Genomic DNA, 72,089 nt, shown 5'->3' with positions numbered 1-72,089 from the left:
TGTAAGATTTTTTTGGTGTAGGAAATGCTATTAGCCTGGAGAGGGAACTAGATAGATGTTATATTGGAAATATGAAGCTCCATGTTAACCTCCCAAGGTATAAGAGAGATGGGTATGCAAGTAAAGGAGGTGGTGTATATATTAGTAAAGCGAAGCCAAGAGGGGGGACGTTCACCATCACACACAGAGAAAGAACAAGGAGGTGTGGAGGGAAAAAGGAGGGAAGGAAGAAAACAACAAAAATGGCACTGGATCACAGTCGTATGCAGACGCAGTGAAAAGATCAACACAAGGTCAATGGAGTGGTCCCAGTGTAACGACGTAGGTGCAATCTTTACCATGGTTGACTAATAGTATGGTCAGACGTATGTTGGATGAGTTTAACTTTGAAATGGGTCAAGAAGAGTGCCTTAAGGGAGGGATGTCCATGTTTAAAACAAAGTATTTAGGTGACAACTTAGTTCTTTTATCTCCCAAGGCAGAAGGAAGAATGGAAGAGTTGGTGAAACTCTATATGGAGTGGTTCTATAGCGTCTTTGCAGACATCAAACCATGATTTGTGTATGATGTTGTAAGATATAAACAAGTGTGGGTCAGATGCTATGGACTGTCGTTCCAACTATGGAGCAAAGAGTGTCTATCAAAAGTTGTGGGGGAAGTAGCCACGGTGGTGGGTGTAGATGAAGCCACTTTGTCATGGGATTTCCTGGAGTATGCTCGATGCCAGGTTAGGTTGCTAAAGTCGTGTAAAGCAAATATTTCCAAGGAATATCGTACTAATTGGAGAATATATAACATAATTATAGTTGAGGAGGCAGTAAACAATGGTGGTGCAGAGTTATGTTGCAAGTGTGCTTTCAATCATGAAGGGTCTTCCGACAATGTTTCCTCATTAGACTCTTTCGTGACAGACTCGTTGGTCTCTGAAAAGCTCAGTAATGAAGAGGATGGTAATGAAGTAGGGAATGGGTGGTGGCCGGAGAAGGTAACCGGGGGAGAAGTGGGTTGGTTAACAAAGCAAGCATCAAAAGTTCTGGAGAAGGAATGTTTAGAATAACACGAAATCTGTCGGCAAAAAAGAGGGGGCATCTACTCAGGGTGTGGGTATCAAAGGTGACGCGAACCCGCTTCTTTGTCTAGAAGGCTCCCAACCCGAGGTAGTTAAGAATTGGAACGTGGCTGAAGGGGAGGGTGAAGAGGTAGAAGTGGGGAACGAGAAGATAGGCACAACTAGTGGAGAGGAAGGAGTAATCATGGAGGAAGCTCGTATAACACTAGAGAGAGTGCGACACTTAAGAGCACTTTGGGAGCAGGGGGCTCTAACAGTTCAGCGACGTTGGCGGTCAAAGGGGGGCTTGGGATCTCTTCACCAAGGAAACAACTATTCGACCATGTTAAGCTCTAAAACCTATGCTACGTCGGACTTTGAAATCGTTGAATGCCATAATCGTCTTAGAATGGAGGTCACTCTAACTGAAGCTACTAGGTTATGGGAATTAGGAAAACGGTTGGGGACAACATGTTCGGGGGACGCAGGCATGCTAATCAAAGAAATGGAAACGTTGGAGGATAGGGATAACCAAGTGTTGAGCAAATCTAAGGAGGGAATCAGATAGGGTATTCCATGATTATTATTAATCTTAATGTCAAAGGGTTGGGGGGGGGGGGGTTGGGGCGGAGTGAAAGCCAAATATCTTAGAAATATCATCGCTAAGGAGGGTGCGGAGCTTGTGTGTTTGCAAGAAACAAAACTAACAGAGTTCTCCGATAGAAGGTGCATCTCTCTTTGGGGAGATAATAAGGTGGGATGGGAGCATAATAAAGGTGTGAACGGGGCTGGAAGTACGTTATCTATGTGGCACAAGGAAGCGTTCACGTACGCGTCCCATACTATAGGGAGAGGATATATTGCTATTATGGGTCACCATATAAAGTCGAACTGCTCATGTGTTATCATTAATGTTTACGCTGCGTGCAATCTGAGTGAAAAGATCGTTATATGGGAAGCTTTGTCTGCTTTTAGAAGTCTTCATCAGGACAAGGTGTGGTGTTGTTGTGGTGATTTTAATGCAGTCAGGTGTGCTGCAGAAAGGAAAGGCATTAGAGGAAATGCTAGCAATAAAAAGGAAATCAGAAGCTTCAATGATTTCATTGGAAGTAATCTGATGGAGGATTTGCCTATTGTAGGTAAGAAGTTCACATGGTATAAGGCAGATGGATCCGCAAAAAGTAGGCTAGACAGAATTCTGGTATCCGAAGAATGGCTCAAAGTATGGCCAATGAGCAAGCAATATGTACAAGCAAGGGAGGTTTTGGATCATTGTGCAATAGTGGTGAAATCCTGGATTAAAGACTGGGGTCCAAAACCATTTAAGTCAATTGACGCATGGCTCCTGGAACCTGGGTTCAAGGATCTGGTGAGGGATAAATGGATGTCATATGAGGTGCAAGGTAACAGCATAACCAAAGTCAAAGATAAACTCAAACGTTTAAAGTTTGATCTTAAAGAGTGGAATATGAGCGTTTTTGGGAATCTTGAGGAAAACAAGCGGAAGATCATGAAGGAGATTGATAATCTTGATGTCAAGGATGACCTATGTGATTTGATGGAGAATGAAAAGTTAAGAAGAATGGAGTTAGTTAGTCAACAAAGATTGGTAGAGAAAAAGCTGGAATCTGTGTATAGGCAAAAAGCCAGGTCAAACTGGTTCAAATATGGGGACTCTAACTCTAAATTCTATCATTCTACTACCAGGTGGAGAAGAATCAAGAATGAAGTTAAAGGAGTCGAGTTAAAAGGTCAGTGGTGTGAAGAACCGGACACAGTGCGAAGGGAAGTAAAGCGAGTTTTTTAGGATAGGTTCAAGGCCACCCCTGATCTAGGAGTGAGGCTAGGTGTCGTGGACTTCAAATCTCTTCCCGAAGAGATTAGCTTGAGGATGGTTGAGGTGTTTTCTGAGAAGGAAGTCAGAGAGGCAGTGTGGCACTGTGAGGGATCTAAGAGCCTAGGGCTAGACGACTTTAATTTCAACTTTATTAAAGCCAACTGAGAGAACCTAAAGGAAGACATTATGGAAGCGGTGCGTTCCTTTCATGAGTCAAGGAGCCTTCCGAAGGAGTGTAATACGTCTTTTATTGCTCTTGTCCCGAAGGTAAAAGATCCTATCACGATTGACCAGTTCAGACCTATTTCTCTCATGGGAGCCATGTATAAGATCATCACCAAGGTCATGTCGCATCGAATTAAGGTTGTTATACCTATGGTCATTGATGAAAATCAATCAGCTTTTATGAAAGGTAGGGGTTTGCTAGAGAGTGTTCTGATAGCCAACGAGGTGATCGAAGAGGTACGAAGAAGTCGGAGGAGTGAAGTGTTTTTGAAGGTGGACTTCGAAAAGGCATATGACTCAGTTAGGTGGAGCTTTCTATTCGATATGCTAAATAGGATGGGGTTTCACGTGAAATGGATTAAGTGGGTGCAAGGTTGCTTAGAATCAACAACAGTGTCTATTTTGGTCAATGGAAGTCCAACGGAGGAGTTTAGACCGACTAGGAGTCTGAGGCAAGGTGATCCTATGGCTCCGTTTCTCTTTCTTATTGTTGCTGAAGGACTGGCTGGTCTAGTATGCTCTGCCTTAAAGGAGAACCTGCTAAGTGGAGTGAGAGTGGGGAGAGTTGAGCTTGAATGTTGTATGTTACAGTTTGCTGACGACACCCTATTTATGTGTGAAGATTCTTTTACTAATATCTTCACTATCAAGGCAATCCTCAAGGTTTTTGAGCTGGCATCAGGTATCAAAGTTAACATCCATAAGTATAAGCTGGCAGGTGTCAAGGTTGGAAGAAATTTGTTAGAAACATATGCAAAAAGTCTCAACTGTGGAGCAATGCAGATTCCTTTCAAATACCTGGGGCTACAAGTAGGTGGAAATCCTAGGAGAACGCAGTTCTGGGATCCAGTTGTGGATAAAGTTAAAGCTAGACTCAGTGCTTGGAAGGGTAAATGCCTGTCACTAGCAGGTAGAGTATGTCTGGTTAAATGGGTCTTAACCACCATACCTCTATTTTACTTGTCCATCTTTAAAGCTCCAATATCAGTGTGCAAAAAGATTTCTAGCATCCAAAGGAGGTTCATTTGGGCGTGGGGGGCTGATCATAAACGTATTTCGTGGGTTAGTTGGGAAAATGTGTGCAAGGCAAAGGAGGAAGGGGGTCTAGGGGTTAAAGATATTAGAATGTTTAACTGTGCCTTACTAGCAAAGTGGAATTGGAGGATGTTGAGTGAGGAAAAAGGGAAATGGAAAGAGATTCTAGATTCTAAGTATTACACGGGGGGAGTAAGAAATGAAGTGTCGGGAAACTACTCTTCTTGGTGGTGGAAAGACCTATCTAGGGCTTGTAGTGAGGGAGAATGTGATGGATGGTTTCAGAAATCGGTTGTATGGAACGTTGGAGCTGGTGACAAAGTCAGATTTTGGGAAGATGTCTGGGTGGAGAATAATAAGCTTAAAACTCTGTTCCCCAGCCTGTTTACTATTTCGTTGGACTAAGGAAAGACGGTTGATGAAGTGGGTACTTCAGAGGATGCAGGGTGGAACTGGAGGTTAAGTTGGAGAAGGCCTATGTTCAACTGGGAAAGTGCTATGGAGGAAGATCTAATAAATCTTCTTATAGGAAAGAGCCTATACAAGGAAAGCAAGGATACTTTAATTTGGATAGAGGAACACGATTGTGTGTTCTCTGTGAAATCTGCTTATTTGACCTTGTGTAGTCAAGCAAATAATGGCCCGCAGGACATATTCTCATCTCTCTGGCTAGCTATAGCAGTACCCAAAGCGTTGTTTACAACTTGGAGGATTTTGCTTGGTAGACTCCCAATTTTCGACAATTTAATTCGGAGAGGTATGGTTGTCAACTCTCCCCTGTGTGTGTTTTGCAAGGAATCTCAAGAAACAATACAACACCTCTTTCTAGAGTGTGCTTATGCACAACGTGTATGGTCCCTTTGCTTAAGATGGATAGGCATCTCGTATGTGTAGCATAAGGACATCTTAATGCACTTTGAGAGTTTTCTTTTGTCTAACCTCAATGTTAAACTGAATCAAGTATGGAAGGGAGTCTGGGTTAATATAGTCCCAAGTATTTGGGATCAAAGAAATTTGGTAGTCTTCAAGCAAGGGACAGCCGATGCAGAAGAGATCTTCCACCTAGCCCAACTGTCAGTGTGGCTTAAGCTGAAGTTTGGGACAACTTCCTTTAGTTATGCCTTATCGGATTGGATCCTCAATCCCGGTCAGTGCCTGCAAAGCTGTTATTGATGAGGGTCTTGAAATACACATTCTTTTTTCGATGCTTGAAAGGAATTTGTGCTGGATGGGGCAGGGCTGGTGGGAGTAACCTTGGAATCTTTGGCGATGGGAAGGTAAGTCGAGGTGACTGGTTTAGTGCAGGGAAAGGAAGGGTAGGGCGTGATCTCAGTGGTTATAGGAGAAGCAGGGGACCACTATTGAATAACCTTAGTAGTTAGGGGTTGATGTAGGCACATATTTGATGAGGTTTTCTGCTGTTTAGCAATGCCAATCCAGCGTCAGTGGAAAAGCCAGTAAAGGAGGCAACGCTGTTGGACCAATGTACACGGCAATAATAGAGTTGAACCATGCAGAATCTTTGTGGGTGTCATATAACACTACAACCTTTTCCAGTTAGTGTTTTTAACTTTGAGTATCTATAAAAGAAGTATTTGGAATTGAGGGGCTTTAGAAGAAGCTCAGGGAGCAATCTTTGTTGTGTTTAAGCACATGAGAGGGTGGTCCAACTAGTTGAAGGGAGTGGTATCACAACTGCTTGGGATACGTTTGTGAAGGGAGGTAGCTGTGAGGTGATGGGAGCTGCAACTATATTTTCCTGGTTGACTTCCTCTAGTCACGAAACAGGGGTACTAGTAGTGTTATAATTGTTGTGGAGATGTCACTCTTTTTGTTGTTTTTGTTTGCAGGTTTGCCATTTCATATGGAAAGGCACCTAAGTAAAGGTTGCTGGCCTGCAAATCTGGTATCATATATTTAGTTAGTTTGGAGTTGTGGCTGTCACCTTCTATCTACTATGCATGAGAAGCCAAGCACATTATAACTCCTAGCCCGTACCTTCTGTGGTTTGTCTGGACGAGCAACTTTGTGGCCTGATGTGTTGTAGTTGCAGGGCCCTGGTACTAAATTAGAAGTATGTGTGCCAAATCTGTTGGGAAGAATGGTTGCTACTTCAACATCTTGAGTCCATCGTCTCAATTTCTGGTCTGGAGGGTTGTTGATGGGTACATTGCCAATAAGCTTTGAAGAGTGTTATTTAGGAGTTGCTGTGATGGATTTCTGTGGACTATGTTCGGTGTACAATCTTTTTTTTGTCCTAGTTGGTTGGTAAAGGCCTTATTTTGATGTATGTCTTTCTGTTGGAAAATTTGGTTATATCTTAGGAGTTACATATGGTGGTTCTTTGCTGACCAACAGGTCCTTGTGAGCCTTGTGTGCTCTTTGGCAGTTTAGACATTAAGGTGTCATGTGTACGGGTTGGGGCACCCCTGAAGTGCCTCTTTTTAAATTTATTAATTCTTTGCTGATAAAAAAAAACAACATATAAAAATCTAGATGAATAAATTCTTTTTGATACATCTAACTGTACATAGTTTATGAGGCGATTGTAGATTTCAATTGTGTTTTACTTTTAAAATTAGTATTTTCTTTTAAGTATTTAAGAAAAGGAATACTGAGATATTGATGATATACACTATGATGTAAATAAATTTTTCTTCCATTTGGTGGTACATTGGTGATTTGTTGATTCATTGTTTTACATAATGGTTCTTGCTCTTACAATATCAAATTTTACAATCTATTTCTTAAGATATTGTTAATGATTGCAGGATTAGTTTAGTGTGATTGGTCTAGGAGTTGGACTCTTATCTCAAGTTTTTATGTGATTTATAATACTTTAATGTTAATGTTTATATGACTTCTAGTATTGTTTTTTTCTCTCATCCTAAACTAATTTTACTTTTCTTTTCTCAATAAAAAATGGATCAAACTGAATCTGTTTGCGAGAAGTAATTTATGATTTATTTCAGCCTAAGGTTTAGATTAGTTAAGATATCTATAATTTAAAGGTGTAAAATTTGACATTATTGAAATTTTTTTCATTTTTATATAAATATGGTAGGTTTGGTTGTGTGGAAATGCTTGAAATAGTTTCAAAATATGTGTTTATAAACTATTTCTCCTAATAATAGAAGTAACTCATGTATTTCTCCTAATAATATGATAGGTTTGGTTGTATGAATGTTACATTTTAATCTGATTTTACTTCTAATAATAGAAGTAACTCATGTATGCATCTTTGTTTCCATGATAAACACACATCTAATAAATACTTTCAATTTTTAGTGTTATTTTGGATAAATTTTAGAAAGTCCCACATCACTTGTCTCCACTTGTCTTGAGTTTTGAAGTGAAATTTATATATTTGTCTTGAGTTTTGAAGTGAAATTTATATATTTGTTGAACAATTTTGTTCTACAGGACTTATGGAATCTTTGTAAGATATTATAATCTTTGTAAGATATTTTACTTCCTTTCTTTTATTTTATATAATGTGTTTTACTTTTTACTTTTTTATTTTATTTTTTGAAGCATCTAAGAAAATGAATATGGAACTATTGATGATATATACACTATAATGTGAATAGGTTTTTCTCAGTAAGATAGAAAAGTGGGAGGTGTTTTTAGCTAAAAAGAAACAAATATATGCCATGTGTGAGGCTATATTGCACTTAACAAAATATTGTTTTATATTTGTACTTCTTTTCCTTTGTTTAAAAATAGGTTTATCTAATTGTGCATAGTTTATGAGAACGATGGTGGATTTCAATATCTTGTATTTTACTTTTTTATTTTTGTATTTTCTGAAGCATTTAAGAAAATGAATATGGAGTTATTGATGATATATACACCATAATGTGAATAGATTTTTCTTAAGTTGATATTTTTGTTTCATGTAGCTAAATTCTCTAACAACATATTTTAATCTTCTTCATGGATTTGAATGGTGAGTTATAATGTTTGTATGACTATTCTCTTGCATTATAATGCTTGCAAAAAAGTAATATATTTATGAGTGTAATTAATAAAAGATTTAATGTATTTTTTCATGAATATCTCTAATTACTTATTTCTATTTCTATTTCGAAGTTGAAAAGTTACAATAATTTATGTGTTGATTAGTTACAAGGTAATTCTCAAAATCCTTAACTTCATTTTTATGAACAATTATATTATTGGAATCCAACAAGATTTCTAAAAGAAATAAAAAAAACAACACACAAGTATAAAAATACAAGATGAAACAACACACATTTGAAGAAAACTAGTCTCTTTAATTTGAGAAGATAGATAAAATTGTGAAGTATATTTTCTCAAGGTGATTGTGAAAAGTTTGGATTCTTTATATTGTGTCAATGAACATAATAGTAAATGGTTACTTATTGATACACAAATATGACACTCTATTTATTGTAATTTTCTCAATTAGATATATAAATTCCATATCCCTTATTAAATATTGAAAATTTGTTGATGATGTTCTCGCCCCAGGGGTTACATCTTCTCGCCCCCAGAAACACGGAGGACTTTTTACTGGCGTCTCTACATTGCCCCAGGGGTTACATCTTCTCGCCCCCAGAAACACGGAGGACTTTTAACTGGTGCCTCTACATTGCCCCAGGGGTTACATCTTCTCGCCCCCAGAAACACTGAGGACTTTTTACTCTTCCTCGCCTGCACTCGCTCGGCAGCGAGGAGGTCTTTATCTTGCCTCAGAACGCGCGAGGGCGTTGAGGTCTTTCATCTGGTGCCTCCGATCGCCGAAAGACGATGAGGATTTAAAAACTTTAACTGATGCCTCTAATTGTCGAAAAACGATGAGGACTTAAAAACTTTTACTGGTGCCTCCAATCGCCGAAAAACGATGAGGACTTAAAAACTTTAACTGATGCCTCCAATCGCCGAAAAACGATGAGGATTTAAAAACTTTTACTGGTGCCTCCAATCGCCGAAAAACGATGAGGACTTAAAAACTTTTTCTGATGCCTCCAATCGCCGAAAAACGATGAGGATTTAAAAACTTTTACTGGTGCCTCCAATCGCCGAAAAACGATGAGGACTTAAAAACTTTTTAGAAAGCACGCGATATATCTTTACTCGCCTTAAATCACGTACAAGTGACAAGGTCTTTCTTCAAAACTTTTGGAAAATAGCACACATGCAATCTGAAAACACCTTGTACTTCGAAAACTTTTCTTTTGTTGGGTGGCCTCGTTAAAAACCCTCCTTAGGGAAAAAAGAGTGCCCCCTTCAAACTGTTTCATCAGAGACATTGTAATATGACTTTGTGTTTGTCTTTACTTACAAAGCTCTTAACTATAGTACAACTTCAGGTGTGTGGCGTTCCAGGTGCGAGGAATCGCCCCTCCTTCCAGCGTCTCTAAGCGGTAGGCGCCGTTCCCGAGCGCCTCGGTTATTCTGAACGGTCCAGTCCACTTGGGTGACAGTTTATTCTCCATCTCGTACTGGTGGGCCTTCCTCATCACCAAGTCACCTTCTCTAAACTGCCTTGGCATCACCTTCGAGTTGTTTCTTCGTTCAACCCTTCTCTTCACGGCTTCAGCCTTCAACCTCGCCTCTTCCCTGACCTCATCCAGTAGATCCAGGTTCAGCCTTCTCTCTTCATTCGAGTCTTCCTCTACGAAGTTCTGGAATCTCGGCGAGCTCTCCTGGATCTCCACCGGAATCATGGCATCACACCCATAGACCAAGCTGAACGGGGTCTCATGGGTTCCTGACTGCTCGGTGGTGTGGTACGCCCAGACTATACGGGGCACCTCCTCAGCCCAACTTCCCTTGGCTTTCTCAAGCATTCTCTTCAAACCTCTCAACAACACCCGATTAGCTGACTCCACCTGGCCATTTGTCTGAGGGTGCTCGACGGATGCAAACACTTGTTGAATTCCCACCCCTTCGCAAAGCTTCTTCAACAGGTGGCTTGCAAACTGCGTCCCATTATCCGACACCAGGCGTTTAGGCACTCCAAACCGGCACACGATGTTCTTCCACACGAAACCTTCGATCTTGTGTGCGGTGATCTGGGCCACTGGTTCTGCTTCAATCCACTTGGTGAAATACTCAATCGCCACCACCAAGTACTTCATCTGCCTGATCGCCAGCGGGAAAGGTCCCAGGATGTCGATTCCCCAAGTATGAAACGGCCAAGGGCTATAGATCGACTTCAACTCCTCGGGAGGTGCCTTGTGCCAATCGGCGTGCTGTTGGCATTGTTTGCAACACTGGGCATACTTCTTGCAATCTTCTCTCATCGATGGCCAGTAGTAGCCTGCACGGAGAGCCCTCGCGGCCAGGGCTCGACCCCCAACGTGGCTTCCGCATATACCCTCGTGGAGCTCTGCCATGATCCTCGTGCACTTCTCGCCGTGTACGCATTCCAGGAGCGGGTGAGTGAACCCAAACCTGTACAGATCGCCATCAATCAATGTGTACTTGCTGGAATTTTTCTTTACCTTCCTAGCTTTTGTCGGATCCAGTGGGAGGAGGCCATCTGCCAGGCACCGCTTGTACTGTGTTATCCAAGTGTCTGGCTCATGGGTGGCGCAGACCTGCATCACATTCACCTTCTCTCCTCGACATGCTCTAATTCTCGGCGATCTCAGAGTTTCTTGCGTCAAGGACTTATGGCTTCTCGCTGCTTTCTTCGTCGACTTGCTTATCTGAAGCACCAGGTGATCTGCTACAAATGCCCTTGGCATCTTCAGAGTTTCTTGAATCACCGTCCTCTGCCTACCCCCCTTGCCTGAGCTGGCGAGCTTAGCAAGCAAGTCAGCTCGGGCATTCTGCTCTCTGGGCACATGTACTACTTCAAAGGAGGCAAAGGAACTCCTCAATTCCTGCACATATGCCAACTAAGCCGCCATTTGTGGATCTTTAGCCTGGAACTCGCCTGTTACTTGCCCCGTGACCAGCAGCGAGTCACTCTTAGCCATCAGCACCCTAGCTCCCATCTCCTTGGCCAGCAAAATTCTGGCGATCAGCGCCTCATACTCTGCTTGATTGTTACTGACCTTGAAGGCAAATCTCAAAGATTGTTCGATCAGCACGCCGTTGGGTCCCTCCAATATGACTCCAGCACCGCTGCCCTGCTGGTTCGACGATCCATCCACTGAAAGTACCCAACGGAAATCGTCTCCTTCAACCCGCGTCGCCTCTGATGAGAGCTCAACCACGAAATCTGCAAAGATTTGCCCCTTGATCGGGCCTCGGGGCTCATATTTGATATCAAACTCTGACAACTCTACGACCCACTTCACCATCCTTCCCGCAACGTCAGGTTTCTTCAAGACCTTCTGGATGGGCAGGTCAGTCATCACCAGTATTGTGAAACTATGGAAGTAGTGGCGCAACCTCCTCGCCGAAAATACCACGGCCAGTGCAGCCTTCTCCAGGGCCTGATATCTCGTTTCTGGGCCCTGCAACACCTTGCTCACAAAATAAATAGGCTTCTGAGCCTGATCTTGATCCTGGGCGAGCACCGCACTCACCGCCCTCTCAGTCACAGCAAAATACAACCTGAGAGGGATTCCCACCAGCGGTTTGCACAGAACCGGCGGGCTCGCCAGATACTCCTTCAGTTTGACGAAAGCTTCCTCGCACTCTTTCGTCCAAACGAACTTATTATTGCGCCGCAGACACTGAAAATAGGAATGCCCCTTTTCTCCGCTAGCTGACACGAAGCGAGATAGGGCTGCCATCCGACCTGTTAGCTGCTGGACTTCTTTCACCGTAGCTGGGCTCCTCATCGCCAAGATGGCGGCACACTTGTCTGGGTTGGCTTCTATTCCTCTTCCAGTCAAGAGGAAACCTAAAAACTTTCCAGCCTGCACGCCGAAAATGCATTTCTCCGGATTGAGCTTTAACTTGAACTTGGCGATCGTCGTGAACAATTCTTCCAAGTCTGCAACGTGCTTGCTTTTTTCCGGCGAGGTCACGACCATGTCATCGACGTAAGCTTGCACGTTCCTTCCCAGCATTGGTGCAAGTACTCGATCCATCAGCCTCTGGTACGTGGCCCCCGCGTTCTTCAACCCAAACGGCATCACCTTATAGCAGTAGCACGATCTCTCCGTCATGAAGGCTGTCTTCTCTTCATCCATGGGATGCATCTTGATCTGATTGTATCCCGAGAAGGCATCCAGGAAACTCAGCAACTTGCACCCTGCAGCACTATCGACCAGGGCATCAATGCTTGGTAAAGGATACGAATCCTTTGGGCAAGCTTTGTTCAGGTCGGTGAAATCGACGCACATGCGCCATTTCCCGTTACTCTTCTTTACCAGCACGACATTTGCCAGCCATTCAGGGTACTGGACTTCCCTGATGTGGCCTGCAGCGAGGAGTTTCTGTGTTTCGTCCCTGATCGCCTGCCTCCTCTCCTCGTTGAACTTTCTTCTCCTTTGTCGCACTGGTTTCATCAAGTTGTCCATCGCCAGATGATGGCACAAGAAGTCGGGATCAATCCCGGGCATGTCCGAAGCGGACCATGCAAACGCGTCCAGATGCCGCTCAATCACCTTGGCGATCTGGTCCTGGAGCTCGACCTCCAGAGATCTTCCCAGCTTGAAGATCTTTCCTCCGATCTCCTTTTCGAGCCATTGCTCGACAGGTTTTGGCCTGGATTCTCTGGCGATCACCGCCCTGGCGATTCCCTGCTCCCTCGCTTCCTCAGGGCGATTCCGCTCCTCTTCCTCCTCCAGACCAGCATTCTTCTCCCCCAGCTCAGCGTCCACCATCTCCACATCTCTTCCGGCGGCCTCCTCTGTTACCGTCGATCTGGGCTTCACACCGGGAGGTGGGGTGGTTGTTACATAACTCACCGATCTCTTGTTTTTCAGGCTATTCTCATAGCACTTTTTCGCTTCTTTTTTATCAGACTTGATCGTGATCACCACCCCTTCCATGGACGGCAACTTTACCTTCATGTGCCGAGTCGACAGGATGGCGCCTATCCTGTTAAGCGTGGGCCTTCCCAACAGGATGTTGTATGCTGAAGGAGCGTTCACAATGAGGTACTTGATTTTCTCCGTCCTCGACCCAGCCTCATCTGTAAACGTGGTTCTCAGCTCAATGTACACCCTGACCTCCACCTGGTCACCAGCGAACCCATATAGGCACCCTCCATAGGGCCTTAGCTGGTCAAGGGGCAACTCCAGCTGCGTGAAAGTCGGCCAGAACATCACGTCTGCCGAGCTCCCTTGGTCCACCAGAACTCTGTGGACCTTCCTTCCCGCCGTAACCAACGAAATGACTATGGGATCGTTGTCATGGGGCACAACGTCCCGAAGATCCTGTTTGGTGAACGTAATGTCCACTTCCGGTGAGTGATCTTCAAACATATCCACTGTCATCACCGATCGCGCGTACTTCTTCCTCTGCGATGCGGTGCATCCACCACCTGAGAATCCCCCTGCAATGGTGTGGATCTCCCCGTGGATAGGCATCTCGTGTTGCTGGGCTTCTCCACCTGCGGGCTGGGAACTCGACGCTCCCCCCGTCCTCCTGTCCAGCAGATAGTCATTTAGGAACCCGCTCTTAACCAGATCGTCGAGCTGATATCCCAAAGACAAACACGAGTCCAAAGCGTGGCCAAAGCCTTGGTGAAACTCACACCAGGCATCTGGCTTTGACCCCAGCACCTTGTCGCCCACCTTCTCAGGCGCTTTCAACCTAGCAGATATGTTAGGAATGGCGATCAGATCCGCTAGTCCCATGACAAACTTGTGCTTAGGCGGGCGATTGTATTCCCGGCGTGCTGGTTGCTGGCGTGCTTGGCTCCTTCCCTTGTTTCTCCTATCGTAAGGATGGCGAGTCCTCTGGTCCTTCCTGGCCGCCGCCGCTGTTTCCAGCACCCTTTGCGGCTGGATTCTGGTCTGGGCGCGTGGCCTAGCGAGAGCCAGGCTCCCTCTCTTCTCAGCGACCTCACTTTCATCGGCGATGTGAGCCACCGCAAGTCGCCTGACTTCAGAAAACGTCGCGGGGTGAGCCCTGATCAAGGCCTCGCAGAATGGTCCTGGCAGCACGCCCTTCTTGAAGGCATAGACCAGCATTTCTTCATCCTTGGCCGGCGATCTGACCATCTGCGCCCCAAAGCGATTCAGGTAGTCTCTGAGGGACTCTCCCTGGTACTGCCTTATATCGAACAGATCATAAGACACCCTAGGCGGTGCCTTATTCACGATGTACTGCTCGACAAAAATCTTCGAGAACTGTTGAAAATTGGTTATGTGGCCGTTAGGCAGGCTCACAAACCACTCCATCGCCGTTCCCTGGAGCGTACTCACGAACATCTTGCAGTAGACGGCCCGGGCCAATATCGATCTAAGCCGACCCGGGCCATTGTCAAACAGAGTCGACCCATGCCCATGTTGATCGAGTCGACTTAGGACCATGTCAATCCGAGTAGGCCCAGGCCATAGGCACATCACCCTTCACTGTACTTTACGGTCATCCACCACCATCCACTTTGGATTTGCTACATACCCCACACTCCGGAACCATCGTGACCGAGCTCCTACACCAACACACCGTCATCTTACACGAATTGAAGAAGCATCTCTAGTGCACGCTCCAATGCATGCGGGACAACGCTGACCGCCATCGCTTTGATGTGTCCTTCAACATCGATGATGGGTGTGGGTCCGCCTCCAACCGTAAATTAATGTTAACTCACTCCCTCTCACCTAATTTACTAGTCGCATCTACCTTGCCCACAAAAATTAAAGTTAACGCACACCCCCTCTCACTTAATTTCCTAGCCACACCACCCCCCTCGGCCAATGGCCCTTCGACACGTCAAAAGTTGCATGTGGAAAGGACATCGAGCCCCTCTCACACTCACCAATCCAACACGCTCCATTCATTCTCTCACCTAACCATAATATCAACCCCACCAACCCACCACAATTCCCAAGCCACGTGGACACCCACCTTGAGCCCCTCTCCCACCCAACAATCAGAACACTCCATTTACCCTCCCCACTAACCCTAATATCAACCCCACCAACCCACAATTTCCAAGCCCAACCTAATATAATATTCTTACCCACTTTGAGGATGAAGCGTCTCCACAAGCGAACAAAAATGTTAGAGCATTGGGCCCCCAAGACAGCAAGCCCACTAGATAGAAGAAGCAACCTTAATGGATGAAAGATTATGTTCTGTAATAGATTAGGAGCAGTGTCATGTCTAACATTGGTTGTAGAGCCTTAGGGCCCAATGACTTGTATCAGTCAATACATCAACACAATAAAACAAGTTTTAGAAGTAATACTTGGAGTTAAAGAAAGCCATAAGTGGCTTCATGTTAGAGAATACCTAGTCTTCTTAGTTTTAGGGAAAGATTGCAGGATTTTGTCAAAAGAGACATTGTGTATTCATTTAAGCCAAAAGTAAAGAGTACTTATTTTGTAATTCAATTTGATTATAGTTGAACTCTTGGAAAAGGAATGGATGTAGCGAAGTTGGAGGAAACTAATATAAAACAAGCCTTATCCACTCTTCTAATATACTCCTAGACTATCTAATCCGATAAATCTCCACACTTTGATTTTTTGAAAATCATTTTATCAAAAGTCTTTTAAAATCATAAACATGCAAACATAAGACCGTCTTGTGTCTATTCTTTTGTTTTCCAAGTATTTGGAAGTTTTGAACTCTATTTAACTCTCCTTTTTAGACTTGTTCAATTATTTCAGCAACAACATGAACATTGGAAAGTGCATTGAGTGGGTGGGTAGGATTGTGGTTTATCAAGATCCAAATATGTTGTTCTCCCTTTTCAGGATGAACGAGGAAAGTGAAGACGTTAACCGGATCTAGTATTGGAAACAAAGGAATAAGAAGGTCTTCCAGAATAGAAATCTTCATAATGATGTAGCTACAGGTCTAGTCATGGGTTACCTCAAAGGTATGTTTAGCGTGCTTTTCCTACTCAGATTGGTGTCTTGAACCTTTGGTATGCATGAGGTCAATCAAAAATAGGAATGGTTAGAGGGGGAGGTCAAGTTTTGACAGTTTGATTCAAGTTAGGGGGTGTTGTTTTTGTATCTAGGTATGGGTAGCTAACGAGCTTTTTACCGTGTTGCTCGCTCTATAGCTATTAATGCATGTAGTTGGCTAAAGGATGTCGCTGTTTTTGTATAAGGGTTGAGGTATTCTTGAAATACCTCCATTTATTCTATTCTTTTTTTTGTCGTTTAAAAAAATTGGAAAAGTAAGGAAACATGACTTTTGCACAATTTTCCTATGGTAATTGTCTAGTAAATTTATTTAATTTGTACCTTTTGTGGCATTCCAATAACTGCAAGAAGGAAGTTGTATAAAAATATAATTCACCATCCAAATCCATGGAGAAGATTAAAAAACATGTTGTCAAAAAATTGTCAGGACAAGAAAGAAACATCAATGTAATAAACATTAGAAATTCATGTATTACATGAAATCAATAAACAAAAATTTGATGTCAGAGTTCAACTCCTAAACCAATCACACCAAACGAATTGTGAAACCATGAACTTACAACAATATACAATAGTTTCCTCAAAGAGTAGGGACAAATTACAAACAAATCACCAATGCACCACCAAATTTATATTATGTCAATACAGATGGAAAGAAAAATTTGTCCAACATAGTATATACCATCAATAGTTCAATATTCTATTTCTTAAATACTTCAAAAGATATTACCATCAATAGGTTAGGCTTGTCCACAACATTCAAACTATAATCTAAACCCTAAGTTGAAATAAGCATGCAAACTCATTCATATCAAATGTAATTAATTGGTTGAGGGAAGAGGAAAAAAAACAAAGATGGGATGAAAAGAAAATACCAAGTTAAAAGTCATTTATTCAAGGTGAATGAACCAATTGATTAAAAGCAAAGCGGAAAGGAACAATCGACAATAAGAGAAGACGATTACTCCAACATGAAGTTTCTTCTTTTTTATTATTGCTTGTTCTCTCTATCCTTTTCTTCATATTTAATGAAGTTGTTATCATAGAAGTTTCTAGAAATATAAGAAGAATAACCAACATATTAAATATATTTAAATTTTTATTGTTTTAAATCAATTTTATAAAATTGAAAAAATAATAGTAACAAAATATATGTAAAATAAATTATTTTCTCTTATAACAAGTTTTTTATTTTATTTGAAAACTGTGTTTTATAATATTTCATTTTTTTATAAAAATAATAATAATAAAAGTGATACCTAAATCCCAAATTTAGTGTTTTTAAAAAAGTTAGAATTTATAATTTTAAACACCTTGTTATGATATGAAAAATATGATACTTAAGTTTCTTATTTTCTCTTACAAGGATGCATGTAACTCTATAGCCAAACATATTCTAATATTATAGAAAATTAAAAATAAATAATGTTAGACTATATTTTTTTATATATTTTTAGTTAATTTATAATCAATCCAATTTATTTTAAAAAAAAATATTCCAAAACATTCAAAATAAATTTTGTAATGTAAATTTAACTTATTTTCATAAATGGTGAAAAGTAAAATAATTAGGATACATTTTTTTTAAACTAATTCCAAGGATTTGGATGCAAACACTTCTTCTTAAATATGTGACAATTACATAAATAGGAGTAAATGAAAGAAATTAGTCTATCTGTTAATCTTCTCTGTTTTATTGTTTTTGATCAATTTTATTAATTAAAAATAAATAAATATTTTTTCTTTAAAAATATTTTTTAATTCAAATTTTTTTTATAATATTTTAATTAAAATTATTAAAAGTCTGGAGTTGAAAGTTCATGTAAAAACTATTTCATTTACTGAATAGTGTAAAAACCCGAATATCCCTTAAGAAAGATTTTTAATTTTATAGTAACCTAAAGTAACGAAAAGGGATGAACTTGGTGCAGGTATATATTACATATATGCAGTAAAATGAATATTGAAGCACTAACAACAAGGGAAAAACCATAAAATAAAACTAAAGTACTCAAATAAATGCAGATAAAGAAAGGTAAAAAGAAGAAAACCTAAGTTGTTTGAAAGGACACAACAGCTGCGGAAACCCTAACAGCTCATTTCTGTGCCCAGCTTTTGATTTCTTCAAAAGTTTATAATAAAACCGTATTTATTTATAAGTTTTACACTAGTAAAAAAAAACTATAAAATAAAACTACTAAAATCTTCAAATATATGCAGATAAAGAAAGGTATAAGGAATAAAAGTAATAGATGCAAATAAAGAAAGGTAGAAGGAAGAAAACCTGAGTTGTTTGAAGGCACACAACAGCTGTGGAAACCCTAAACGGCTAATTCATTTTTTTATTTCTTCTGAAGCTCTAACAGGAAGGAAAAAACCATAAAATAGATGCAGATAAAGTAAGATAGAAGGAAGAGAAGTAATAGATGCAGATAAAGAAAGGTAGAAGGAAGAAAAGTAATAGATGCAGATAAAGAAATGTAGAAGGAAGAAAACCTGAGTTGTTTGAAGGTACACAACAGCTGCAAAACCCTAAACGGCTCATTCGCTTTTTATTTGTTCTGACGCCAAATGAATGCAAGAGTGTGAAGATTCCAATGACTATTGTGTACATAAGAGTGAATGTTAAGTCACACTGCCAACCTCAACATCACTGCATAGCCTTGTGAGAATCAATGCATCAATTCAATGCAAACAGTTCCACGCCAAAAGTTTCGCCAATGACTGCAAGAGTGCCAAGATTCTAATGGTGATGACTTTTTTTTTTAACTTTGTTCCAAACATTTCCATGCAAATAATTGTTGAGCACGCGTGACATGTTCATAAATAAGAGTAAATAAAAGAAATATATTTTCAAACTTGTCTAGAGATTCACCCCTTTATTGATTGTCTCTTTTTTTTTTTTTCTTTAATCATAAAATTTTTCATTATACTAGGAAGTTTTTAAAAATATAAGGAAAGTAACTAAATCAATTAATATGAATATATTTAAAATTTTATTGTTTTAGATAAATTTATAACCATTCAAACAGTTTTTTTTTCTTCCACGCCAATAGTTTCGTCAATGAGTACATGACTGCAAGATTCAAGACAATTTTTTCTTGTGCGATATCAAACCTGCACCCTATCATCTCTCATAAATCAAAACTGTTTTATAATATTTTAATTAAAGAAAAGTAATACTTAAAATCCAACTTGAGTGTTTTTGAAAGAAACAGAAATCATAATTCTAAGAACATAATTCTTAGTTACTTTAGTTATATTTATTTCAACCTCCTTTTTATTACTGTTTTTTAAATAAGAGAATAGGATAAAATACTTCCATTAAGTGATAAACTTTCTTCATTCCTCTTCCTAGAATGTGCATATAAGTTCAAAATCAAACAGTTTCTAATATTATAAAAAATTAAAAACAAATAATGGTTTAAATTATATAGACTTTATTTTTATATATTTCTAATTAATTTAGAATCAATCTATTTCATTTTTTTTAAATATCCCAAAACATTATAAACTATAAATCCAATCTAACATCCAAATAAATAAATTTTAATTTAAAATAATTTATTATATAAGAAATTAAAATAGTTAGGTTTTAAACGATTTAATATTAAATATAATAATTATTTTAATTTATTTTATTAAAGATATTAATTAAACAATTAAATTTTTGAAAAATATTTATATAATAAGATATACTTATATATATATATATATTGAAAATTTAAAAATTAAAACTAATTTTAAAAATAAAGTTGGCGATCTTATCTATTGTCTTATTTAAATCCTAAACCCTAAACCATCAATAACTTTGTTGTTGTCTAGTTCTATCTAACTTGAGTTAGATTATTTATTATGCTGGATACATGTGCCTTGTACAGAAAAAAGATAACACATTTTGGTGATTGTTGTGTCCTTTAACTATAGTAACAACGCAATGGAATTTAGTAGGCACTTGCAATGCAAGAAGCAACCTCATATTTTCTAAAATTATGAGTAATATTGTTTTTGTAAATATGAATAAAATGTTCCAAATGCAGGGTCCAAATGTGCTATACTTTTAGAGGGGGTTACGCTCTAATTGTCAGTTAGGATATCCTAAAAGAATTTGAGAGTATAATGATACAATACTTGTACACATGTAATTTCATTCTTTGGTGAGGATTTTGCTGCGGTGAATAAGGAATAGGGAGAATGCTGAAGAAGTGGGACATTTGACTGATTGGACATGTTCGAAGCGACGAAGTTTTTGCAACTGCAGCTTCTGCCAGTGAGTTTCTTTTTCGTCTTTTCTATTTGTGTTTCGAGTTGGTATTGTATCCATGATTCAATATGACAAAAGAGTTATGTTTGTAGAAAAAAACGAGGTGAGCAACCTACTAGTCCCCTGTATCGTAAAGCCAAAGAACCAAGTTTTAAATTTGTTGTGGAAATGCTTGTTGTTAAATAAGGTTAATGACACGATTGTCTTACCATCAAATGAAGCTAGTTAGATAAAGGTATGTTATTTTTATGTTCATGCCCTTTCCGAAATCTCCTGTTGTTGACAAATTTGGTTAAAAATGATCTCTTGTTTAATTGTGCAAATTCATAATTAGATAATGATGATATGAGCGAAAATGTATTTATAGTTCAACTTATGATATGTTTTTTATGAAATGACCTTATGGTTGGTGGTTCATGTTTTTTTTTTTTATTTCCTGCAGGAGCTTAAAGTACATCTCTCGGGAGAATTTGGGAAAGAAAATTGTACAGATATAAATGATGTCACTAAAGTTTGCAACAAAGATGATGGAGGTGATAATGTTGGTGCCATGTTCCAAGGAGAGAGCAAAACAATTGAGGAGGAAATTCTTTGTCCCCTGACACAAAGTTAAAAGAAATATTTGGCATTGGGTTACCACCCAAAGATGTTGTGAATGCATTACAACTTTTAAGGTTTTCCAAAGTGTTTTGAAAGGCATGGTTTCATGTTAACCATTTGTTCTGATGTTTTGTTTGATTAATTGCAATTCATTGTTGCATTTAATAGTTGACTGACTGAATAAACATAATTTTCAATTCTTTTAGAATTTTTTTTTATCATCAAAGAATAAATTAAATTAAAAGGTGACTCTTTAGGGTGTCCCAACCCTTATATACATACCCCTTTTAGGTATTCAATACACTTGTAACACAATTGCTTATTAGGCATTCTCCATATGAGCACTAGACATTGCCTATGCTTATAAAGGATCTACCCTTGACAATTAACTCAGAGCAATACCAAAATAAAATAACACAATATTCCCTTTCAATTCCAGCTAGTTATTTTGATAGAAAATCAACCTTCTATTTTTCCTCTTCGTGAATTTGAGTGGGTTTCGATCACTGTAACCTTCTCCTTTTGATCTCCCTGTAAGTGGTCCAGGAATTCTTCTCTTTTAAGTCATAGCTTTCCTTTTTTTCCTTCAGCAACAGTAACAACTCTGCATAGCCTTTCTGCTGTTTGAAACTACTGTTGTTGCAAAAGATTGTTGGGTTTAATAGTGCCAAAGTTCAAGAGGGGGGGTGAATTGACCTTTTAAAACTTCTTCGCAGAAACAATGTTTAACCCAGTTTTACAGAAAATAAATCGATTTATGTGAAAATGAACAGATTTATTTCAGCACTGTTTTTCTGTTTGAAACGCTTTTAATGCAGCAAGGTTAATCACAAGACTATGCAGTGAGAATTTCCAGCAGCACACACACAAATATCAGATTTGAAAAACAGTGAAACACAAAAACAGCAAGCTTCAATTTCAAGCAAGTGATTAAGGTTCAATTGATAGCATGCTAATTAATTGAGTGACCTTTGCAAACAAGCTGTTCCAGTGGCTTTTAACAGACTATGAGTGTTCTTCTTGATGTCAAGAAATTTTCCAGAAATTAAGAACAATGAATCACAGAACAACAAGCTTCAACTATAAGCAATTTGTTTAAGGTTCAATTAATAGCATTTACAGTTTCTTGAGCAGCCTATCACAGTCAATCTGTTCCAATGGTTTTTAGCAGATTATATATGTTCTTATCAGATTCAACCACCTTTTCCAGAAATCAAGAACAGTATGCACAGTGCCCAGAAAGAACAGATTTATTTTCAATTGAACAGATTTATTTCTTTGCTGTTTTATCAATTATGCAGAAACGAAATTGCAGAGAGTGAGAGAGAATGAACACAAGCAATTATACTGGTTCACTCAACCTGAGCTACATCCAGTCTTCACCAACAACAGGTGGAAATCACTAACACACAGTATAACCAAGTACAATTCCCACTGTTCTTGAAACCTACAAGAACTTATGTACTCTTGCTGAAAAAACCTATTTCAGCATACACACACACCCACTCTTCAAGAACACCTATCAAGAAGAGTGTTCAACCAAACTATTACAAGAAAGAGATGTGAAACGACTACACCTGATTGAGGATACACAGATCTGCCTTAAACCAGTAGGCAAGATTGCTAGAACAGTAGCTGCACCTCACACCAAGCTTTTGAAACCAAACCAAGAACAAGCACTTTTTGATTTTTGAAATCTTTGAAGAACAAATGCTAATCCTTGAAAACACTTAACTCTCTTCTGTCAAAACTTGTTTTTTGCAAATGTATAAACTGTTTGAATCGTTTTTAAGCTCAGAAACAAGTTTGCATTTTATAGGAAGCCAGCTTATAACAGAATTTTGAAAAACAGTTAAAGCTGTTATAAAATGAACAGATTGAAAATAAAATAAACTGATTTATTTTCAAAAGCAGTTAGAGAATCTGTTAAGTGAGGAGACTTAGTCAACCATTCTGGTGCTGAGATAAAACTGAAAAACGTTTAAGCTTGACATGGCACCAGAGGCAAAAAGAATCTATTCATTTACAGATGAACAGATTTATTTTTCAAAACGAAAACAGAGAAAGTTTAACAATTTAAAACTCAGTCGTTTTGAAAAGAAGAAGACTTAGTCAAAATACCTGATGCACAAAATCAAATTTTTACAAGACTTTAGCCAAGGCATCAGTGAAAAAATGAATCTGTTTATTTAGAAAAGAACAGATTTATTTTTATGCAGTAAACGTGTTTTTGTGTAAAACATGTGAAAAACAGTTCAAGAAAACTTATGCTTGTTCTTAACACATGGCCAGTGGTTATGAGGTGAGTTACTCAGCAAAAAGCTACTCTTAGACAACCTCTAAGCACTAACTAAGACACACTTAAAGCAAAGCAAAAATATATGAAATGTACATAAAGGTCTTCATCAAACACTGCATATAGGTCTTCATCAAACACAATCTTGAAGGGGCAGCAACCATCTTCAACAATCTCCCCCTGTTTGATGGAGACAAATCCCCATAGCTAACCTCATAGCATTGTTGCTTTAAGTACTTGCACCAGATTTTAAACCAGAATTGCACCTGCACTGCACCAGATTTTAAACCAGAAAAAAACAGCAGTATTGCATAGCATAAGACATGGTTTTAAGGTGCAGAATTAACTCCCTGTTTCAGCTAGCTTCACCTAGCATGGTGAGCTATTTTTCTCCCCCTTTGGATTCATCAAACAGCATATAAGCATAGGGAATAAAGGGATATAAAGCAGAAACCACAATCATAATAGTTCAGAAACGTAAAACCAAATTGTTCAGCATTACAGAAACTTGAAAACTGATAATGAAAGCATTAAAAACAGAAAACTACTGATCCTTGTAGTAAAGCTCTGCAAGCTGTGCCTGAACTCCTTCAATCTGATTATCAAGGTGTTGGAACCTTGCATGAGTAGTCTCAAAGTGTGCCCTTTGTTCTGCAGACATGACATCAAGACGGTACAGCACTTGCCTCTCAAACATAGACATTGGTTCTCCACGGTATTCTGGACTTTGATAGGCAACTATGGCATTTGCAGCAACTTCCTCATGTTCAGATTGGGCAGCAGGTGAGTCATCATCCATAGGAATAGCTTCATCCTCATCCTCATGTTCTGCTTGAGTGTCCTTCTCTTTGAGAACCACCCACTTGTTTTCAATTTTGTGAAAACCCATTTTGGTGAGAGTTGAAGTATCAATCTCACTTACAGCTTTGATAGGGTCATTTCTCTCATTTGTAACATCAACACCAAAGTAATCAATTAATTTGGAAACAAGAATAGCATAGGGAAATCTGTAATCAGCCAACCTTTTTGACTTGAGCATGTGTTCATTGACAATGAACACCCAGTTTACCTTAATCTGGTTCATGATGCAATATAGGAGAATGAGATCCTCTTCATGTAAGACAGCATGGTTTGTTCCTCTTGGAATCAGTTGCCATGCTATGATGTATGCAACTAGACGTGGAGTGAGGTTCAAATGCCCTGCATGGAACCTGTTTATACTCTCTGTAGGATTCCTCATGCAACTCTTATAATATTGCAGCTTGTTGAATTCTGAAATTCCACTGGTATTTCCTTTCCCTACTTTCAGTCCAGCATATTTTATTCCAGCCACAGAATTCCACACCTCACTTGTGATCTTCATCTTGGTCCCTTTCACATAAGAGACAACATTCTTCCCATCCAATGTGAGGTTAGTATAAAACACCTTAACCAAGTCAGGATAAACATTACCCGTTAATTCCAGCATCTTTTTCAGTTTCTGGTGCTTCAACACAGTCCTTGTTTCTACCAGTTTTTCAGATTTCAGCCAGTTGAAATCCAGCACCTTGGGTATGTTGATCTGCTTCCTGCTTGTTTCATGAATGTAGGCATTGATGCCTTCTTCATTTCCAGCGAACCATCCTTCTAACACACCTTGAGAAGTGGTTTGCTTTCCCTTGCCTTTCTGTTTTTGTCTTGAAGACGAAGCCATGTTAACCTGAATTCTTTTCTTGATTTCAAATGGTGAGAATAGAAAGAGAATGGCCAATGTGGGTAGCAAGTATTCACACAGATTTATAGCAGAATAAATGGATTGATATGGCAGTTATGAGTGGATATGCATGAAGATATTATGCTCTGAATTTGTGCAGAGAATCTTTGAAAATATGCACCAAATATTTAGGGTCACGATGCATACACTCAAATTCTTATTGAGCACCCAAACCATCAAATCGGTTACATAACCATGACCAAAACCGTCAAAGGTACAGAGGTTAATGCCCACTAAGTCAGTCAAGCAGTCAAAGATCAGAATTTCTCTTTCCTAGTCATCAATTCATATCAGTGCAGAAAATAAACACATTCAATTGCGAATAAATAGATTTAATTTTTCACTGCTAGGTACAATTGACATTTATAATACCCAATTCATTCAGCAAAAAATTAAACCTATCTTTAGCTAATGGTTTTGTGAACAAATCAGCAAGTTGTAGATCAGTACCAATGAACTTAATATCACATGTTCCATTAGAAATGTGTTCCCTTAGAAAATGATGCCTTATTTCAATGTGTTTGGTTCTTGAATGCATGACAGCATTTTTGGTTAAGTTGATTGCACTTGTATTATCACACAGCAGAGGTATATGGTTAAGTAAGATACCAAAATCATTCAATTGTTGTCTTAGCCATATAGTTTGAGCACAGCAACTCCCTGCTGCAATGTATTCTGCTTCAGCAGTGGAAAGAGCTACACAAGCCTGCTTTTTGCATTGCCATGAGATCAAGCTTGATCCAAGCAAATGACAGGTTCCACTTGTGCTCTTCCTATCAATTTTGCAACCTGCAAAATCTGAATCAGAATACCCAGTTAAGCTTAATGAAATGTTACCTGGATACCACAAGCCAACTTCTTTAGTTCCTTGCAAATACTTCAAAATCCTTTTGACAGCATTGTAGTGTGATTCTTTAGGAGCAGACTGAAACCTTGCACACATGCACACTGCAAACATTATATCTGGCCTGCTGGCAGTAAGATACAGCAGTGATCCTATGAGTCCTCTGTATTTGGTTTCATCAACAGAAATTCCAGCTTCATCATGATCCAAATGACAGCTTGTTGAGAAGGGTGTGCTGATTGGTTTACACTTGTCCATTTCAAATTTCTTCAGCAGATCCTTGCAATACTTGGCTTGACTTAGGAAAATGCCATCCTTGAGTTGTTTGACCTGCAAGCCTAGAAAATAGTTCAACTCACCCATCATTGACATTTCAAACTCACTCTTCATGACCTTCACGAAAGCTTCACACAATTCTCCATTGTTTGATCCAAAAATGATGTCATCCACATATACTTGGACTAGAATTGAGTCATATCCTTTCTTCTTAATGAACAAGGTCTTATCTGATGTGCCTCTGTCATAGCCTTGTGAGGTGAGAAAATCACTTAGCCTCTCATACCATTGCCTAGGAGCTTGCTTGAGTCCATAGAGAGCCTTTTGGAGTTTGAACACATATTCTGGATGTTGATGGTCTTCAAAACCTGGTGGTTGTGAGACAAATACCTCTTCATTTATATAGCCATTTAGGAAGGCACTTTTCACATCCATTTGAAATAGTTTGAACCCTTTGATGCAGGAGAAGGCAAGCAGCAGTCTAACAGCTTCTAATCGAGCCACTGGTGCATATGTCTCATCATAGTCTATTCCTTCTTCTTGATTGTACCCTTTAGCTACAAGCCTAGCCTTGTTTCTGGTGATCACTCCATGCTCATCCATTTTGTTTCTAAATACCCATTTTGTTCCAATAACATTCATCCCAGGTATTCTAGGAACTAAGAGTCCAGACCTCATTAAGAGCAAACTGATTCAGTTCCTCTTGCATGGCTAAAATCCAGTTACTGTCCTTGAGAGCTTCCTTCAAATTCTTGGGTTCAACTTGAGATACAAAAGCCATTGCTTCACAGAAATTATTCAAGGATTTCCTAGTTGACACTCCTTTCTCAATGTTCCCAATGACATTATCAAGGGTTAAGTCTCTTGGGGTTTTCCACTCTTTTGGCAAACCTGCAGCTTTCACACAAGCATCACAAAGCCTGTTATCCTCCAGTAAACAGTGCCTTACTAGATGAATTACTTGAGATTGTGCAGCCACTTGACTCAAAATTCACTTTGTATCCTTTGTCACAAAGCTGACTTATGCTGAGAAGACTATGCTTGAGTCCTTCTACATACAGCACATTCTCAATGGTTGTTGAATTCCCTGTTCCAACAGTTCCTCTGCCCAAAATCCTCCCTCGGTTATTATCACCATAGGTTACATGTCCTTCTGCTTTGAGCTTTAAGCTGGTGAACTTTGTAAGATCTCCAGTCATATGCTTGGAACAGCCACTGTCCAAGTACCACTGGTTTTTCTTGCTTCCAATCTGCAAAACAGAATAAAAGATTTACAAATGGTACCCTTTTCAGTATAGGGTCCAGCACAGATTAACACCTTCTCTTTGGTAGCCATTTAGCTAAGTTCTTAGGCACAAGATGTTTTCTAGCAATGCAAGACCTAGATGTATGACCATATTTCATGCAGTAAAAACAGGTTACATGAGATGCCTTTTTGCCACTGTTAAAAGCTGAAAAAACTGATTTTGCTGGAACAAAAAAACTTGAAAGCTTTTTGACATTGGTTGTATTTCCAGGGGTATAACCAAGTCCATTCTTATTGAAAACAGCATTCTGTGATCCAAGGAGAGACTCAAGGTTTTCTCTGCCCTTGGTGAAATTGGAAAGGGTTTTCAGCAAATATTCCACTTGTTTTTCCAATCTTTTGCAATTTTCACAGTTTTTAATAGAGGCATGCAAGCAAGTCAGTTCAAGGCTTACCAAATCTGTTTTGGCCTTATGCAATTCTTCCTCAAGTGTTTTTACTTTAGGTGCAAGCACATTATTTACCTTTTGCAGCTTATTGCATATTACAGCTAGCCTATTGGCTTCCTCATGTGTTTCCTTGAAGGCAGCAAGCAAATCATCATAGTTATCAGAATCAGCAGAAAAATTACTTACTGATTCAGAGCTTGACTCCTCATCCTTCATCATGAAGCACAAATTATTCTCCTCATCTTCTGTTGAAGAGTTGCTAGTTGAGGATACTTCATTTTCCTCCCATGAGATGTAGGCTCTTCTTCCTTTGTTCCTTTCAAATTTCTTGCTGGCAGATTTGTCCCTTGTTTGATTGTCTGGACAATCTGTTTTGATATGCCCTGTTTTGCCACATCCAAAGCAAGTATATTTAGAGGAATTTGAATCATTGGGTTTAGGATACCTTCTTTTCTGCTGGTTCCTGTTTTTGCTTTTCTTCCTCAGGAATTTGCTGAATCTTTTTGTAAGAAGGCTGATTGTCATCATCTTCAGCATCTTCTTTTTCTTCCTTGATCTCATCCAATTCAGTTGCTTTCAGTGCAAGCCCTTTGGGTTTTCTCTCTGTTGTTTCCTGCTCTTTAAGTCTTTTGAGCTCTAGCTCATGCTCCATCAGCTTTCCAAACAGTGCAGCAGTTTCCAATTTTGACAGATCACGGCTTTCAGAGATAGCTGTCACCTTTGGTTGCCAGCTTCTGTCGAGGCACTTCAATATCTTTGTGTTGAGCTCCTCTCTGTCAAATTCTTTTCCCAAGCCAGTGAGGTGATTCACAATGTGGGTGAATCTCTTTTGCACATCAGCAATGCTCTCCTCGGGTTGCATTCTGAACAGCTCATATTCTTGGATGAGTGCATGTTTCCTTGACCTTTTCACATCTTCAGTACCTTCATGAGTCACTTCTAAGACTTCCCACATCTCCTTAGCTGACTTACATTGAGATATCCTGAAGAACTCATCCATTGTCAATGCAGAGGTTATGATGTTCTTGGCCACAAGATCATGTTGAGCCTTCCTCCTTTCGGTCTCATTCCATTCTGATCTTGGCTTTTCCACTTCTTCATCCTTGACAACCTGCATTGGCACATAAGGTCCATTGACCACAGCTTCCCAAATTAATGCATCGATGGATTCCATAAAAATTCTCATTCTAACTTTCCAAAATGCATAATTCATTCCATTAAACATAGGTGGTCTATTAACAGCAGAACCTTCAGCAAAAAGCACATTGAACTCAGACATTATTACAAACAAACTTGATTAAAATACAAGTCCTAGCTCCTGATACCAATTGTTGGGTTTAATAGTGCCAAAGTTCAAGAGGGGGGGTGAATTGACCTTTTAAAACTTCTTCGCAGAAACAATGTTTAACCCAGTTTTACAGAAAATAAATCGATTTATGTGAAAATGAACAGATTTATTTCAGCACTGTTTTTCTGTTTGAAACGCTTTTAATGCAGCAAGGTTAATCACAAGACTATGCAGTGAGAATTTCCAGCAGCACACACACAAATATCAGATTTGAAAAACAGTGAAACACAAAAACAGCAAGCTTCAATTTCAAGCAAGTGATTAAGGTTCAATTGATAGCATGCTAATTAATTGAGTGACCTTTGCAAACAAGCTGTTCCAGTGGCTTTTAACAGACTATGAGTGTTCTTCTTGATGTCAAGAAATTTTCCAGAAATTAAGAACAATGAATCACAGAACAACAAGCTTCAACTATAAGCAATTTGTTTAAGGTTCAATTAATAGCATTTACAGTTTCTTGAGCAGCCTATCACAGTCAATCTGTTCCAATGGTTTTTAGCAGATTATATATGTTCTTATCAGATTCAACCACCTTTTCCAGAAATCAAGAACAGTATGCACAGTGCCCAGAAAGAACAGATTTATTTTCAATTGAACAGATTTATTTCTTTGCTGTTTTATCAATTATGCAGAAACGAAATTGCAGAGAGTGAGAGAGAATGAACACAAGCAATTATACTGGTTCACTCAACCTGAGCTACATCCAGTCTTCACCAACAACAGGTGGAAATCACTAACACACAGTATAACCAAGTACAATTCCCACTGTTCTTGAAACCTACAAGAACTTATGTACTCTTGCTGAAAAAACCTATTTCAGCATACACACACACCCACTCTTCAAGAACACCTATCAAGAAGAGTGTTCAACCAAACTATTACAAGAAAGAGATGTGAAACGACTACACCTGATTGAGGATACACAGATCTGCCTTAAACCAGTAGGCAAGATTGCTAGAACAGTAGCTGCACCTCACACCAAGCTTTTGAAACCAAACCAAGAACAAGCACTTTTTGATTTTTGAAATCTTTGAAGAACAAATGCTAATCCTTGAAAACACTTAACTCTCTTCTGTCAAAACTTGTTTTTTGCAAATGTATAAACTGTTTGAATCGTTTTTAAGCTCAGAAACAAGTTTGCATTTTATAGGAAGCCAGCTTATAACAGAATTTTGAAAAACAGTTAAAGCTGTTATAAAATGAACAGATTGAAAATAAAATAAACTGATTTATTTTCAAAAGCAGTTAGAGAATCTGTTAAGTGAGGAGACTTAGTCAACCATTCTGGTGCTGAGATAAAACTGAAAAACGTTTAAGCTTGACATGGCACCAGAGGCAAAAAGAATCTATTCATTTACAGATGAACAGATTTATTTTTCAAAACGAAAACAGAGAAAGTTTAACAATTTAAAACTCAGTCGTTTTGAAAAGAAGAAGACTTAGTCAAAATACCTGATGCACAAAATCAAATTTTTACAAGACTTTAGCCAAGGCATCAGTGAAAAAATGAATCTGTTTATTTAGAAAAGAACAGATTTATTTTTATGCAGTAAACGTGTTTTTGTGTAAAACATGTGAAAAACAGTTCAAGAAAACTTATGCTTGTTCTTAACACATGGCCAGTGGTTATGAGGTGAGTTACTCAGCAAAAAGCTACTCTTAGACAACCTCTAAGCACTAACTAAGACACACTTAAAGCAAAGCAAAAATATATGAAATGTACATAAAGGTCTTCATCAAACACTGCATATAGGTCTTCATCAAACACAATCTTGAAGGGGCAGCAACCATCTTCAACAATCTCCCCCTGTTTGATGGAGACAAATCCCCATAGCTAACCTCATAGCATTGTTGCTTTAAGTACTTGCACCAGATTTTAAACCAGAATTGCACCTGCACTGCACCAGATTTTAAACCAGAAAAAAACAGCAGTATTGCATAGCATAAGACATGGTTTTAAGGTGCAGAATTAACTCCCTGTTTCAGCTAGCTTCACCTAGCATGGTGAGCTATTTTTCTCCCCCTTTGGATTCATCAAACAGCATATAAGCATAGGGAATAAAGGGATATAAAGCAGAAACCACAATCATAATAGTTCAGAAACGTAAAACCAAATTGTTCAGCATTACAGAAACTTGAAAACTGATAATGAAAGCATTAAAAACAGAAAACTACTGATCCTTGTAGTAAAGCTCTGCAAGCTGTGCCTGAACTCCTTCAATCTGATTATCAAGGTGTTGGAACCTTGCATGAGTAGTCTCAAAGTGTGCCCTTTGTTCTGCAGACATGACATCAAGACGGTACAGCACTTGCCTCTCAAACATAGACATTGGTTCTCCACGGTATTCTGGACTTTGATAGGCAACTATGGCATTTGCAGCAACTTCCTCATGTTCAGATTGGGCAGCAGGTGAGTCATCATCCATAGGAATAGCTTCATCCTCATCCTCATGTTCTGCTTGAGTGTCCTTCTCTTTGAGAACCACCCACTTGTTTTCAATTTTGTGAAAACCCATTTTGGTGAGAGTTGAAGTATCAATCTCACTTACAGCTTTGATAGGGTCATTTCTCTCATTTGTAACATCAACACCAAAGTAATCAATTAATTTGGAAACAAGAATAGCATAGGGAAATCTGTAATCAGCCAACCTTTTTGACTTGAGCATGTGTTCATTGACAATGAACACCCAGTTTACCTTAATCTGGTTCATGATGCAATATAGGAGAATGAGATCCTCTTCATGTAAGACAGCATGGTTTGTTCCTCTTGGAATCAGTTGCCATGCTATGATGTATGCAACTAGACGTGGAGTGAGGTTCAAATGCCCTGCATGGAACCTGTTTATACTCTCTGTAGGATTCCTCATGCAACTCTTATAATATTGCAGCTTGTTGAATTCTGAAATTCCACTGGTATTTCCTTTCCCTACTTTCAGTCCAGCATATTTTATTCCAGCCACAGAATTCCACACCTCACTTGTGATCTTCATCTTGGTCCCTTTCACATAAGAGACAACATTCTTCCCATCCAATGTGAGGTTAGTATAAAACACCTTAACCAAGTCAGGATAAACATTACCCGTTAATTCCAGCATCTTTTTCAGTTTCTGGTGCTTCAACACAGTCCTTGTTTCTACCAGTTTTTCAGATTTCAGCCAGTTGAAATCCAGCACCTTGGGTATGTTGATCTGCTTCCTGCTTGTTTCATGAATGTAGGCATTGATGCCTTCTTCATTTCCAGCGAACCATCCTTCTAACACACCTTGAGAAGTGGTTTGCTTTCCCTTGCCTTTCTGTTTTTGTCTTGAAGACGAAGCCATGTTAACCTGAATTCTTTTCTTGATTTCAAATGGTGAGAATAGAAAGAGAATGGCCAATGTGGGTAGCAAGTATTCACACAGATTTATAGCAGAATAAATGGATTGATATGGCAGTTATGAGTGGATATGCATGAAGATATTATGCTCTGAATTTGTGCAGAGAATCTTTGAAAATATGCACCAAATATTTAGGGTCACGATGCATACACTCAAATTCTTATTGAGCACCCAAACCATCAAATCGGTTACATAACCATGACCAAAACCGTCAAAGGTACAGAGGTTAATGCCCACTAAGTCAGTCAAGCAGTCAAAGATCAGAATTTCTCTTTCCTAGTCATCAATTCATATCAGTGCAGAAAATAAACACATTCAATTGCGAATAAATAGATTTAATTTTTCACTGCTAGGTACAATTGACATTTATAATACCCAATTCATTCAGCAAAAAATTAAACCTATCTTTAGCTAATGGTTTTGTGAACAAATCAGCAAGTTGTAGATCAGTACCAATGAACTTAATATCACATGTTCCATTAGAAATGTGTTCCCTTAGAAAATGATGCCTTATTTCAATGTGTTTGGTTCTTGAATGCATGACAGCATTTTTGGTTAAGTTGATTGCACTTGTATTATCACACAGCAGAGGTATATGGTTAAGTAAGATACCAAAATCATTCAATTGTTGTCTTAGCCATATAGTTTGAGCACAGCAACTCCCTGCTGCAATGTATTCTGCTTCAGCAGTGGAAAGAGCTACACAAGCCTGCTTTTTGCATTGCCATGAGATCAAGCTTGATCCAAGCAAATGACAGGTTCCACTTGTGCTCTTCCTATCAATTTTGCAACCTGCAAAATCTGAATCAGAATACCCAGTTAAGCTTAATGAAATGTTACCTGGATACCACAAGCCAACTTCTTTAGTTCCTTGCAAATACTTCAAAATCCTTTTGACAGCATTGTAGTGTGATTCTTTAGGAGCAGACTGAAACCTTGCACACATGCACACTGCAAACATTATATCTGGCCTGCTGGCAGTAAGATACAGCAGTGATCCTATGAGTCCTCTGTATTTGGTTTCATCAACAGAAATTCCAGCTTCATCATGATCCAAATGACAGCTTGTTGAGAAGGGTGTGCTGATTGGTTTACACTTGTCCATTTCAAATTTCTTCAGCAGATCCTTGCAATACTTGGCTTGACTTAGGAAAATGCCATCCTTGAGTTGTTTGACCTGCAAGCCTAGAAAATAGTTCAACTCACCCATCATTGACATTTCAAACTCACTCTTCATGACCTTCACGAAAGCTTCACACAATTCTCCATTGTTTGATCCAAAAATGATGTCATCCACATATACTTGGACTAGAATTGAGTCATATCCTTTCTTCTTAATGAACAAGGTCTTATCTGATGTGCCTCTGTCATAGCCTTGTGAGGTGAGAAAATCACTTAGCCTCTCATACCATTGCCTAGGAGCTTGCTTGAGTCCATAGAGAGCCTTTTGGAGTTTGAACACATATTCTGGATGTTGATGGTCTTCAAAACCTGGTGGTTGTGAGACAAATACCTCTTCATTTATATAGCCATTTAGGAAGGCACTTTTCACATCCATTTGAAATAGTTTGAACCCTTTGATGCAGGAGAAGGCAAGCAGCAGTCTAACAGCTTCTAATCGAGCCACTGGTGCATATGTCTCATCATAGTCTATTCCTTCTTCTTGATTGTACCCTTTAGCTACAAGCCTAGCCTTGTTTCTGGTGATCACTCCATGCTCATCCATTTTGTTTCTAAATACCCATTTTGTTCCAATAACATTCATCCCAGGTATTCTAGGAACTAAGAGTCCAGACCTCATTAAGAGCAAACTGATTCAGTTCCTCTTGCATGGCTAAAATCCAGTTACTGTCCTTGAGAGCTTCCTTCAAATTCTTGGGTTCAACTTGAGATACAAAAGCCATTGCTTCACAGAAATTATTCAAGGATTTCCTAGTTGACACTCCTTTCTCAATGTTCCCAATGACATTATCAAGGGTTAAGTCTCTTGGGGTTTTCCACTCTTTTGGCAAACCTGCAGCTTTCACACAAGCATCACAAAGCCTGTTATCCTCCAGTAAACAGTGCCTTACTAGATGAATTACTTGAGATTGTGCAGCCACTTGACTCAAAATTCACTTTGTATCCTTTGTCACAAAGCTGACTTATGCTGAGAAGACTATGCTTGAGTCCTTCTACATACAGCACATTCTCAATGGTTGTTGAATTCCCTGTTCCAACAGTTCCTCTGCCCAAAATCCTCCCTCGGTTATTATCACCATAGGTTACATGTCCTTCTGCTTTGAGCTTTAAGCTGGTGAACTTTGTAAGATCTCCAGTCATATGCTTGGAACAGCCACTGTCCAAGTACCACTGGTTTTTCTTGCTTCCAATCTGCAAAACAGAATAAAAGATTTACAAATGGTACCCTTTTCAGTATAGGGTCCAGCACAGATTAACACCTTCTCTTTGGTAGCCATTTAGCTAAGTTCTTAGGCACAAGATGTTTTCTAGCAATGCAAGACCTAGATGTATGACCATATTTCATGCAGTAAAAACAGGTTACATGAGATGCCTTTTTGCCACTGTTAAAAGCTGAAAAAACTGATTTTGCTGGAACAAAAAAACTTGAAAGCTTTTTGACATTGGTTGTATTTCCAGGGGTATAACCAAGTCCATTCTTATTGAAAACAGCATTCTGTGATCCAAGGAGAGACTCAAGGTTTTCTCTGCCCTTGGTGAAATTGGAAAGGGTTTTCAGCAAATATTCCACTTGTTTTTCCAATCTTTTGCAATTTTCACAGTTTTTAATAGAGGCATGCAAGCAAGTCAGTTCAAGGCTTACCAAATCTGTTTTGGCCTTATGCAATTCTTCCTCAAGTGTTTTTACTTTAGGTGCAAGCACATTATTTACCTTTTGCAGCTTATTGCATATTACAGCTAGCCTATTGGCTTCCTCATGTGTTTCCTTGAAGGCAGCAAGCAAATCATCATAGTTATCAGAATCAGCAGAAAAATTACTTACTGATTCAGAGCTTGACTCCTCATCCTTCATCATGAAGCACAAATTATTCTCCTCATCTTCTGTTGAAGAGTTGCTAGTTGAGGATACTTCATTTTCCTCCCATGAGATGTAGGCTCTTCTTCCTTTGTTCCTTTCAAATTTCTTGCTGGCAGATTTGTCCCTTGTTTGATTGTCTGGACAATCTGTTTTGATATGCCCTGTTTTGCCACATCCAAAGCAAGTATATTTAGAGGAATTTGAATCATTGGGTTTAGGATACCTTCTTTTCTGCTGGTTCCTGTTTTTGCTTTTCTTCCTCAGGAATTTGCTGAATCTTTTTGTAAGAAGGCTGATTGTCATCATCTTCAGCATCTTCTTTTTCTTCCTTGATCTCATCCAATTCAGTTGCTTTCAGTGCAAGCCCTTTGGGTTTTCTCTCTGTTGTTTCCTGCTCTTTAAGTCTTTTGAGCTCTAGCTCATGCTCCATCAGCTTTCCAAACAGTGCAGCAGTTTCCAATTTTGACAGATCACGGCTTTCAGAGATAGCTGTCACCTTTGGTTGCCAGCTTCTGTCGAGGCACTTCAATATCTTTGTGTTGAGCTCCTCTCTGTCAAATTCTTTTCCCAAGCCAGTGAGATGATTCACAATGTGGGTGAATCTCTTTTGCACATCAGCAATGCTCTCCTCGGGTTGCATTCTGAACAGCTCATATTCTTGGATGAGTGCATGTTTCCTTGACCTTTTCACATCTTCAGTACCTTCATGAGTCACTTCTAAGACTTCCCACATCTCCTTAGCTGACTTACATTGAGATATCCTGAAGAACTCATCCATTGTCAATGCAGAGGTTATGATGTTCTTGGCCACAAGATCATGTTGAGCCTTCCTCCTTTCGGTCTCATTCCATTCTGATCTTGGCTTTTCCACTTCTCCATCCTTGACAACCTGCATTGGCACATAAGGTCCATTGACCACAGCTTCCCAAATTAATGCATCGATGGATTCCATAAAAATTCTCATTCTAACTTTCCAAAATGCATAATTCATTCCATTAAACATAGGTGGTCTATTAACAGCAGAACCTTCAGCAAAAAGCACATTGAACTCAGACATTATTACAAACAAACTTGATTAAAATACAAGTCCTAGCTCCTGATACCAATTGTTGGGTTTAATAGTGCCAAAGTTCAAGAGGGGGGGTGAATTGACCTTTTAAAACTTCTTCGCAGAAACAATGTTTAACCCAGTTTTACAGAAAATAAATCGATTTATGTGAAAATGAACAGATTTATTTCAGCACTGTTTTTCTGTTTGAAACGCTTTTAATGCAGCAAGGTTAATCACAAGACTATGCAGTGAGAATTTCCAGCAGCACACACACAAATATCAGATTTGAAAAACAGTGAAACACAAAAACAGCAAGCTTCAATTTCAAGCAAGTGATTAAGGTTCAATTGATAGCATGCTAATTAATTGAGTGACCTTTGCAAACAAGCTGTTCCAGTGGCTTTTAACAGACTATGAGTGTTCTTCTTGATGTCAAGAAATTTTCCAGAAATTAAGAACAATGAATCACAGAACAACAAGCTTCAACTATAAGCAATTTGTTTAAGGTTCAATTAATAGCATTTACAGTTTCTTGAGCAGCCTATCACAGTCAATCTGTTCCAATGGTTTTTAGCAGATTATATATGTTCTTATCAGATTCAACCACCTTTTCCAGAAATCAAGAACAGTATGCACAGTGCCCAGAAAGAACAGATTTATTTTCAATTGAACAGATTTATTTCTTTGCTGTTTTATCAATTATGCAGAAACGAAATTGCAGAGAGTGAGAGAGAATGAACACAAGCAATTATACTGGTTCACTCAACCTGAGCTACATCCAGTCTTCACCAACAACAGGTGGAAATCACTAACACACAGTATAACCAAGTACAATTCCCACTGTTCTTGAAACCTACAAGAACTTATGTACTCTTGCTGAAAAAACCTATTTCAGCATACACACACACCCACTCTTCAAGAACACCTATCAAGAAGAGTGTTCAACCAAACTATTACAAGAAAGAGATGTGAAACGACTACACCTGATTGAGGATACACAGATCTGCCTTAAACCGGTAGGCAAGATTGCTAGAACAGTAGTTGCACCTCACACCAAGCTTTTGAAACCAAACCAAGAACAAGCACTTTTTGATTTTTGAAATCTTTGAAGAACAAATGCTAATCCTTGAAAACACTTAACTCTCTTCTGTCAAAACTTGTTTTTTGCAAATGTATAAACTGTTTGAATCGTTTTTAAGCTCAGAAACAAGTTTGCATTTTATAGGAAGCCAGCTTATAACAGAATTTTGAAAAACAGTTAAAGTTGTTATAAAATGAACAGATTGAAAATAAAATAAACTGATTTATTTTCAAAAGCAGTTAGAGAATCTGTTAAGTGAGGAGACTTAGTCAACCATTCTGGTGCTGAGATAAAACTGAAAAACGTTTAAGCTTGACATGGCACCAGAGGCAAAAAGAATCTATTCATTTACAGATGAACAGATTTATTTTTCAAAACGAAAACAGAGAAAGTTTAACAATTTAAAACTCAGTCGTTTTGAAAAGAAGAAGACTTAGTCAAAATACCTGATGCACAAAATCAAATTTTTACAAGACTTTAGCCAAGGCATCAGTGAAAAAATAAATCTGTTTATTTAGAAAAGAACAGATTTATTTTTATGCAGTAAACGTGTTTTTGTGTAAAACATGTGAAAAACAGTTCAAGAAAACTTATGCTTGTTCTTAACACATGGCCAGTGGTTATGAGGTGAGTTACTCAGCAAAAAGCTACTCTTAGACAACCTCTAAGCACTAACTAAGACACACTTAAAGCAAAGCAAAAATATATGAAATGTACATAAAGGTCTTCATCAAACACTGCATATAGGTCTTCATCAAACACAATCTTGAAGGGGCAGCAACCATCTTCAACAAAGATATGTCTCCTTCTCATCTCCTCATCCTTCCCCATCTACCACCTGTTTACAAGAGACCAGTCCTTGCCACAAAAATCAGTTTAACAGTGGTAAGAGGGAGTTGGGAATGATTTAATTGGCTTCACTTATGACCCTGTACATATCACCAAGAAGTACAAGTTATGTTAGCCATGCAGTCCAACCTAAAAAATACACACAAAAAAAACTAATATTATCAAAATTAAGTTGGGAAGTTATGAAAGATGAAGTTGTGGCAGCCATGATTCTGTTTCACGAAACTGGATGTATTCCGAAGGGCTGTAACGCTTCCTTTGTTGCTCTAGTACCCAAAGTTAGGGATCCTGCTAAGCTTGAGCAGTACAGACAAATTTCCCTGGTGGGTGCTTTGAATAAGATCATCGCAAAGGTGTTGGCGGAAAGGATTAAGAGTGCTCTCCCCCATGTCATTGACGAAAGCCAATCGGCATTTCTCAAGGGAAGAGGAATCTTAGATAGCATAGTTATGGCTAATGAGGTGGTAGAGGACTTGAGGAGAGGTGGGAGGAGTGGTCTTTGCTTAAAAGTGGACTTTGAGAAAGCATATGACTCAGTTAGATGGGACTTCCTCTATGATATGCTACAAAGGATGGGTTTTCACAATAGGTGGATTTTGTGGATTAGGGGGTGTATGGAGAGCGCATCGGTATCAGTTCTGGTTAATGGAAGCCCAACGGAAGAGTTTATACCATCTAGAGGGTTGCGTCAGGGTGACCCATTAGCACCTTTTCTCTTTCTGGTGGTAGCAGAAGGCCTTACGGGGCTAGTAAGGGAAGCTGTAAAGGCCAACCTTTTAACTGGCCTAAAGATAGGAAGAAAGGGGACCCTTATGAGCCTCCTACAGTTTGCAGATGACACCTTATTCTTCTGTGAGGACTCCTTCACTAATGTGGTGACTCTGAAGGCTATTATGAGGGGATTTGAGCTAGCATCAGGGCTAAAAATCAACTTCCACAAATCAAAGCTCACAAGTCTTAATGTCCTTGATAAAGACGTTGAATGCTACACCAAGACTCTAAATTGCTCTACGATGAAAACACCGTTTAACTACTTGGGCATTGAGGTGGGGGGTAATCCAAGGAAGAAAAAGTTTTGGGAGCCTGTCCTGAATAAACTGAAGTCTAGACTTAGCGTATGGAAAGGGAGATTCCTATCTATGGCAAGCAGAGTATGTTTGGTGAAATCTGTCATCACTACGGTACCGCTCTACTACCTCTCTCTGTTTAAAGCACTGGAGTCGGTATGCAAAAGCATCATCACCATTCAAAGGAGGTTCTTGTGGGGATAGGGAAAGGATAATAAGCCGATATCATGGATAAGCTGGAAAAACATTTGTAAAAGGAGGTTTAGGCATTCGTGACATTCGAAAGTTCAATATAGCACTTTTAGCTAAGTGGAAGTGGAGATGTATATCGAACGAGAAAGGGAAATGGAAAGAGTGTTTGGAGTCAAAGTATGGTACGGAGCAAGATGGAAACCACACCCCACTGAACCATCAATCTTGGTGGTGGAGAGATCTAGTGAAGGTTTGCTGGCAGGGAGGGGGAGAGGGGTGGTTTAAAAAAGAAGTTGCCTGGAAAGTAGGGAAGGGAGACAAAGCAAGATTCTAGGAATGCCAGCCTTAAGGCTTTGTTTCCTAGACTATTCTCTCTGTCACTACACCAGGGCCAGACGGTGGGAGAGGTTGGGATGTGGGAGGAGTCAGTGTGGCAGTGGAAGTTAAGGTGGAGACGTAACAGATTTGAGTGGGAGGTCCCCCTCGAAACTGAGTTTGGTGTGCTTATTTCCATGGTCACTATTAAAAAGGATGAACAGGATAAGCAAGTATGGAGGAGTGACGAATCAGGGAGCTTTACAGTGAAGTCTGCATATAAATGCCTAGAAGAGCCCAAAGGAGGTACACAAATCTCGCCTTTTGGCTGTCTCTGGAAGACAAAAGCTTTTCCTAATGTGTTGATCACTGTGCGGAGAGTGCTTTGGGGTAGATTACCAACAAGGGAGTGTTTGAGTAAGAGAGGGGTGATGGTGAACACCACAGAATGTGCCCTTTGCCAAATTAAGGAGGAATCGTGTCAGCACCTCTTTGTAGAATGTAAGTATGCAGTACGGGTGTGGGACTCATGCTTCAGATGGGTTGGTATATGGTCTGTCCAACACAATAATCTTATGACCAATTTTGAAGGTTTTTCCCTGCCCCAACACTCCTATAAACAAAACCTGGTCTGCAAAGGTGTGTGGGCAGTTGTAGTCCGATGTCTATGGGAACATAGAAACTCAATTATCTTTAACCAAAGAGTTGTAGATGCAGAAGAATTTTTTCACAATGCCCAACTTAAATCGTGGTTATGGTTGAAACACAAGGAAAATAAATTCTTTTACTCCTATGCAGAATGGGTTATGAACCCGCTGACCTGCATTTGCAGTATCAAATAACAAGGGGAGGAATATAGCAGGCTAGACTGGCTAATGGTGGTGCTGCTGGAAAGAAGGAGGTTAAGGACTGGGTAATAGCCATTCTGGTTGGAATAAGGAAGTGACATGTTTACAGTAGGTCCATGGTGGAAGTGGTAAATCTGGAGTGGATGGTGCTACAGTTTGACTGCAGATGGTACTAGGTGGGAATACCAATGGGCATGGTCTGCAATGGAGCCTACCAATGGGAATACCAGCACCGGTTCTATGTGTTAGTGCTGTATAGGCGGGTTCTGATGAGGGGGAATATATAAAAGGATAGAAGTGGTAGATGTCATAGGATTGCCATAGTGGATCGGGATGGGTGGAGTCAAGCGGATGAAATAGGGGGGGACAGCTGGTGCGTTGTGCTAGCCGCTGAACACAATGCACATAACAACTGACTACTGGAAGGAACTAAAGCCAAAGGTCTTGTGCTGGCTTTGGAAGGAGTGCTATAGTGAAGGGGATCACAAATCAGTAGCTGCTGGGATTTCTGTTAGAGTACAGTGTTAAAGAAGAATAATCCTTCTAGCAGATTGCTCTGAGGCGGCAGGAACAATTAAAATGTTGATGCGAGCAAACAAGATGTAAGCAATATCTGTTTTGCAAAAGCAGTTGATAAATGCAAGTAGCAAAATTCATGAAAGGGGAAGAGATGAATTAGTTGATGGGAAGTTGGAGAAGTTGAGGCTGGATGTGAACAAGATAGAGGATGTTCTTGTGAGAGTGAAGAAGAATGAAGAAGAATAGCTTGACACACTAGCAGAGATCATCTCTGTAAGCTAGACCGAAGGAAGCTGGATGAAGACACGGATGGCATTTGTAAGAGAATCAGAGATTCTGCTCACAAGTTGCCCCCAATGGATGGGTTTGTTGACTCATCTAAGAAGGAGAATCACAACAGGAAAATTTCACTCCTCACAAAAGAGACTCTCCTAATCTCCATTGAGTATGCTGCCATAAGGAAGAGAATTCTCATTTATGTGTGCATTGGAGAGGGTGTCGTCTAAGGTACAGAGAACAAAAGAGCAGAGAAATTGGGTGAGGACTTGATTGATGAGCTTTGTGCTTGAAAGAGATGCTAGTGTTAGAATGGGTCCCTCTATCAACAAAATTCGAATTCTGCATGAACTTCGTCGTCAGATGGAATTGTTTGCAATAAGAAAAGACGTGTTGGACCTTAATCCTGGATTGGTTGCCGTTATGTTTGAGCTCCAGTGCTTAGAAGGGAAGGACCAAATGAGTGAGGTGTATACATGCTTGATCCCGTAAGGTGCTGAAATTGTGGGCTGAATTACTCTGCTATGCTGAGGATGGGGACTTTGACCCCTGCTTTTATATGTTCTGTTTGGAAACCAAATGTAGGATAAAAGCTTAACTTTGGCTAGATACTATGTAGGGTATTGTTTATTAGACTAGCTGCTGGTGTTTGTATAAGGGTTGGGATACCCCTAAAGTATCCCTTTAATTTTAATTAATTCTTTTGCTGATAAAAAAAATCAAAATTAAGTCTTTGATTATACATAGTGATATTACAAAATTAAAACTAATTATTTCTATCAAATATCGTGCAATTTAAAAATTTAATTTTGTAGTTATCGTTTAATTGGATGGTTTCACATGATGTTCACTTTGTTATATTAAATTATATATTCTAAAAATAATGGTATTATTATCACAGGCATAATTATTGTTTTAATTATTATTGTGATGTTGCAGCCATTCATAATATATTTATCAAGTATTTCTTCGCATCTATTTAATTGTGTAATTTTAATTAAGCTCTTTATTTCAAAAAGGAAAAGCTGAAGCATGTTAGAAGATCTAATATGTACGTTTAAAATATTAGAGTTTCATCCCACCTAGGAAGGAATGTTATAATTGAGTAGTGATTTAACCATGCATTATTATCTTATTCTTAAAAAAAAATTACAAAACCGAATAACTAAGAATTTTATATTTACAAAGATGATAAAAAATTTCATTAAAGATTATTTGCGTTAACTTTTTCTCTAATAAACACACAGGACAATTATTAAAATTATATACTTCTATAATTATTAATGAAGTGTGAAACAAAATCAATGGAATTAAAGATTTTTATTAAGAATTAATGTAGTTTTTTTTATTGAACTAAAAGTAAAATATAAATATGTCAATACTTTTTTTTTATCAGCAATGAATAAATAAAATTAAAGGGATACTTCAGGGGTATCCCAACCCATATACAGTGACCAGAAGTGGACTTCCTATTTCATTCACAAAAGAAACTCTCCTTTATGGTTGGATCATAACAACCTTAAAGTGAGAGAACCATACCCAAAAAATAACCAACAGGTTACCTCATAGCATCATTCAGCTTTACCAAAACACCCAGAACCGAGGCCACCTACATTCACCACGCCACACGCACACATGGAGATCATCGTTTCATCAACCGGCGATCATGTTGATCTTTGCATAACTTCGACGACCACCGACTATGCATGCATGGAGATCGCTGTTTCATCGACCGGCGATCATGTAGACCTTGTCTAACTTCGACGACCACCGACTACACATATATGGAGAACGTCGCTTCATCGATCGGCGATCATGTTGACAACATCGCTTCATCAACCGGCGATCATGTTGACCAATTTCGACGACCACCGACTACACACGCATGGAAATCGTCGTTTCATCGACCGACGATCATGTTGACCTTTGCATAACTTCGACGACCACCGACTACGCAAGCATGGAGATCGCCGTTTCATCGACCGGCGATCAAGTTGACCATGTCTAACTCCACACATATGGAGAACGCCACTTCATCGATCGGCGATCATGTTGACATGGAGAACGCCGCTTCATCAACCGGCGATCATGTTGACCTTTGGATACCTTCGGCGACCACCGACTACGCACACATTGAGTGTATCTGATATAAGAAGGCCATATACTGCTCTATATGGTTATCAATTGTTCCTTTTCCAACCCACAAAAGACGAGCAGCCACTAAACATTCCACACTTAAAAGTCGAACCATGTAGTGCCAAAAGCCAAACCATGCACACCTCTCATACTTCACAACCCTTTTAGGGTCTTTGGATCTGCAGTGGCGTCCAAGCACGCGTGACAAACAGCTAGGCATTAGACCCTCTAACACCATTCCACCTCACGCCTAGAATGATTCACTAACCCTGCAGGTTGCAGTAAAACCACAACTGCAGCATATTGCTTGAGATCCTATGCCAAGGTATTCTCTCCCTGCATCCAGCATTTCACCTCCTCTGTCAATGTGATCCCAGACCCTCCTTCCTTCGAATGAAAGCCTGCTCCAACACTGCATTCAGCCAGCTCTTCCCCTTCCCCTGATACCTTCGCTGATGTCCTCTGCCTTACTCATTTGCAGGTGGTGATGCACACCAGAGGATTCATCATCCATTCAGCAAAAGAGTAATTGAAATGTTGTGCCTTATTTTTCAGCCATAACCACGATTTGAGTTGGGCATTGTGAAACACTTCTTCCGCATCAGCTACTCCTTGATTGAACACCACTAGGTTTCTATGCTCCCATAAGCACCATACTATGGCTGCCCACACACCTTTCCAAACCTCATTTTGTATCTTGCTACTCTGCATTAAATGGAAACTCACAAAGTGGGCCATAATGTCATTATGTTGGACAAACACTAGTCCACTCCATCTGAAGCATAAAGCCCATACATGTATTGCAATCTTACATTCCAAGAACAGATGCTGGCATGATTCCTCCTTTGTCTGGCACATCGGACACACTAGTGTGCTTAACACAACTCCTCTCCTGCCCAAAGACACCCTAGTTGGCATTCTGCCCATCAAAACCCTCCATGATGTGGTTAACACGTTAGGGAACGCCTTAGCCATCCATAAATACTTAAAGGCATCATAGTGTGGTCCCCTATCAATTTTATCAAGGCAAACATAAGCAAAACTGACATTATAACATCCAGATTTATCACCTGACCATACCTGTATATCCTTTACATCCTTAATGATGATGGCTCTAGTTAAGAGTATACCGAGCTCCTCTTCCATCGGGATTTCCCACTCAAATCTTGTACGCCTCCATCTTAAACACCACCTCCACCTCGCGTCGTCCCACATACCTACCTCCTCCACCTTCTGACCTTGGTTCAACGACACAGAATACAATCTAGGGAACAATGTCTTTAAGTTGACATTTCCTAACCATACATCCTCCCAAAACCTTGCTTTATCACCCCTTCCTACTTTCCACCCCACAGCTTTTTGAAACCACCCATCTCCGTCGCCCTCCCCACAAACCTTCCCAAGGTCTTTCCACCACCAGGATTGTAGTCTCATAGATGTATGATTACCACCATGTTTCAAATCATACTTAGAGTCCAGGCATTCTTTCCATTTTCCTTTCTCACTCGAAATACACCGCCATCTCCACTTAGCTAGAAGTGCTACATTAAACTTCCGAATATCTCTTATACCTAGACCACCTGCCTCCCTCGGTTTACATATGATTTTCCAGCTTACCCATGATATCGGTATCTTCTCCTTGCCCCATCCCCAAAGAAACCTTCTTTGGATGCTGATGATACTTTTGCATACCGAGTCCGGTGCTTTGAAAAGAGACAGATAGTAGAGCGGAATAGCCGTGATAACAGATTTTATTAAACAAATTCTACCAGCCATAGACAAAAAACGTCCTTTCCATACACTAAGCCTCGATTTCAGCTTGTTCAGAACCGGCTCCCAAAACTTCTTCTTCCTTGGATTACCCTCCACTTCTAATCCCAAATAAGTAAATGGGATTCCCATTTGATCACAATTCAGAGTCTTTGCGTAACACTCCAAATCACGTTGGGGGGACATTGATACCAACTATCTTTGACTTATGGAAATTGATCTTCAGGCCAGATGCCAGCTCAAATCCCCTAAGGATAGCCTTGAGAGTGACTATATTGGCATAAGAATTCTCACATAGGAACAAGGTGTCATCTGCAAACTGGAGAAGACTCAATTCAACCTCCTTTCTTCCGATCTTAAGGCCCTTTAATAAATCAGCCTTCACAGCTTGCCTTACTAGCCCTGCCATGCCTTCAGCAACCACTAAAAAGAGAAATGGAGCTAAAGGGTCACCCTGCCTTAGCCCCCTTGATGGTTTAAATTCTTCCGTAGGACTCCCATTTACGAGTACTGACACCGTTGCACTTTCCATACACCCCTGAACCCACATAATCCACCTCTTGTGGAACCCCAACCTCTGTAACATATCATACAGGAACTCCCATCTTACTGAATCATACGCTTTTTCAAAGTCCACTTTTAAACACAAACCGCTCCTCCCTCCCCTCTTTAGATCCTCCACCGTTTCATTGGCCAAAAGGACACTGTCAAGAATTCCTCTGTTCTTTAAGAAAGCCGACTAACTTTCATCGATAACAGCCGATAGCACTTTCTTAATCCTTTCCGCCATCACCTTTGCTATGATCTTACATACAACTCCCACCAGAGATATTGGCCTATATTGCTCGAAAGTGAACGGATCCCTTACTTTAGGAATCAAAGCCATGAAAGAGGCGTTACAGCCCTTCGGTATACACCCTTTTTCATGAAAAAGACACACCGCTGCCACAATGTCTTCTTTAATGAAGTCCCAACTTTTCTTAAGGAAATTAAAATTGAACCCATCAGGGCCTGGACTCTTTGTGCCTTCGCACTGCCACACTGCATTCCTTATTTCTTCCTCAGTAAAACTAGCTATCAGACTCGCATTGTCTTCCTCTGAGAGGGATTTAAACTCAACCCCATCAAGACGTACTCCAAAATCTTTAGTTGCTTTAAACCTCTTCTCAAAGATCTTCTTGGCTTCCAGGCGAACTGTACTAGGTTCTTCACACCATTGATCCCCTACCTCCACACATTTTACTTCATTCCTCAAACGTCTCCACCTCAGAGTTGAGTAATAGAACTTAGTACATGAGTCCCCATACTTAAGCCAGTTTACTCTAGCCTTTTGACACATGACAGACTCCAGCTTCTTGTCAATATCCCTCAGACAACCAATCAACTCACACCTCTTAGCCCTATCACTTTCCATAAGGTTACTGAGACAATCTTGGTTATCAAAATTCGCAATTGCCTGCAATATCTCCCTCTTCTTGGAATGAATATTACCAAAGACATCCCTATTCCATGCTTTTAGATCACCCTTCATCCGCTTCAACTTCTCTTTACACTTAACGAATTCACACCCCTGGACATCGTAAGAGGACCATTTTTCCTTTAACATCTCACTAAAACCTTTTTCCAACATCCAGGCATCGATTGTTCGGAAAGGCTTAGGCCCCCAATCTTTAGCCATAGATTTGACCACAATAGCACAATGGTCAGATACTTCCCTTTGTTGAACATATTGTTTGCTCATAGGCCAATGATCCAACCACTCTTCCGTAACAAGCACCCTATCCAGTCTGCTTTTCGCCGAGCCATTAGATTTGAACCATGTGAATTTTTTACCCACAATAGGTATATCAAGCAGCAGGTTTGTATCAATGAACCTGTTAAACCCATCCATCTCACTTGATTGGTCAACCCTATCCTTACTTCCTTTCCTTTCACCTCGTCTTCTAATGGCATTAAAATCACCACACATACACCATACCATATCCTGTGAAGACGCTTTAATATTAGACAACTCCTCCCAAAGTAACCTCTTATCACTCAGATTACATGCAGCATACACATTTACCACTACACATCTTATGTTGGTTTTTGAATAATAACCAAACACCACAATGAACCCCTTTCCCATGACATGACTATCGTAACTGAAGGCCTCTTTATGCCACATTGACAGAATGCTACCACTTCCGTTATCACCTTCATAATGTAACCACCCAATATTGTTATTCCCCCACAAAGAAAAGCACTTAGCATCAGAAAACATTTTCGATTTAGTTTCTTGAATACAGACAAATTCTGCTCCTTCACACCCTATGATACGTCTCAAATAACTTGTTTTGATGCTCCCCCCCATACCTCTAATATTGAAATTCACAATTAACATTAATCACCTTTTACATCCCCCTTCTTGTTGCAGTTCACCACCTCTTCATCCCTTGCTTCCATTCTCTCATATTCATTAATGGCTTCATCTTCATCTCCTCGGCATGCTATCCCACACCGCTTTCCAGATTCCCACAGGTTGATAGGATCATCCGCAGCACGATAGGAGCACCAACAGGAGTTGCACAGATTGATGTCCTTATCAGAGATTGATTCCATCGAAACACCGTCCCCACGAACCAGTTTTGCACCAGCCTTCTGAAGTCTCGCATTAATCCTTGTTGACCGTCTCGGATTGGGTACCGAATCCCCTAGTTCAGACAAAATTTTCTTCTTTCTCCTTCGTAAAGGAGAATTATACATACTTCTTGCCTTTAGTCCCCCCTCTCCTGTAAATTTTATAGCGGATGCACAGAACCATGTATCTCCTTCTGTTCCGTCATCTTCTTGAGTCCCTTCCTCTTGCTCCACACCTTTCCCTTTCTTCATGATTTTCGGCGATCCATTCTCAAGCATGGTTGTCCCATTGGGCTACCTCCATAGAGATGCTGACTCGAACCATGATTTTCCTTACTCATCGGGCCTCTTACAAGGCTTTTATGATTACAATCTCTTCTACATTCATAAACGGGCACAACTTAGTCGTACAATCCAATAAAATAAAAAATCTCAAGTTTTTTTTATCAGGAAGAAACAACTAAATTAAACCGACTCATTTAAGGATGATACAACCCTTCTGCAGAACGATAGAGACAAAAAATTCATTTCCCCATACACATATAAAAACCCAAAAGAAACCACCTACTCTACCCCCAACTCCTATCATTACTTTATTTTAATTATAATTGTGACTATTATCATTTTATTTATTATAATTATCATTACTTTATTTTATTATAATTATAATTATTTATTATAATAATTATTATTTTACTTTAATTTTATTATCATTATTTTAACTATTATAATTATCATTACTTTATTTTAATCATAATTATAACTATTATCATTTTATTTTATTATAATTATCATTACTCTATTTTAATTATAATCATCATTACATTCTTTTAATTATAATTATCATTACTTTATTAAATTATAAGTACCATTATTTTATTTTAATTATAATTATTAAATAAAGTAATACTTGGTTTAGAAGCTTAGCTTAGATGGACAGCTGTTCCCATGAATGAGTCATGTGTCAAATTCCAACTTTCAAATCATCATTCTCTTAACCACAATGAGAAGAAATATTAAACCTAAAAATAAATTCAGTTATGAAAAAACACTGGAAAAATAAAAAATAAATAGAAAAAAGAACAAAAAGTATGATATTTATTATTTTAAAAAACAAATATATGTAATCCAGTGTTAAAAAAACTTATATATTTATTCTCTCAATTTTGCAAAATTGATCTAAAAGAATAAAGATTTAGACATGTTGATGTTTTTTATGGAAACTTGTGTATGATAAGAATTGTTTTGAAAGGAGAAGAAAGAAGGAAAGGTGAAGCGATTAACAGAAAGACATCTCAGTCATATATGTGTGGTGGAGCTACTGTCTTCTCCGGTCACCAGTTATTCGGTCTTCCTCATACAACTCATCCCTACCCACCGATCAACTCGGTCACTGCCTGCTTCTTCATCTCGGATTCTGCCAAATGCTGGTGCCAATCTTCAGCTTGGTTTCAATGGTATTTTCTTTTCTCATAGAAACACATCTTTTTCTTTTCTCAATATATGAACTGTAACTGACCGAACTGACCGAACCCTAAGATGAGTTTGGAGGAAGTACTTTACTGTTTATTTCTGCTTAGGGTTTATATTAGATCATTTATAAGATTAAATTCCAATAATAGAAATAACTTGTGCATGAATACTTACATCATAAGCAGTTATCTAATAAATACTTTGATGCTGTTCTTTGAATTAATTTCACTTTAAATATTTATAAAGAATGTAGTTAAAATGAATTGACTTTCTCCAATAAACTAGAGTCTGCTTGTAAACTTCACTTCTTGGCAAAGTTAATCCCTCTGAGGTTACAGGAGAAAAGTTTGGAAGTCCCACATTGCAAGTATCAAGTCTTGGAGTGCAACTTATATATGTGTGGGGGCAACCTTATGCTTAACGTCAATTTGCTAAGATGAAATATTACTTATTACTTATTCTAGTAGGTTCGCCTGGTTCTAATAAATTTCAGTTATTATTTCAACAATACCAGAGAAACCAGATGAATACTTTTTGTTTGAGAGTTTATGAGAATTTGGATTTCAATATCTTGTACTTTACTGTTTATATTGGTATTTTGTGAAGTATTTAAGAAAAGAAATATTGAACTATTGATGATATATACTGCAAAGTGAATAGGTTTTACACAGTTGTAAATGTGATTTCTTTCAATCTGTCTTGGCACAATTGAAATTTGCTGGTGCATTTTTGATTTGTTTGTAACATGTCCCTACTCTTTGAGGGAACTATTGTATATTGTTAAGTTCTGGTTAATATCCCTCATCTCAGCTTATTGATTCACTGCTTTACATGATTGTCCTTGCCCTCACAACATAAAATTTGCAACTGGTTGATGGGTTATTTTTTCTTAGGATATTGTTAATGGTTGCAGGATTTAATTGGCATGATTGGTCTAGATGTGGGACTACCACCTCAATTTTTTATTCATTGATTTCATGTAATACATTAAGTGCTGATCTTTTTATTTCATACAGCTACAGTTTTTGGGCAGCATATTTTAATCTTCTCCATGGATTCGAAGGGTGAGTTATGTTAATATATGACTTCTCTTTTGCAGTTATTGGAATGCCACTTAAGGTACACAGTAAATAAATTTACTAGATAGACAATCATCGTAACAAAATTGTGCAAAAGAGTCATGGTTAGACCCTTTCCTAATGTTCATGTTGTCGCTGAAAAATAAGTCAACTCTAGAGGGGGAGGGTTGATAGTCGACAGTGTAATGTATGAATGTTTATGCTTTTAAAAGACTTTTGATAAAATGATGTTCGCAAAACTAAATTGTAAAGATTTATCCGCATAGACAGTCTCAAGTACACTAAAAGAGCAGAGAAAACTCGTTTTATCACTTTTTACTGAGTACACAATCTCACTCCTGGAAAACCCCCGTAAAATCTCTCCTTGAGACTAAGAAGACCAAGTATTCTCTGACACTAAGCTGCTTTTGCTTTCTTTGACATCATGTATTACTTATAAAAATTGTGTATTTGTTGTGTTGATGTTGTTCTTGTCTTCGATGTTGTTCGTATTGTTTAGGCTTCAAGAATGTGTTCATGGTAAGACATTTGATTGTGGATACTGAAACAAATCTTTGATTCTCAGAAAAGTGAAGCAGATCTTCTTGTAATCTTTAATATTCTTGTAGAAAGTTACTCCAAATAGCTTTTGGTTCTTTCTTGTTGGTCTGCTTATGTTTATCTTCGGTTTATTGATAAGTGCTGGACACTTCAAAAAAGGAAATTAAATGTACAATGTGTCTTGGGGATAACGTGTAATATATTTCCTTTTATATGTGTTATATAATTGCCATTTACATTATATTCAATCTTAAATTAAAGCAAGTAAAAATATTCACCTTATTTTAATACAGATCTTACCAGAAAGTAAATCCTTTCAGAAAACAGCACGTTGGATGCTGGATAATACTTGTTGATAAAAACAAATTATATATGCTAGCCGGCATGCTGTTTTTGTCTTATAGGAGGTTAGGTAATATAAATTCATTAAGCTCTTTAATTGATTTAGCAAGTTCCAAAGCATATGTTGTTTAACTCTGTTATTACTTCAAAACTTAATCTTGGTTGTTATTATTAAAACGTAGTGTAAATGTCATCTAATATGCTTAAACTGTCTGAGACTAGACGCTGCTTGAGTCTTAACAGTTGTTTCATGTTTCTCTTTATGCACTGATGTTTTGATTGAATGGTCCTCTGGGTCAAATGCTCTGTGTATTGTTAATATTCTGTCACTGAACCATCTTTTTTGCAGTATGCACAACTCATGCCAGCGTGCTTCACATATTCAGATGCTAAAATCTTGACAGAAAAATGTGCAACCCCAATTCTTAAGCAGGTAATCTCTTGGTAGATTCATGCTTACTGTCATTGTTGGTTTCAATTTAAATTACTCATAATGTGTTATCGAAAATGGTCAATTGGATGTATAGTCTAAAACGCTCAGTAGTTGAGTTGGCTGATATGCACGTGTCAAACTGTATACAAACAATTAATCGGATATGAAATGTCGTTTAACCTTAGTTGTAGGATTTTAACAAGATTGAACTCATTTGCTAATTGTTCCTGCCAAATTACCTTTTTTTATTCTGGACTAATAATATATTGTTAAATAAACCTTATAGTACAGAGTTCATTTTATGTAGTGTCCATGGATCATGCCAAAATTGGCAATGGCATATAGGTGTAGTTCTGCCAAGGAAATAGTTCATTTCTATAAATAGTCATTTTATGCACTCAATATCAAGTCCATCCATAGTTTTCAAACTGTTTTTTATTCTATTAACATTAGTTTCAATTTTCCCTGTAAGCATTCAATTCTACTCACAGCTTGTCTGTCTAACATAGGTGGTTTTGAACATTAAATGTATCATGTGTTGTCCTGTGCTTTTACAGGTGAAGAGTGATTTTACCAGATATTGGTATGGAGATGAGCAGCATTTGGATGAGTCATGGAAACAAATATTCTTATATGACCATGTATGTTATTTGAATTAGTGAATAGTCAATTTGGTACTTTTTATTTTTTGTATATTAATACTTCATTTTCATACTTTTAGGAATTAAACGAAAGATAAAAGTAACATTTCCTTTTCTCTGTTCTCTGCTTGTGTTTGAAATGAAACACAACACAGTACTTGAACCAATTTCAAAGCTTAAATCTGGGATGATTTGGCTCTGAACAAGAGCAAAAATGAATCCTTCTTAATACATAATGATATATTTGTGATTAACCAACCATCACATAAACTTAAACTATTAGGAGAATGCATGTGAATTTTTTTCATGCTAGAGATAGTCTTAACAAGGCTTAAATTTGGGGTGATTTGACTCTGAACATGGGAAAAGATTAATCCTTCTTTATACATAATGATATACTTGTCATTAACCAACCATCACATAAACTTAAACTATTAGGAGAATGCATGTTAATTTTTTCCAAACTAGAGATACTCTTAACAATCTTCATCCATACCTTAGTTAAACAACTAGATTGCCACTACATACACTTGTTGCAAATGGAATTTAAGCATTCTTCTTCTGTACCCTGTTATATGATCCTCAGTTTTGAGACATCATTTTATCTGTGTTGCTTCAGGGATGAGACATCATTCTTCTTCTCCTGTTCTAAAATTGATTCTTATAGAAGTATGCTACGGGAAAAGAAAATAATGGCATTTATCTAATTTTAATGTAATCGAAAAATGAGTGTATGGGTATAATAGGATGGGTAAATTTATGCTGCTGGTTCATCTATTCCCCTGTGCATACACTATCATCACTCTCTGTATTATGAGCTGTTTTAACCACATTAGGTTCCCTTGTATTCTTTTCTCATTTATTACTATTTATTTAATTTTTAAACTACATTTATGATCATTTGTTGGTATATCACGGATTTTGACCTCATCTTAGGCTTACAACTTCTATCCCTATCCTTAGCATTTATGATTACGCTTTTTTCAAGATTCTTTTTGACAAAATCGAAGCACCCAGCTTGTCTTTTCAGCATTTGTAAACAATATACTCTTGAATTGTCTCAGTCTTCTTTTTGGGTATGACAGTATGTTTGTTGGTTTTGGAATATAAAACCATGGCTAATTCCATGTTTAATTATTTTCAGTTGCATTTAGATTGACCTTGAACTTCCACTGTAATCCACTTGACATTTAATAGATGACTTATAGTAAATTAGAATAACATTTGTGTCTGAAAATTGTTCAGATTTAGATTTAATACATTAATAGATTGATCAAAATAATTTAATACATTTATTACTGTAATTAATAAAGTTTATATTATAAATAGTATGGGGAAAGGAAGACAGAAGTACCCTACCAAAATTGCAAACCAGCCGTCTTCCCTTTGTTGCTCTCTTCACCTCACCATTCAAGGAGGGAATTCCTTTTCCTATTTCAACATGGATAACCGATTGTTTTCTACAAATAAGAACTTCGAGGAGGGGTTGGCCAGTGGCGAGAAATTAAAACGTTCAAATTCTTGTCCCGTTCAAATAGGGACAAATGGGAAATCTTGCCACCAAGTACTTTTATATTTTTATTTTATTTTGTGTTGCCCAATTTTTCATTTTTCATTTTGGAGTGTGGTGGTTTTGTGTTTACTCTTTGTTGTTCAGTTTGTTTCTTGATTTTGTTGTGCATTTGGACACTAACATTTTTGTTTCGTTGGTTTTCAACTGTGAAGTGCCGGAAAAAGAAAGAGGATTTTGCTGCAACATGCAAGAACTTGAAGAAAGGGAAACCTTGTCCGATTAAGTACTGCCACAAGTGCCTCTTGACTAGGTTAGTTCAACATTATAAATCTTGGGTTTTCTTTTTATTTTAGATTTGTAATTTCAAAATTATCCCATGGTTTTTTCATAAAGGCTTGATATGCTTAGCACCACTGTGGAAGAAGACATCTCAACAAGGTTTACTCCTATACTCCCACCTATCACATGCATCATATCAAAGAAATATATGAAGATGTGGGAATAGTGGAAGGTCATAGAGGAGCTAAAGGCCTTGTTTTTGGCCATGTTTATGGCAAAGCCTTTTTTAATTTGCAACATGGTCCAAAGATCCATGTTTTTGCAACAAGTATCCGAAGAAATCACAAAAATATCTTGTTTTTTTTCTTTGTACATGTCACCAGTATCCCTCATGATAGACTATCTTGTGTGAACAGGGTAGGACCATCAATAACTTTCTTGTTTTTTTATAGTGGTTCTGCCTAACTTGAGTTAGATTGTTGATTATGCTGGATACCTATGCCTTGTACAGAAAAAAAAAAATAATACATTTTGGTGGTTGCTGTGTGCTTCAACTATAGTTGCAAAACAATGAATTTCGTAGCAACTTGCAATGCAACAAACAATTTCAAATTTTCTAAAAAGAAAAAGTTTTGTTAACATTGCACACAGTAAATAACACTATTCAAAAAATATTAATTTATTTGTTTGTTAAGAGAGTTTTTTATTGTAGTCAATGTTAAGATATCAGCATCCCTTCTAAAACTATGACTAATATTGTTTTTGTAAATGTGAACAAAATGTTCTAAATACAGGGTCCAATGTGCTATACTTTTAGAGGGAATCCTAAGTATAATGATACAATACTAGTGTATATGTATTTTCTTTCTCTCATGAGGATTTTGGTACCGTGAATTAGGTATGGGGAGAATGTTGAAGAACTGACACATTTGGCTGATTGGATATGTCCAAAGTGTCGAGGGTTTTGCAACTGCAGCTTATGCAGTGAGTTTTTTTTTTCGTTTTTACTATTTGTGTTTCATACGATATCTATAAGTTCAATATGACAGGAGAGTTTCATACTGTAGGAAAAAACGAGGTGAGCAACCTACTGCTCCCCTATACCGTAATGCCAAAGAATCTGGTTTTAAGTCTGCAGCGGAAATGCTTGCGGTTAAGAAGGCTTCGGAAGTTTCAGGATTAAATAAGGTCAGTGGCATGAGTATCTTACCATCAAATGAAGTTATTGAGAAAAAAATATGCTTTTTTTTCTAAAATCTTCTCTTTTTGATAGATTTGGTTAAAAATGATCTCTTGTTTAATTGTGCAAATTCATGATTATATGATGATTATATGAGCGAAGATGTGTTTCATGATATGCTTTTTATGAGATGACCTTATAGTTGGTGGTTCATGTTCATTTTTGTTATTTATTGCAGAAACTTGAAGTACATTTCTCAGGAGAATTTGGAAAAGAAAATTGTATAGATACAAATGATGCCCCCTTCCAAGAAGAGAGCAAAACAATTGAGGAGGAAATTCTTTTATCCCCTGGCACAAAGTTGAAAGAAATATTTGGCATTGAGGTACCCTCCAAAGATGTTGGAAATGCTTTGCAACTTTTAGAGTTTTGCAAAGTGTTTGGAAAGGTATGGTTTCATGTTAACAATTTGTCTTGATGTTTTGTTTGATTAATTGTAATTCATTACTGTATTTAATAGTTGATTGACTGAATAAACACAATTGACAAATTCCTTTGTTGTTATAGAGTGATATTACAAAATTGGGACTAATTATTTTTGTTGCATAATCAGGAGAATTATGTTATAATTAAGTGCAGATTCCATTTTATATTTATTAGGACAGATTTGGTAGTGATTTGATTTTATTTGATTTGTACAGCTTTAAACACTCATTATTTCTGGCTTTCATTGTCTATTATTTCTTTCTTTAATTAGGTTGTAAAACAGTCTATAAATAGAGACTGTAATCACATTTGTAAGATATCTCAGAAATATATTTCATCTATTTCTTTCCACTTGGTATCAGAGCTCCTGATCTAGGAGACTCTGCTTCCGCAATTTTTTTTTTAGCCTTCATTGCTGTAATCATTTTCCTTGACAGCCTTCATTGTTGTAATCATTTTTCTTGACAGCCTTCATTGCTGCAATTATTTTTTTTGTTGGACAGCCTTCATTGCTGCAACTTTTTATTTTCCTTATCCTTTCTCCATTGATCACCACCACCACCTTGCACCATTGACCGTTACTGCCACCGCCATTGACCACCGCCGACCACCACTTCCGTCGCTCGCCAGAACTGCCACTGCTCGCCGGAAACCGCCACCGGAAAATTTTTCCGGCGGATTTTTTTTTTTGTGCGTGAACAGGATCAAATTTTGCCAATCTGAAAAAAGTTGGTTTTGAACTCTCATGGACTCCCTTAGTAAGCCATCTAGCTATTGTTCCTTTACTATGAGTGGTAAGAGTTCTAGTTTTTTATCCTTTAATGCTTCTAGTACTGAAAAATATCTGGATTATAGACTCTGGTGCTACTGATCATATGACACCTCATTCCTCTTTTTTTTCATCCTACACTACTTTATCCGGTAAGCCATATATTACTGTTGCTAATGGTTCCACTACCCCCATTAATGGTTGTGGTAACATTCACCTTCAACCTTCATTTCCTTTAAAAAATGTGCTTCATGTTCCCAAACTATCCAATAACCTCTTGTCTATTCAAAAGATTACCCAAGATTTAAATTGTGCAGTGGTATTTTTCCCTTCCCATTGTGTTTTTCAGGATCTTGCCACGGGGAAGACTATTGGAATTGCTAAAGAGCAGGGCGGGTTATATTATTTACAACATGAAGAAAGTAAAAAGGGTGCTAGACTACAGGCACACACTTCTAATTTTCAGCAAGGTCGTGAATCTTGGTCATCCTCTCAAATATGGCTTCAACACAGACGTCTTGGTCATCCTCCATTTAGTACCCTAAAGTCCTTATTTCCTGTTTTATTTACAAAAGTGTCTGCTGAGTCATTTCATTGTGATGTTTGTCAGTTTGCTAAACACCATCGGACAACTTTTCCTCCCAATGGTAATAAAAGTTCTATACCTTTTGATCTTATTCATTCAGATGTATGGGGACCTTCACCTATTCCTAATATCTCGGGTGCAAAATGGTTTGTTTCATTTATTGATGATTGTACTCGGGTTACTTGGATATTCCTCATGAAAGATAAGTCTGAAGTTTTTCACTTGTTTGTAAAGTTTTACAGAATGATTCAAACACAATTTGAAAGTCCAATTAAGAGATTGCGTTCTGATAATGGAAGAGAATATGTGAACCAAAACCTTTCCAAGTTCCTTGAGGAAAATGGAGTTGTTCATGAATTAACCTGTGTGGACACTCCTCAACAAAATGGGGTTGCTGAAAGGAAAAATCGTCATCTCCTTGAGGTTACTCGAGCTTTACTTTTCCAAACATCTGTTCCTAGATCTTACTGGGGGGAAGCAGTCCTGACTGCCACTTATTTGATTAATAGATTACCCTTTCGGGTTTTAGAGGGTGTTACTCCTATTCAGGTTATGACCACATTCTATCCTTCTATTCCCATGTTGAATAGTCTTCAGAATCGTGTCTTTGGTTGTCCTGCTTTTGTCCATGTTCATAGTCCTTATCGGGGTAAGTTAGATCCTCGTGCCATCAAATGTGTCTTCATCGGTTATGCCCCCAACAAAAAGGGGTACAAATGTTATCATCCTCAAAGTCGTAAAGTGTATATTTCCAAAGATGTCACCTTCCATGAAACAGAGTCTTTCTTTCCTAGTTCTCAGCTTCAGGGGGAGAGTATTCAAGAAGCTGAGGACCTTGAGTTGCCACCTTTTCCTTTGTTGCAGGATTTCGTTCTTAGGGAGGATGACAAAGACCCTGCACCAACATCATTACCAGAGAAGAATAATGAAGACAAATATTTTGGAAAACAATATCAGCGAAGGCAACAAGAACCCGTCCTGGTCGAACAACAACTTCAATTGTCTGAACCGGAGGTAAGAACTCATACCAGTGAGACTCTTGAGGACACCTTAAATACTGCTTTTGAACCTAACCTAAATGATTTACCTATTGCCTTGAGAAATGAAAAAAGATCTTGTGCCAAATATCCTATATCCCAATTTGTGTCTACAGAAAAACTTTCTATGCAGCACCAGAGTTTTCTTTCAGCTATTGATTCTATCAAAATCCCTTCATCGGTACAAGAAGCCTTAAAAGATGAGAACTGGATTCGAGCCATGAATGAAGAAATGAGCGCGTTAGAAAGGAATGAGACTTGGGAAATTGTAGAGAGACCAAAAGATAAGAAAGCAGTGGGTTGTAGGTGGATATACACAGTTAAGTATAAGTCTGATGGCACACTCGATCGGTATAAAGCAAGGTTGGTTGCAAAAGGGTACACTCAAACCTATGGGATCGATTATGAGGAGACTTTTGCTCCAGTGGCAAAAATGAATACCGTCAGGATTATTCTCTCCCTGGCAGCACACTTTGGTTGGGCAATGCATCAATTTGATGTTAAAAATGCCTTCTTGCATGGAAGCTTGGAGGAAGAAGTATACATGGAGATTCCACCTGGTTATGGTATTGTTAATGAAGGGAATAAGGCGTGCAGACTTAAGAAGGCCCTATATGGTCTTAAACAATCACCTCGTGCTTGGTTTGGAAGGTTTACTCAAGCTATGGTATCTTTGGGGTACCGACAAAGCCAAGGTGACCATACTTTGTTTATAAAACATTCTCAGAATGGTAAACTCACTCTACTTTTGGTCTATGTAGATGATATGATTATTACAGGTGATGATGAGATTGAAAAACAAAATTTGAGGGAGAGACTAGCTGCTCAATTTGAAATGAAGGATCTTGGGAAGCTAAAGTACTTCCTTGGGATAGAGGTTGCTTACTCGAGACAGGGCATCTTTATTTCTCAAAGGAAATACATCCTTGATCTTCTCAAAGAGATTGGTAAGTTGGGTTGTAAGCCCACTGGAGTGCCAATAGAGCAAAATCATAGGATTGGGAATGATGAGGAAAACCCAAAAGTGGAGAAGACACAATATCAAAGACTTGTGGGAAAACTCATTTATCTTTCACACACTAGGCCAGATATAGCCTATGCAGTTAGTGTGGTTAGTCAATTTATGCATGATCCAAGAGAAAGACACTTGCAGGCAGTAGATAAAATTATTCAGTACTTAAAAGCCTTTCCAGGAAAAGGATTGCTATTCAAAAAGGGGGAAAACTTATCCATGAAAGTATATACTGATGCTGACTATGCAGGATCGATTGTTGATAGGAGATCCACCACAGGGTACTGCATGTTCTTGGGTGGAAATCTAGTGACATGGAGGAGCAAGAAGCAAAATGTAGTTGCAAGATCAAGTGCAGAGGCAGAATTTAGAGCCATGGCTCAAGGGGTGTGTGAACTCTTATGGATGAAGATTATACTTGATGACCTAAAAATAAAATATGAAGCTCCTATGGGTTTGGCATGTGATAATAAGTCCGCTATCAGTATTGCACACAATCCGGTTCAACATGATCGAACAAAGCACGTAGAGATAGACCGACACTTTATTAAAGAGAAGTTGGATGATGGTCTTATAGCCACTGAGTACATCCCTTCAAGACTCCAATTGGCAGATATGTTTACTAAGGGACTTTCCACAAAACAATTCGAAGATCTTACTTGCAAGTTGGGAATGATAGATATACATTCACCAACTTGAGGGGGAGTGTTGCATAATCAGGAGAATTATGTTATAATTAAGTGCAGATTCCATTTTATATTTATTAGGACAGATTTGGTAGTGATTTGATTTTATTTGATTTGTACAGCTTTAAACACTCATTATTTCTGGCTTTCATTGTCTATTATTTCTTTCTTTAATTAGGTTGTAAAACAGTCTATAAATAGAGACTGTAATCACATTTGTAAGATATCTCAGAAATATATTTCATCTATTTCTTTCCACTATTTTTATCAAATATTATACAACTTAAAAGTCAAGTTTTCGATGATTTTGTAGTTGGTCATTTAATGGTTTCACCATGAATAATATTCCCTCCTGTTACATTAAATTATATATTCTAGAAATAATGACATTATTATCACATGCGTAATTATTGTTTTATGGTTATGATATTGCTGCCATTCATAATATATTTATTAAGTATTCCTTCACATTTATTCTTGTGTGTAATTTTAATCAGGCTCTCGATCTCAAGGAAGGAGAAGCCGAAGCCATACTAGAAGAATTAGTATGTAAACAAAACATGCATGGAGAAAACACCTTCTTGATTGAATTTCATATTAGAGTGTTGGACTTGATCCTAAACAATTCGAGAAATGAGTGAGTTATCTCTTACAACTTTTGTTTGGAGTTTTGGGTGATTAATTTTTTTCTATGAGATACTTGAATTAAAGTTCCAAATGGATGACTTTGATGTAGGTCTCCATCCTTACCTACTAGGGATGGAAATAATTCATGGTTGAAACATGGGGAAGATTTAATCATGAAATCGTATCATATATTAAATGATTTTCCTTTGGATTGGCTTCAAGAAGGAATCAGTGAATATTATAAGTTGGATTTGTCTAAAAAGTTTAAACTGATGACTTTTCTTTGTGACGAAGCTCTGAACACTGAGTAAGTATTTCAAGTCTAGTTAGAAAATATCCTTTTTCTTTGTATTCTTTCGTTTTATTACTTTCACCACTTTATCCTTCTTTTTGTTGTCTTTTTTTTCTTCCATTTTTTGTTGTCTTAATATCATTTAAATTGGTTGGAAACTTGCTTAATATGTCCAGGAAACTGAGGAGTTATATTCATGAGGAAAATTCAAGACATGCAAAAGAAGTGAAAGAAGCAAAACATAAGGTTGCTGCAACTAAGGAAAAGGTAATAGAAACAAAGGTATTATGCTCTTTGTATATGGATTATCCTTGCTGCTGTTATATTGTGTTCATAATAATTTCATGTGCATGTTATTTACAGGTAAAGTGTCTTGAGAAGAAGTTGCGGAGTGAGAAGGCCAAAGTTGTTCATTCAAGTGTGTCTCCCTTTCCGATGGAGGAGCATGAAGCTCTTCTTTCAAAAATAAGAATTGAGGTTGATGAAGCACACACTGATATGCTTGGGTTAAAGGGCATAACTCAAAAAGGTATGTCATGATTAATCGATTATGAATTATTATCATCATTGATGTTATCTTGCCTAAAGTTCTTCCCACTTTCTTAGGTCAAAATGTTTTGGTGTGATACATAAATCCATAGTTCAAAGTTATCCAAGTTGTAAACAAGCAATCATTAGCAAAAGATCCTAAAAGCAGAATAAAATGTTGGTTTTGTTTTATGATCACACTAGGATGAAAAATAACTAATATGTATGACAAACATCTATTGGTACATAGGTTTAGTCTTAGGTTTTACAATAATTTTGTTTGCACTATATGCTTTTATCATTTTATAACATGTTTCTCTTGCACAACAACATTCACTTACACAACATCCTATAAAATGTTTAATTTCTCAGTTTAAATTCATCAATTTTGTATTTTACTAAACATTTAGCTAGGTCTTGGTTTGATAAAGAAATAATTTAAAGGGTGCACTTCCAAAAGGTATTATACGGGCTATGTAAATTAATCATTATGTTATAACGCCTAAAGTTTTCACATAATACACAATAACATTCAATTATGCAACATCATATAAGGTTTTAAATTCCATTTGATTTAAATTCACCATTTTCTTATGAAAAATGATTGTTTGCTGCAAAGCATTTATTTTTGAAATGGTTTCATAAATATATTACTGCTCTTGGAATGGAAAGTTTGGGTACATATTGTTGCTTGATATCTTGTAAGAATTTAATTTTTTGCTATTGTAAAGGTTGTCATTTGTTCTTTTAATGTTACAGCGAAATTAGGTTGTGATGCTTTGAGGATCAAACCTGAATTTGTAGATGATCCAGCCGGTTGACCTGAGTGCAAGAGTCTTGCCACGTCAAAGGTTTCTCCTTCTCGATCAGCTTTGCACCACGTTAGCCTCTGTCCTTCGCGTCTCAATTCTTCTCAAGAACCTGCGGAAAACAGAGTGGTGCCACTGCGGCCGATCGCGCTTCGACGCTCAAGTCAGTGACGGAATCACCAAATACTCAGAAAGAATATCAAAACTCAAGGAACCGTGCGCAGTGAATCTCAGTGTTCTGAAAAGCGTACCTCGAAAGTCTGTTAAGAGTTCCTTATATACCTGAGCGTTTCTCTCTCCTGACGGTTACACCTCTGGACACGTGGCTCACATCCAACTGTACACGTGTCACCATCTGGATCCCTCTCCACTTGAGCGTCACTTCTACTCTTCCAGCTATTCGACTAAGTTACCCATGCAAGGAGTGACTTGGTACACAGCTTCCTTGGAGCGCGACCCCTTAAGCGGTGAGTGCGGGGTGTCACCATGCACACCTTCTCTGTGGTCTCGCCTGCCGCTATCACGATCTGCTTCACTTGCACATCATGCATGTTCTGGAAAACTGTTCCCTTGCCCCGACCTCTGGCTAGGGAGTTATCATCTGATAACCTCGTCCTCCGTACTTGTACCTCTTGAAAGCCTTAAGCAAGCCTTCCTGATCTTTCGGCGATGTGCCCCTTTCGGCGGTCTCTAACCACCTGATCTCCTAGAACTCACATACGGCGACTATGACGCAAACTTGGTGACCGCCGGTTATACATACTAGAGATCGGAGAACGCCAAGCCAACAATTGGTGACTACACACGATGTCCTTCCCTTTTGTCAGCCAGATGTCCCGCTCAACACGCCTATATTATCGCTTGCCGTCACGTCATCACTTCCGATTACCTGATCGGTACAGTAGGCAATAACGATCAAGCATTCTGGAATTTTAGAAGTTGCAGTAGTGAATATACTGTTATTTTGCAAGGTAACACTTAAAATCCATTTGAAATGTTTATAGAATTATGATTGGGGTTTAGCAAGTTTTCTAAAAGAAAGCAACACGCAGAAATTAAAATAGAGGATGAAATTGCCAAAGCACTAGAAGAAAAGTGGTATGTTTATGGTCCTGACAAGAAGGAAGAGGTTCATAAATATATTTCCGAAAGGTGAGTTCATTTCTTAAATTTATAGTGGATTGTTCGTGTGGTTTTAGATTCTGGACATGATATTGGAAAGTTTGAATTCTTTATATTTTATCCATGAACATGATGTTAAATAGTTAGCAAAGCTAGCTTTTTATTAACTATCATTATTTTATCTATTAATTAAGAAGTATAATGAAATATGAAAATTGAATTTGAAGAAGTTATTTAAGAGACTTCAAGGTTTATGATGTAATGATAATGTGATATTTTATTTCTCGACTAAACCACAACTACTCAATTGCATGTTTCTTTTCTAACTTGGTTTGCAGGTCTAAAAGACTTAACCGGCATAAGGTTTCTCACGAACTTGTAAGTGAAGCAAGTTTGTAGAATTTTTGTGGTTAGTGTCTTTATATTTATGAGACTATTGTAAATTTATCTAATCATGATATTAGAAGTAACGTTATTTTTAACATGATATACATTTTATTTTAGATTTGTGGATATGATTAAAATCATGGAATAGTTTTTCTTGTGTTTTTGCAGGTTTTGGTAGAAATCTTTGATGGGAAAATAAAGGATTTTTTGATGTTAGAAAAAGAGAATTAGATTTCAATGTAATTACTTTTTATTTTTCTTCATTTAAATAGTTAGACAGGGGAAATAATGTATTGTAAATATTCCAAATGAGCTCAATTAATTATTGGCAATCTAAGAAAGAATATTAGGTCTTTTAACAATATTAGAAAAGTTGAGTTGTATATCTATATGGTTCAATATTTTATACATACTCATGTAATAGGTTTATTTGTGATTTACATGATTTTTTTAATTAATTATCATCCCCACTTAAAGTATGTTAATTGAGCAGTGATTTCACCATGCATTATTATCTTATTCTTGTAATAAATGTATTATTATCTTATTCTTGCGATAATAAAGTCTGTGTTGACTTTTGATGTGATTTATATTGTGAAAATTAAAAGTGAAGTAAAATAGATTTAATATTTTTAGGATATTTTAAATGTAGATTATAATGAGGTAAGAATAAGTTTTAAAATATGATTTTTATTTATAAGACATCTTTATAAATGTAGAACTTTTAAACAATTTTCATATTTTTAAAAATTATTACATTTTTTTCTTTTTTACAATTTTCTATATATTCTTTTAATTCTTAAAAAAAATATTATCTTTCGTCTCTTACAAGAGACCATTATGGTAGAGATAAAAATATAAAATTAGAAAAAAGTTAATATAATTTGAAATCACTTTAGTAAATATTTTATTTAATTTTTGCAAACTTATATCCAAGAGTTGACAGATGCTTTTAGATAAATTGTTAGTTCAATACAATAATTACTTATATACTTTCATTTTAGTATAATAAAAAAATTAGTCATAGTATAATAGTTTATTTATATATTTTTACAAAAACGAATAACTAAGACTTCTATATTTATAAAACAAGTAAAGAATAAAAAAATTCAATAAAGGTTATTTGCATTAATTTTTTTCTAATAAATATATAAGACAATTAGTTACTTTAATAGCTAAAAAAAACAAAATTAATGGAATTAAAGTTTTTATATTAAGAATTTTTTTTTTCCTTTTTGAACCAAAAATAAAATATGTTAATACTTATTGTATTGAACTGAATATTTATTCTTCTTTTATGAGCATGATTTTTTCTACCTTTACACGATCCCAACAAAGTCAAGAATCTAAAGTGTTTGATGCATTTTCACTAAAAATATGTCACTTAATTCATTACCTATCAAGAATGATGTATCTTGGGATGTCTTATAAGAAAAAAGAGTAAGATTATGGAAACAAAGCAAGTTTACTAAACCTTTTAAAAGAAATTTGATGTATTTATAAAACCACTTATTATTTTGATAGATGTTTATCCTTGTTATCTCATTATTGTATTAAATAAATTAAGTTTTAGCACAAATACGTTGCTCACATGATAAAACCCAAATAGAAAAGCAAGGAGATAAATCTTAGAAATCTCTCTACATAACCAATCGCGAGTGACAAGGACCGTGTTTATCATGTTCAAGAATATGCTCATCATATTAAAAGAAAAAAAACTATAATAAACAAAAGTAGAGGCTATAAATCATCAAAAGAGAATATTATTGAAACAAAAAGCAAAACACTTTACCAAGAAACAAGATAACTACTATTTATATAGCAGAAAAATAGGAAACAAAAAAGTTACGCTAAAGTGACTGACTCGTTGAACAAAGAAGCAACACAATGAATCGTAAACAATTTTAATTTTTCTGTTTTTCTTCTAAATTTCTTCCCTAAAGCCGAAAATAAATATTGGTCATACCTAACATGGAATAGAGAGTATGAAAAGTAGGTGAAAGAGTTTTGGTCAATATGTTAGTTTATTGAGGTTAGAACATATAGATAAAATCTTGATAAGACCTTGATGGACTTTCTCTCTCACAATGTGATAATCGATTTTTATATTTTCATTTTCTCATGGAAAACTTGATTTGAAGCTATTTTAGACTCATTATCACAATACAAAAGCATTGGTTGTATGTGTTAGATTGGAAGTCTTGCATGGGGTGACTGACCCATTGGATTTCACAAGTGATGAAAACTAGAGCTTTATACTTAAAATATAAATAATTGATAGTTAAAATCTTATTAGTTAATTAGATTTTAGTTTAAAAATTATTTATCAATAATATAAACTAATTTATATACCAATAATTTTTTTAATCTCTAAAATAGTATCTAAATTAGTTAATATAACGACTAATTATTTTTTTCTAAAATGTGGGGGCACAAATCTAGCGCGCATGTGATCCTTTAAAGAGTTCCAAGAGTCCACGGGAGGACCCTTGTGATAGATAATGTCCTTTACAACACCATGCCACCATTTCATGGCATAATCACTAAACTCTAAGGTGGCTAGCTTAAGCTTATGCTCATCTTGGATCTCATGGATCACAAATATTTGTTCACACTTAGCCTCCCAATCTAAATATACATTAGGATCACTAGAGCCATTAAAACAAGGAAGCTTGGCCGAAGGTAGCCTAGCCTTTGCATCTTGGTAGAAGCCATTTCCATAGTGATGTCTCTCCCCTTGGTTGTGATGTCTATGTCCATGAAATTGGGGTGGAGTTCTCCTTCTCCTATGGTCTTCTTCACGGCCAAAATCATTGGAAGAACCTCTTGAAGAAGGTCTATGAGAATGATGCCCATCATGGATAGAAGGAGATGGCCTAGCTTGTTGCACCTCCATCTTTTGCAATTTCTCTTCCAAACGCCTAATTGTACGTTGTGCTTCATGTAATTCACCAAGGACCGAAGATTTGGAAGGAGAATGTTGCTTGTAAGATGCATCACTTGAAAATCCAGCCATTTGCAAATAAAAACAGCAAACAAGTTAAGAAACAAAATTAGCAAAAACAGTGAATTTGGCAACCAAATTGCCGAAGTGAAATTATCCAGAAAAAGAGGTCACTCTCAAAGAAATAATGTCCTTGCACCAATATGATCTTGAGGTCTTGGAATCCTCAAATGAAAGATGTCAAAGCAAGGCACACCAATCTCAAAGCCAACCACAACAAAACCAAAGAAGCAAGAAAGACAAACAAGAAAAAGTATAAGCAAAGAAAGGCTAGAACAAAAGGAATACTAGATGTTTGACAAACTCAAAGATTAATGAACAAAAGACAAGCAAGAAAAATAAGGAACTCAATGAGAAAGTAGGCACACAAAAGAATACTTAAAGAAAAGCACTAGAGTAGATGAAGAAAACAAAAATTTGGTACTGGAAATTTTTTTTTTATGCAAATTGTGCTTGATGTTCACTGATTTAACTGGAATGATATAGAGCGAACTGGATTATGAAATTTTAGCCACAAAAACTTCAAGATATTAGCTCAAAAATGGCACTGTAATTACTTAAAAACAGTAAGCCAATTAATTGAGATAAATTTTTCAAAATGGCTGCCAGATTACCGTATTTTATTAAATTGTACACTTTTTGTATTTTATTTATCATTTTTTGTGTACTTTGAATTTTTGAGTACTTCTTTTTTCTACTCTTTTCTAACACTTTACAGATCACAAATCCAGAATTTCAGAATTTTCCATTGAGTAAATCAATTGCAATAAGGAAAAACAGTAAGCACGTTTTCAGAAAACAGAGGAATCCTAATAGGAATGAAAAATATAATTATGAACTAGCAAAGACATAATGGAAAATGATGTATATGGAACTTGTATAGGTCTAGAATACAAGCATGAAATCAAACTAAAACAGAAAATGCAGAAAGGATCAAATATCAAACTCAGAAAATTATATGACACCAAAGCAAGAAACAACAAAATCAACAAAAGTACTACAAGAACTGATGACAATTATGGAAAAACAAGACTAAGACAAAACTTGTATGGATTCAAAAAGGAAAATACTCAAACATATGATAGGCAAAAGAAATAAAACAGCAAGAAAACTCAAATAAGCCTAAAAACAGAATCATAAATTGTAAGAAATTAAAGAGCTCTTGAAATTAAAGTGCAACACAACTCAAAAATTAAACATGAACACACCTAAACTCTTGATACCACATGATGTGATTCCACTAGCACACTTTGAATGATTCTTGACATTCTTGACATTCTTAGGAATCATCTTTCATCAGTCCTTATGAAGGCGCCTTTCTCTCTCAAGGGCAGACCACCAATACATAGCATTTCCATCAGAAGAGGCCCCAACACCAATCCATTGAAAGGCCACCAAAATGTCAAATTGAGGCAACCATTAGAGTTAAGGTCAAAGAGGGGTCAAGAGGACGCATTCTACATGTCATAAACTCTAGTGTATATTAGATTTTAATTTCTTGTCAAAATTAGATTAGGAATTTTATTTGTAATTTTTCCTTAGATGAAATTTGGCACCTAAAAACCAACCTTGGTTAAATTAGGATTTCTAAAACACCTAATTTTAACCAAGGCCGATTATGTTTAACCAAGGCACATTTTCCACATATTTAACATGTGCTAAATGTTTTCCATCACATGTTAAATATGTTACATGTGCTCCATGTGCTAAATATGTTAATGAGGACAACCATACCACCATATCTAGGTTTTTAAGTGGTCTCAAACTTGAGATAAGAAAAAAAGTTGAACTTTTACCCTATAAAGATTAAATGACTTGATTCAACATAGCATTAAACTTGAAAAACAAATTTTGAGAAAACAATCAAGTCAAAATCAAAGTTCATACTCTGTATCTTATGACAAGGATGAGTTCCAAAGAGGGGAAGAACATATAAAAGAAACATCTCTAAAACTTTCCCAGAACCTAGTCGAGCATATCTCACACACTCAAGCTAAAGAAATTTAATGTTTAGAATGTCTTGGTAAGGGTCATTTAGCATCTAATTTTTCCAATGAAAGATCTATGATCTTAAGGAACAAATATGAATATAGTAGCCAAGAAAAAGAAACTAGTGAGAGTGAAGAAAATGAGAAAAAGAAGAAGAAAGAAATAGAAAAGCCAAGTGAGGGGTTGTGTGAATCTAGAAAGAATGAGGAATATCTTACAACATCCCTTACAAGCATAGTAAAAATAGAATCTTTAAAGAGGGATTGCATAGGTAAATATATAGTAGTTTATGATTACTTAAGCCACCTTAGGGAAGTTTTCTTAGTGTTTAGGGCTAATAGTTTGTTTGCTAATAGTGATAAATGTACTTTCTATGTTGATAGTGTAGTTTCTTTGGTTTTTATAGCTAACAAAAATGGGGTACATATTAACCCCGAGAAAATCAAAGTCATCCAAGAATGGCCAACACAACAAAATGTAGGAGATGTAGGAGTTTTCATGGTCTAGCAAGTTATAAAAGGAGAATTGATCCTAACTTCTCAAGTCTAGCTTCACCACTCAATGAGTTAGTGAAGAAAGACACTCCATTTTGTTGGATGGAGAAGCATGAGCAAGCCTTTCAAAGGTTGAAAGCTCAACTCACCAATACACCCATTCTAGCTTTACCAAACTTTGTAAAAACTTTTGAGCTAGAGTGTGATGCATTAGGAGTAGGAATAGGTGTTGGGTTGTTGCAAGGTGGGCTCCCAATTGCATATTTTATTGAAAAACTTCATGGTGCAACCCTCAACAATCCCATCTATAACAAAGAGCTCTATACACTTGTGAGGGCCCTGCATGAGTCTTTAAATCTTTAAAGAGTCAACACAAGTTAAAAATACATGCAAAGTGGATGGGATTTCTTGAGCAAATTCCATATGTTATCAAATACAAGAAGGAAAATACAAATATTGTGGTGGATTCTCTATCAAGGAAACATGCCCTATTTTTAAAACTTGGAGCCCAAATTCTTGGATTTGATAACATACCTAAACTTTATCAAGATTTTGCAACCACTTTTGCTAAGTATCAACATAGAGCACATGGTGGGTTTTATGTTTACAAGGGGTACTTATTTAAAGAAGAAAAACTTTGCATACCCCAAATAACACATAGAAAACTCCTTGTAAATGAGTCACATGAAGGAGGATTTATAAGTCATTTTGGAGTTGATCAAACTCTTGAGCTTTTGAAAGAAAAGAAAATTATGAACTCCTCCCTAAAGACAATAGAAAAACAAAATGAATGGCAACTTCATAAAATTGATTTTTATACTGCTCAAACTAACACATTTGCTTTGTTTGATGATTCCCAGAGATGGACGTTTGATCCGGGAGGACGAGCATAGTTGTCAAAGCAAAAGGCTGCTATTCGAGATCGACCTTGTGGATCTGAAGATAGATTTTCTCAAGAAGGAGGAGATGATGGACACCATCCAGCCACTTACATCCTTCTACTAATGACGAAGACGAAGCCTTGGATTTGAGGACAAATCATTTTCAAGAGGGAGGGGATGATGGAAGAGGCCCCAACACCAATCCATTGAAAGGCCACCAAAATGTCAAATTGAGGCAACCACTAGAGTTATGGTCAAAGAGGGGTCAAGAGGACGCATTCTACACGTCATAAACTCTAGTGTATATTAGATTTTAATTTCTTGTCAAAATTAGATTAGGAATTTTATTTGTAATTTTTCCTTAGATGAAATTTGGCACCTAAAAAACAACCTTGGTTAAATTACAATTTCTAAAACACCTAATTTTAACCAAGGCCGTTATGTTTAACCAAGGCACATTTTCCACATATTTCATATTTAACATGTGCTAAATGTTTTCCATCACATGTTAAATATGCTACATGTGCTCCATGTGCTAAGTCTAAAAATGGGTGCCACTTTCAAAGTTCTTTTCATTTGAAATTCCCTCCAATTCTCTTTTCATATTCAGCCCACTCTTGCTATATATAGAGGAGCTTGGGTCATGTAAATTCAAGATTAATACATGAGTGAATTGTTGCCAAAATTGTGCCAATATCACTCTTTTCCCAAAACCTCCTAAGTTAGGCTTTTAATCTTCACAAATTCGCCCTTTCCAAGTAGAGTTGGCCTCACCACTCTCAAATCCTAGCTATCATGCACCTTCAAGGTCACCACCACTCTTAGGAGGACCTTGTTCCATCTCCAATCCGTGTAGCTTCCGCAATTCATCAACAAAATCGAAAATAGGAAGGCACAAATCCATCATCTTCCATCACAGTACTGACTTGATCGTTGGAGTGCAATCAACAGGTAGGGCCCCCCCTGTTTCAACGGAGCCACTCTCAACTACCCAAGGAGAGAGCGGAAACCACTAGGAGATAGGAGGAGCCACCATCTGCCATTGAAGTCAACGGCGACTGAGCCAACCGGCGAGAACACATTCCATTTTTCTTGTTTAGGCTATTTTGAGTTTTGACACTGGGGTGGTGGTGACACTCTGACACCTTGTTTTATTCTGAACTTGGTTTTATTTTCCTTGGAGTTACTTGGACCATTGTTGTAGTGCGTGCGTGGTGCATGAAATATAGCAGCAATGGGTGAAGAAGATGAAAGCTCTATGAGTAAGAATGATGGTGGTGGTGCTGGTGGCAGTAGAAAAGGTGCTGGTAGACCTTGCAAAAAGCCAAAGCCAAAGAAGGTGCCACATAGGGGACTTGGTGTGGCATAGCTTGAAAAAATTAGACTTGAAGAAGAGGAAAAGGAGAAAGCAGCAGCAGCAACAGGTGCAATTGGATCATCAAACAACTCCCTCTGTTATCTGCGTCTTCAATTTGCAAACTTTCCCCACACCCATCATCCATCTTCTCCAAAATCATTGCCTTTAACCACTGTTTCATTAGAAAACAGTGGTGGCTAT

At 37.6% G+C, this 72,089-nt stretch overlaps 2 protein-coding genes across 23 annotated transcripts; both read left to right on the top strand.

The window, feature by feature from the left end:
• The first annotated feature begins 1,916 nt into the window (after nucleotides 1-1,916).
• Nucleotides 1,917-2,855, top strand: LOC137839333 (uncharacterized). The gene has a single exon (XM_068648452.1). The coding sequence runs from the start codon at nucleotides 1,917-1,919 to the stop codon at nucleotides 2,853-2,855; it is 939 nt and encodes a 312-aa protein (XP_068504553.1).
• Nucleotides 2,856-49,360: 46,505 nt separating this feature from the next.
• LOC137806842 (uncharacterized) lies at nucleotides 49,361-64,627 on the top strand. 22 transcript variants are annotated; one of them, XM_068607156.1, is made up of 18 exons: nucleotides 49,533-49,799; nucleotides 50,832-50,879; nucleotides 52,126-52,209; nucleotides 52,767-52,850; nucleotides 54,180-54,414; nucleotides 54,576-54,673; nucleotides 54,757-54,801; nucleotides 55,541-55,626; nucleotides 55,710-55,830; nucleotides 56,061-56,270; nucleotides 60,896-61,035; nucleotides 61,135-61,332; nucleotides 61,494-61,599; nucleotides 61,681-61,846; nucleotides 62,605-63,625; nucleotides 63,707-63,806; nucleotides 64,115-64,154; nucleotides 64,332-64,627. In XM_068607156.1, exons 8-15 carry the CDS (start codon nucleotides 55,586-55,588, stop codon nucleotides 62,664-62,666), a joined length of 1,044 nt encoding a protein of 347 aa, XP_068463257.1. In that variant the 5' UTR covers nucleotides 49,533-49,799; nucleotides 50,832-50,879; nucleotides 52,126-52,209; nucleotides 52,767-52,850; nucleotides 54,180-54,414; nucleotides 54,576-54,673; nucleotides 54,757-54,801; nucleotides 55,541-55,585; the 3' UTR covers nucleotides 62,667-63,625; nucleotides 63,707-63,806; nucleotides 64,115-64,154; nucleotides 64,332-64,627. The 22 variants fall into 22 exon arrangements, with proteins under 22 accessions (XP_068463269.1, XP_068463264.1, XP_068463271.1 ...); XM_068607165.1 differs by having other exon boundaries at nucleotides 49,538-49,799; nucleotides 61,494-61,584; XM_068607154.1 differs by lacking the exon at nucleotides 54,757-54,801 and having other exon boundaries at nucleotides 49,534-49,799.
• Nucleotides 64,628-72,089: the final 7,462 nt, after the last annotated feature.

This window comes from Phaseolus vulgaris, chromosome 3, assembly GCF_000499845.2.
Source record: "Phaseolus vulgaris cultivar G19833 chromosome 3, P. vulgaris v2.0, whole genome shotgun sequence".
In the NCBI taxonomy this organism is placed as follows: domain Eukaryota; kingdom Viridiplantae; phylum Streptophyta; class Magnoliopsida; order Fabales; family Fabaceae; genus Phaseolus; species Phaseolus vulgaris.
The sequence above is the reverse complement of the archived record's forward strand: the minus strand, read 5'-3'. Positions and strand labels throughout refer to the sequence as shown.

Coding starts and splice junctions, on each gene's coding strand:
- LOC137839333 (XM_068648452.1), top strand. CDS start 1,917: ATGGGTCACCATATAAAGTCGAACTGCTCATGTGTTATCATTAATGTT.
- LOC137806842 (XM_068607157.1), top strand. CDS start 55,586: ATGTCCAAAGTGTCGAGGGTTTTGCAACTGCAGCTTATGCA. Junction 61,036..61,134: donor CTAAACAATTCGAGAAATGA/GTGAGTTATCTC, acceptor ACTTTGATGTAG/GTCTCCATCCTTACCTACTA. Junction 61,847..62,604: donor AAAGGGCATAACTCAAAAAG/GTATGTCATGAT, acceptor TTAATGTTACAG/CGAAATTAGGTTGTGATGCT.